The 70,093-nt window shown below is 51.1% G+C and overlaps 2 protein-coding genes across 3 annotated transcripts; both read left to right on the plus strand.

Annotated features, from left to right (window-relative positions):
- Positions 1-6,305: 6,305 nt before the first annotated feature.
- On the plus strand, positions 6,306-43,109 carry ANTXRL (ANTXR like). The gene is made up of 16 exons (XM_060033476.1): positions 6,306-6,583; positions 15,806-15,877; positions 17,209-17,280; positions 19,589-19,670; positions 20,249-20,290; positions 20,971-21,039; positions 21,377-21,457; positions 21,549-21,609; positions 27,426-27,524; positions 31,596-31,665; positions 32,243-32,333; positions 33,341-33,523; positions 35,025-35,063; positions 36,135-36,260; positions 36,808-36,915; positions 42,882-43,109. The coding sequence occupies exons 1-16, from the start codon at positions 6,306-6,308 to the stop codon at positions 43,107-43,109; spliced, it is 1,701 nt and encodes a 566-aa protein (XP_059889459.1).
- Positions 43,110-51,977: 8,868 nt separating this feature from the next.
- LOC132439403 (annexin A8) lies at positions 51,978-69,469 on the plus strand. Of its 2 annotated transcripts, none has more exons than XM_060033694.1 (12): positions 51,978-52,471; positions 56,911-57,019; positions 58,058-58,152; positions 59,480-59,593; positions 61,885-61,975; positions 62,749-62,828; positions 63,270-63,329; positions 63,891-63,984; positions 64,240-64,335; positions 66,284-66,342; positions 67,521-67,643; positions 68,572-69,469. In XM_060033694.1, the coding sequence occupies exons 1-12, from the start codon at positions 52,451-52,453 to the stop codon at positions 68,629-68,631; spliced, it is 1,002 nt and encodes a 333-aa protein (XP_059889677.1). In that variant the 5' UTR covers positions 51,978-52,450; the 3' UTR covers positions 68,632-69,469. The 2 variants fall into 2 exon arrangements, with proteins under 2 accessions (XP_059889677.1, XP_059889679.1); XM_060033696.1 differs by having other exon boundaries at positions 56,929-57,019.
- The last annotated feature ends 624 nt before the right edge of the window (positions 69,470-70,093 follow it).

Consider the following 70,093-nt stretch of genomic DNA (forward strand, 5'->3'; position numbering starts at 1 on the left):
GCCATGGCTCAAACTGTGCTCCTACGTTCTGACTGCCTTGGTTGCCAATGAGATTTTGGGGGGTAAAGGGAGATCCTGTGGTCCTTGAGGACCTGCCCACTGGAAGTGAGCTGGGAGTCTGGGAAAGACCAAGGTGTTCTCCCTCTTCTCCCTTATGCTGCCTCAGAGCATGGAGACCCTTTCTTACTCACTGTCTGCATCTCTTGGAGCTGAGTGCTCAGAGTTGTTGCCAGCTTCCAGAGTGCTTAGGGCACCGTCTGGCAATCTGGGCTCTTCAGCTGAGCAGGAGCTGGGGACAAGGAGGAAATGACAGAAAAGCCAGGGGCAGTTTTTGCTACAGACGGATTACACTGTCCCAAAGGATCTGCATCAATCTTTACCCAAACCTAGGGGCCCATGTGCCTCCATAGCCCATCACCCATCTGAGGGTGCCCCCACCTGCCCTTGCCCTGTGGGCCCAGAGCCCAGCCTGAGGGTTGTGGTGGGGACTCATCCCTTCGGCACACAGTCACCAAGAGAGCCTGGGCAATGCTGGGGCTACAGTGGCAATCAGCCCTTGTCTTTGCTCCATAGGCTCCCAGTCCAGAAGGAAGCAGGCAAGTTCAACACCAGAGCAAAGGCAGGCCAGAGTCAGAACAACAGGGTTCCCTGGGGAAGGGAAGGCAGTTGTCCAGTGCCTGAATTGAGTCTAGAAATAGGAGCACAGGCTGGAGGCCAGCACCCAGGGAGAGGAAGGACATCAATGAGGGCTCACCCTGGGGATCCTAACAGGTCCTGAGCCTGCTCCCCTTGAACCAAGGGAACCACAGCCTTCTGCTCCCAATTCTGGTGGCTTCTCAGTGACTTCTCTTCCTTACAGGGGAGGTGTGTCAACTTCGTCTTAATGTATCTCCACTATGCACAAATGCTCTGCAGACCAAAGATCTGCCTTTGACCCAGCCAGGAGTGCCTCCCCCTCAATAGCTGTTGCTCGCATTGTCAACACACACACACACACACACACACACACACACACACAATGGAATACTACTCAGCCCTAAAAAAGAATGAAATTGTGCAATTTGCCACAACATGGATCGACCTGGAGAGTACCATGCTCAGTAAAATAAGTCAGAGAAAGACAAATACTGTATGTTATCACTTATATGTGGAATCTAGAAAATGAAACAAACTAGTGAATATAACAAAAAAGAAACAGATTCACAGATATAGAGAACAAACTAGTGGTTACCAGCAAGGAGATGGAAGCGGGGAGGGGCAAGATAAGGGTAGGGAATTAAGAGGTACAAACTACTATGTATGAAATAATAAGCTACAAGGAAATATTCTGCAGCACAGGCAATATAACAAATATTTTATAATAACTATAAATGGAGTATAATCTCTAAAATTTTTGTACATCTAAAACTAACATAATATTGTAAATAAGGTATATCTCACTAAAATTTTTTTGAATTTAAAAGTTGTGGTGTATATATATATGTATATGTATATATATATATATACACACAATGAAATTTTATTTGGCCATAAAAAGACAGGAAATCCTGCCATTGTGACAACATGGATAGAACTTGATAGCATTTTGCTAAGTGAAATAAGTCAGAGAAAGATAAATACTGTGTGATCTCACTTATATGTGGAACCTTAAAAAAAAAATAAAACCTCATAGAAAAAGAGACCATATTTGTGATTACCAGAGGTGGGGAGTTGGGGGAGAAGAAATTGAATAAAGCTGTTCAAAAGGTGCAAACAGTACTTGGGATGTAATTTACAACATGATAACTACAGTTAACACTGCTATGTGATATATTTGAAATTTGTTAAGACGATAGATCTTAAGAAATCTCTTCATAGGAAAAAACTCTTTTTCTTTTTTTTTTTTGTATCTAGATGAGATGATATAAGTTAACTAACCTTACTGTGGTAACCATTTCACAGTATATGTAAGTCAAATTATTATGCTGCTTACATTAAACTTATATAATGCTATGTTAATTATATCTCAATCAAAAGGGGGAGAAAAGAACCTCAGCTAATAAATACAGAAGAAATAATAAAATTAGAAGTCACCATTTTAGCTGCTGTATAGCACAGGGAACTCTACTCAATACTCTGTAATGGCCTATATGGGAAAAGAATCCAAAAAAAATGTTAAAAAGAGTGGCTATATGTATATGTATAGCTCATTCACTTTGCTGTACACCTGAAACTAACACAACACTGTGAATCAACTATACTCCAATAAAAAAATTTTTTTAAAGTCACCATTTTGCAATGCTTAATGAAATAACATAGACATTTATCATTAATAGATGCTTAAGCCATTAGTTGGAATGTTGCTGGGATTTAACCATGAGTCAAAACATTGCTGGAGAAATTTAATGGTGGGAACAGACTGACAAACTTGATCCCATTTACCAATCTTATCATCAGTAAAAATACAACTACCAAGTATCATGTGTCTCCTGATGTAATACAAGAAGAATAAAATCAACAACAACAACAAAAACAATTAACCTTGAATCTTACCAAGTTTCTAGCTCTAACCACTAGCTTATAGAAATTTATGATACCAAAAAAATTGTTTAATGTAACATCACAAAGAAACTATATATCTCTTTATGACTGTGCTTCCTACTTTAAAAGATTCTTAACTAATTTTCAACCTCTTGGAGGCAATACCCTCCTTGTTGTGAATCCATAAAATAAGAAAAGAGTCTTACAAGTAATAATAGGAATTAAAAAGAAGATAGAGTAGAAATATAAAAATCAAACATATTCTGAACAACTTTATACCAATATAGGGGAAAAGATGTTCAAATTCCTAGAAAAATATATCTGAAATGACTGATAAAAGAATAGACGCACTAAACAATCCAGTGTGGTAGCCTGCTCAGGCTGCCTTAACAAAGTACCACAGGCTGGGTGGCTTAAAAACAGAAATTTATTTTCTCACCGTCTGGAGGCAGGAAGTCCAAGATCAAAGTGCCAACAGGGTTGGTTTCTGATGTGGTTTCTCTTCCTGGATTTCAAATGACCACCTTCTCGCTGTGTCCTCACATGGCCTTTCCTCTGTGCCTGTGTAGTAAGAGAGTTCTGGTGTCTCTTTTTCTTCTTATGAGGATATCTGTCTTCTGGGATTAGGACTCCACTTTATAACCTCAATTAACCTCAGTCGCCTCCCTAAAGGCCCTAATCTCCAAATACAGTCACATTAGAGGTTAGGGTTCAAAATCTAAATTGGTGGGTGCACAATTCAGTCCATAACATTCAGTAAATATTGAGTAAATTTTATCAGTTTAAAAAGTTCCCACAAGGAAAACACCAGGCATAGATTATATCATATCAAATATTCAAAGAGGAGATTATTGTGATCATGTTCAAAGTCTTTCCAAAAAAAGGTGAAAACATTCCCAAACACATTTTATGAGGCTAGTATACCTAATATCAAAATCAGATAAGAATAGCACAAAAACAGGAATTAAAGGGCAGCCTCTCTCGTGATCACAAGTTAAAAAATTCTAAACTAATGGTAAACGCAATCCAGCAGTGTTCTAAAAAATTATCATGATCAATTTGGGTTTAGTTATAAAATATTAAAATGTAATTAATCACACTAACAGATTATTCGTGAAATGCACATATTCTTCAAAAGAATATACAGAAAGAGAATTTAGATAAAATTCAACACTCCTTCATGATTTGTATCAAACCGAGAATAACAAGGAAACTCCCTAATCCGACAAAAGATATCCAACAGAAGCCTTCAATAAATACCATTCTTAAACGTGATGTGTTAGAATTATTCTCTTTAAAATCAAGAATGCCTCCATCACAACTTCGAGTCAACATTTCATTGCAGAACTAGTCAGCATAATGTTTTTGGGTTTTGTTCATTTTTTATAGAAACGCAAACAATTCTACAGATAAATTTTTATAATAACAGAGTTTAGCAAGTGGGGTGAGTGTATCAATAAATACATAAATTTCTTCAGGATAGCAATCATTTAAAAACTCTGTATTAAAAGTGCCATTCCAGGGCTTCCCTGGTGGCGCAGTGGTTGAGGGTCCGTCTGCCGATGCAGGGGACACGGGTTCGTGCCCCGGTCCGGGGGGATCCCACATGCCGCGGAGCGGCTGGGCCTGTGAGCCATGGCCGCTGGGCCTGCGCGTCCGGAGCCTGTGCTCCGCAACGGGAGGGGCCGCAACGGTGAGAGGCCGCGTACCGGGCAAAAAAAAAAAAAAAAAAGTGCCATTCCAATAGCATCAAAAATACAGAGTATATAGGGAAGGCACTTGACAAAAGAAGTCAAGATATTCATAGGGAAATTTATAGGAAAGGCATTGAAAACAACTCAAATAAATGAAGACATTGCCGTGTTCACTGATAGGAGGAGTCCAGATCACAGATTCAAATCCCTCCAAATATTTACAGTTATTGTAGTCGAATATTAGAAGGTTTGGCTGGGGAGAGGAGTGAAAACAGTGTGCTACTTCTAAAATTTACATGAAAGAGCGAATGGATTTGCTACCCAAACGCAAGTCCGTGTGCCCGACGCACTATGAGGCCAAATACCAGAACGTCTGAGTTTGGAGCAGAGAAAGGTTTATTTCAGGGCCATGCAAGGAGACAATGGCTCATGCCTTAAAAACCCCAAACGCCCGAAAGCTTTCAGCAAAACCCTTTTATAGGAAAGGTGAGGGAGGGGCGTGATTAGTTGTTGCAGACATCTTGGTGTCTGATCCTTCGTTCTTGAGGTCAGGTCACAGTCAGGTCACGATGTTATTAACATTTGTTAGTAACAAATGTTATTCTCTGTTCTGACAAGAAAGGGAAGGGGAGGCATTTAATTGTCTCCACGCCTCCTTTCGACTTTCAACACTTAACCAATCCCATAAGCAAAGAGACATCATTACCCCTCGTTTTACTTGTTCAAGGTCCCAAGGCCGGACTTTCGTCCGCCGAGGTGCAGGCGCCGGCTAAGCGAGGGGGTCCCTGCGCAGGCCGATCACTCTGCCCGGGAGCGTTCGTCCAGCACCCAGTCTGGGTCCTCCCGCCAGTGCCCAGGTCCAGCTGAAGAGGCAGAGCTCAGCTGGCGGCGCCCTCAGGGCCAGGTCTCCAGACCCTGCCCAGCCTGAGGGAGCCAGGCGCCCAGGACCAGCCCTCAGGCTCCTCAGGCCGCCTAAATGGGGGCCGGGTCCCACGGACTGTGACCCATGGAGACCACCGCCGCCGCCATTAGGTCCCGGAGGCGGGTTTTGGGGAGAGGTTCGGCCACTGCTTCAAGGCCTGGGCCCAGTCCGTGGGCGGCCATGGCCAGGGCTCCACAGCCCTCAGCCTGTCCCCGGACCCCCAGCTCACCTGGCAGCCTGAGGCCGGAAGGCCTGGAGGGCCCCGGGAGGAAGGCCGCAATCCACCCCTCACCGCACTCCCTGCCGCGAGGGCCGCTGGGAGGATGACTAAAGGTCACGTTCTAACGGTCTCGAGCTAATGGTCGCAAGTTAACAGCTGCGAGCCCACCACGCCCCTCCCCCCCCCATTAAGTTTTTGCATGTTTCTCCATGGAGCAGAGACAAGCCATCATCACTCAGCCCTCTCCGAATTTCTGGTCCACAGACCCTGTGAGCATAACGAAATAGTTTTGTTTTGTCACTCAGCTTGTGATGGCTTTTACAAAAAGTAGATAACTGGCATGCCCGTCAGTCACAAGGGACTTTGACATCCTTGCAGGACCTTCTTCCCCTTCTAGATCCTTCCATCCACTGGGTCACATGAATGACCACTGCAACACTCTACACTCCGAGTTCCTGGACCTCCTCCCCCACAGCGATGTCCTCATCTAAGCCACCTCAGCTGCCCTGTTTCAGCTGACAAAAAGGCAGGATTTCTCCAGGATTTTAATGGCCACCTGAGAGGGTCTGGGATGAGGAACAAACGGCCTCATCTTACTGCCCCTCCAAAGAGCCCCTGACTCCCCCCTCGGATTGTCAACAGGCAGGACACTGAGCAGAGCTGCAGGTCACAAAGTCACCATGCCAACCTTCCTGTCCATCATAAGGGACATCACAGGGAATTCTGCCCCCTTGGGGTGGGGTAAGGGCCAGCCCCCAAGGCCAGCCCCCAAGGCCAGCCATCTTTGTGTCTTCTGCCCTCAGGGCAGGTACCGGGGGAGGCTCACAGCTTTGGGGAAAGGGCTAGAGGGGCCGAGGACCCTGGGAACGCGCAGACACAGCAGAGGCCGGCGCCTCAGGTGGCCTGAGTGGCCGGCGTCCAGGGGGGGCCGCAGGGGTAGCCAAAAAAAATGGGAAGCAGCGGGTCTGGCGTGCCGGGGCCCACGCTCTTCCTGCTGCTGGTGCTGCCACCGCCGCTGCTGAGCGCGGGGAGCTTCCAGCACGACGGTCCAGGCTGGAAGGACCTCCATCACCTCAGTCTGGACTGGGGGAACCTCTACCGCCACCTCATCCAGGACGCGGGAACCTTCCACCACCTCCGCGGCCCCAGCACCTGGACCCGGAAGAGACGGGCAAAAGACGAGAACTCCTGCCAGAGCTCTTTTGACCTCTACTTCATCTTGGACATGTGAGTGGCCCTCCTGCCCCTGACGGCGCCATTGGTGGTAGTACTGCTGTCTCTGATGTCAGTGTGGGCAAGACGTGGCTTAAACAGACGCCAGCTTCTGTGAGGGGAGAGGGTGGAGTAGTCTTGGTGAGACCTCTGTGGCCTCCCTCCTTGTCCTGAGGCAGAGGGAGTGACCCGGGCATTCGTTTCCTGGGACTTTTTCTTTGGGAAAGGAAAAAAGGCCACCATAGGTTTCTGGATGGTTGTCAGTCTCTCCATCAGCTTGTCTAGGACCTGTGGCCTGCACGCCCCTTAAACAGCTGGAGGGGCAGGTGATTGCTAGGCGCTATCTTCTCAGCCCTTGGGAGAAGCTCACTTTGGGTTTGGGGTTGTGTTTTTTGTTTTGTTTTGTTTTTCACCAAATGACCTCTATTTTTCCTGGGCCCCAGAGAGATTGCCGTGTCATCTGTTAGGCATTCTCCTGGTGTCACTGCTTAGAAAGTCCTTTGCTTTGCTGGTTCTAAATGTTTTGCTTCTTTCTTTGACTACTTAGAGATCCACATTACAGTTTGTGTGCACTTTCTGAGCGCTTTGGTCTTTCTGCACGTGGCTTTGGGAAACCTGGGCTGTGCATTAGGTACCTTCTGGCCCTCAAGGAAGGAAAGGGATGGGCTGGTCTTCAGACTGGAGAGATTGCCTTGGTTCCATTTTCAACTCCTCTATGGAACTGAGGATAAATTTTACTTATTCGGTAATAACAGTGGTTTGACTCCCAATATCACTGAAGCACTTTATGGTCCCCAAAGCCCGTTACTGCACATCTGCCATCCTCAAAACAATACTGGGATATAAAGCAGGGAAAATATTTGCATATGCAATCTCCTGGAAAGGGGAGCAGGCTCCCAGAGTTTGGGTGAAGTAGCCCAGAGGCTGGTGGGGGTGACAGAACCCAGGCTTCCTGTGTTTCCCTAATTCCAGCATCCCAGTTTGTACTTCCTCTGATTCCTCTTATTCTCTGTGGAGACTGATGACTGGGGGGGATGTGTGCCCCAGCCCACTAGCTTCTAAGCAGAGGCAGTAGAGGTGGGAGCACCCTGCTTGCTAGAAGAGAAATTCCCTCCTCACGGTTCAGTGGCAGGAATTCTGAGATGCCCTGGGCACATCTTGTTGCCCAGGGTGGTAGTGATTCCCCTCTTGGGCATTGGGGTTGGGGATGTATGGGCATTGTAGGGGGATGACAGCCTCTTTGGGTCAGTCTTTCCAGAGAGTGGCAGTGAGTCCAAAGGGTCCTGTCAGCTGCCATCCTGTTACAGTGCCACTGCCCACACCCCTGCTGTCTGCAGTCAAGCCCAGTGTGGGCACAGCACAGCCCCAGGATGGATGGGGAAGGGCTCTGGGGACAGGTGGATCACTTATTATGTTTCAGGGATGTGCTGAACACTAAGAACAACCAAGAGCTTGAGGAAGTAGGTTCTATATCCCTACTTTAAGGAGATGAAACTGAGGCTGGGAGTACTAAATGATTTGCTCAATGTCAATCAAAGTTAGTTTGCTGCAAAACATTAAATAGTGGAAGGATGCTCCCCTTTCCTCTCCTCCAAGAAGGGTGTGAGGTAGGGGGACTAGAAAGGCACCAGAGAAATGGCTTCCTGAGCCAGGTTGTCCCCACTTCCCACCCCTCTCACCCACCCCCCTCCCCCACCTCCTGCCTCCTTTGGCTTCTTAAGTGCTGGGAGGCAGCACTGATCCCTCTGACATAGCTGGTGTAGCCGTAAAAAAGATGTTAACATCTTTGAATTGGGTTGTTTGGTTTTGGTTGTTGAGTTGTAGGAGTTCTTATGTATTCTGGATATCAATTTCTTATCAGATATATGATTTGCAATTGTTCTTTCGTTCTGTAGGTTATCTTTTCTTTTTTAATATTTATTTATTTATTTGGCTGCATCTGGTCTTAGTTGCAGCATGCGGGCTCTTCGTTGAGGTGTGCAGGCTTCTCTAGTTGCAGCACGCAGGCTTCTCTCTAGTTATGGCTCGTGGGCTCCAGAGTGTGCAGGCTCAGTAGTTGTGGCACATGGACTCTCTAGTTGTGGCACGCAGGCTCTAGAGTGCACGGGCTCAGTAGTTGTGGCTCACGGTCTTAGCTGCCCCACAGCATGTGGGATCTTAGTTCCCCAACCAGGGATCAAACCCGTGTCCCCTGCTTTGGAAGGCGGATTCTTAACCATTGGACCACCAGGGAAGCCCCTCTCTTTTCATTTTTTTTCATGGTATCCTTTGTACAAAAGTTTTTACTTTTGATGAAGTTTGGTTTATCTCTTTTTTCTTTATTGTCTGTGCTTTTGGTGTCATATCTAAAAACCATTACAAAATCCAATGTGATAAAGCTTTTCCCCTATGTTTTTTTATAAGTTTATTAGTTTTAGCCTTTACATTTAGGTCTTTGATCCATTTTGAGTTAATTTTTGTATATACTATGTGGGTGTAAGATAAGAATCTAACTGCATTCTTTTGCGTGTAGACATCTAGTTTTCCTAGAATCATTTGTTGAAAATACTGTCATTTCCCACACTGGATAGTCTTGGTGGTACCCTTGTCAAAAACCAATTGAATACATATACTAGGGTTTATTTCTGGGCTCTCCATTTTATTCCATTGTTCTATATGTCTGTCCTTATGCCAGTACCACACTGTTTTGGTCAAGCTATTAATACAATAGCTTTGTATTAAATTTTGAAACCAGAAAATATGAATCTGCCAACTTTGTTCTTATTCAAGATTTTGCTTATAGCTATTTGAATCCCCTGAGATTCCATATGAATTTTAGGGTGCCTTGAGGAGGTCTGGTTAATGCATAATGCAGAAGCACAATGAATATTTGGGAGAGGTCCATCACAAATGGGGGCATGTCGTGCATGTTTCAATTCTGACTTAGTCTGATTGTCTTGCCATCGAAAACTTTATGATTTTCCTTATGTTTTAACAATGATTCACATATTTTAATTTTTCTTTCAGCAATGTATTCTAGTTTTCAATGTACTGGTCTTTTGCCTCATTGATTAAATTAATTCTTGAGTATTTTATTCTGTTTGATGATATTGTAAATGGAATTGTTTTCTTAATTTCCTTCTTGGAATGTTCATTATTAGTATATAGAAATATAACTGATTTTTATACATTGATTTTGTATCCTATAACTTTGCTGAATTTCCTTATTAACTCAAACATTTTTTGTGAAATCTTTGGGGGTTTTTACATGTAAGATTATATTATCCAAGAACAGAGATGTTAACATCTTTTTTCCTTATTTTTCAATTTGGATGCCTTTATTTCTCTTTCTTGCCTAGTTGCTCTAGCTATAACTTCCAATGCTATGTTGAATAGAAGTGATGAAAGCGGGCATCCTTGTACTACTCTTCATCTTTGGGGAAAAGCTTTTAGTCTTCACCATTGGTATGTTAGCTGTTTAGCCTTTATCATGTTTTTCATAGAATTTTTCTCTATTCCCAATATGAGTGTTTTTATGAAGAAGGGATTTTAGATTTTATCAAGTGATTCTACATCAGTTGAAATGATCACATAGTTTGGTTTCTCTGATATATTAATTTTATTAATTACATTGTTTGATTTTTACATGTTGAACCATCTTTGTATTGTGGAAATAAATCCTACCTTTTCAGATGCTGCTAGATTTTTTTTGTTGAGGATTTTTGAATTTATATCCATATGAAATATTAGTCTGTACTCTTCTTGAAGTGTTTGTCTGATTTTGGTGTCAGGGTAATGCCAGCCTCATAAAATACGTTTGAAAGTGTTCCCTCCACTTCAGTTTTTTGGAAGATTTGGAGAAGGATTAGTGTTAATTCCTCTTTAAATGATTAGTAGAATTAATCTGTGAAACCATCTGGTCCTGGACTTTTCTCTGTTGGGAGATTATTGATTACTGATTCAATCTCTTTACTAGTTATAGGTCTATTCAGCTTTTGTTTCCTCATGATACAGTTTGGGCAGGTAAGTGTGTTTCTTGGAATTTGCTAATTTCATCTAGGTTATCTATTTTGCTGGCTTACAAGTTCCAGTGTTCTCTTATAATCCTTTTTATTTGTATAAAATCAGTAGTAGTGTCCCACTTCATTCTCTTTTTTTTTTTTTTTTTTTGCAGTACGTGGGCCTCTCACTGTTGTGGCCTCTCCCGTTGCGGAGCACAGGCTCTGGACGCACAGGCTCAGCGGCCATGGCTCACGGGCCCAGCTGCTCCACGGCATGTGGGATCTTCCCAGACCGGGGCACGAACCCGTGTCCCCTGCATTGGCAGGCGGACTATCAACCACTGTGCCACCAGGGAGGCCCCCACTTCATTTTCTGATTTCATTAATTTGAGTCATCTCTCTTTTATTTAAATCAATGGATATAAAGGTTTGTCAATTTTGTTGATCTTTTCAACATACCAATTTTTAATTTCACTGGTATTTCTCTGTCTGTTCTATATTTTATTTATCTCTGTTATAATCTTTATTATTTCTTCCCTTCTGCTACTTTGGGTTAGTTTTCATTTCTTTTTCCAGTTTCATAAGCTGTAAAGTTAGTGTACAGATTTGAGATTTTTCTTCCTTTTTAATGTATTTGTCTACAGCTACAAAGTTCCCTCTCAATTCTACTTTCACTGTATATTTTGGTATGTTGTGTTTTCATTTTCAGTTGTCTCCTGGTATTTTCTAATTTCTCTGTGATTTCCTCTTTGACCAATTTGCTGATTAAAAGGGTATTGTTTAATTTCCACATATTTGTGAATTTCCAGATTATTTTCTGCTATTGACTTATAGCTTTATTTCATTGCAGTTGGAAATGATTTTAAGTTTTGGGGTGATTTCCATCATTTAAAAATTTTAAAGAAATGCTTTGTGGTCTAACAGGCACTCTATCCTGGAGAACATTTCACATGCACTGAGAAAAATGTGTATTCTACTGTTTGGGAGAAGAGTGTTCTGTACATATCTGTTAGGTACAGTTGGCTTATGATGATGTTCACATCCTCTATTCCCTTATTTCTCTATTTTCTTATATTCTGTCTGATTGTTCTATTACTGAAAGTGGGATTTTGAAGTTTCTAACTATTACTGTAGAACTGTCTGTTTCTCCCTTAAGTCTGTCAATGTTTGCTTCCTAAATTTTGCTTCTCTGATACTTGGTTCTTATCTGTTTATAATTGTTTTGTCTTCTCAGTGAAATGACCCTCCTGTAATTATATAATGTCTTTCTTTGTCTTTTATAACAGTTTTATATGTAAAGTCTAGTTTGTTAATTATAGTCATCCCAGCTCTCTTTAGGTTTCTCTTTACTTGGAATATCTCTTTTCATCCTTTCATTTTCAGCCTCCTGGTGTCTTAGCATTGAAAGTGAGTCTCTTGTAGACATCATATGGTTGCATCTTTTTTGATCCATTCTGGCAATCTGTACCTTTTGATTGGAGAGTTTAATCCATGTACATTTAAAGTAATTACTGATAGGGAAGGACTTACATCGGACACTTTGCTATTTGTTTTCTACATGTCTTCTAGCTTTTTGCTCCCTAATTTTCTCCATTTCTACCTTCCTTTGAATTTAGTTGATTTTTTTTTTTTTTGTAGCGACAGGTTTTGGTTACCTTTTCACTTCCTTTGTGTGACGCTATTTTCAATATCTATTATAGATATTTTCTTTACAGTTACCTGGGTATTCATGGTTACAAGTTAATATTCTCATGTATGATATATATATTATATATATATATATATGTAATTTTCCTGATTTTCTTTCTTTTTAAAAATCATTATTTGTATTCAAATATATTTGACATATGTCAAATAAATTTAGATAGCACCTCTATCACATCACATAACTATTATTTCTTTTTTTGTGGTTGGAATAATTAAGATCTAGTCTCTTAGAAAATTTGATGATTAAAATAAAATATTGTTGTCTGTGTTCACTAAACTGTGCATTAGATATCCAAGATTTATTTGTCAACTATTTGCAAGTTTGTACCCTTAAACAACACTTCTTATTCCCCCAAGCCCCTGGTAACCACCATTTTACTCTGTTGTGACGAGTTGGGTTTTTTAGATTCACATATAAGTGATATCATCAAGTATTTGTCTTTCTCTGTCTGACTTATCTTACTTAGTGAAAAGTCCATCAATGTTGCCACAAATGGCAGGATGGCCTTTCTTATGGCTGAATTATATTCCATTGTATATACATACAACATCTTCTTTATCTACTCATCTGTTGATGAGCACTTAGGTTGTGTCTATATCTTGGCTATTGTGAATAATGCTGCAATAAACACGGAAGTGCATATATCTCTTCAATATCCTGTTTTCATTCCCTTTAGATATATACCCAAAAGTGGGATTGCTGGGTCATGTGGAAATTCTATATTTAATTTTCTCAAGAACCTCCATACTGTTTTCCATAGTGGCTAAAGCAATTTACATTCCCATCAACAGTGTAAAAGTTTCCTTTTTCTGTGTGTCCTCACCAATGCTTGTTATCTCTTGTCTTCTTAATTATAGCCATTCTAACAGGTGTGAGATGTATCTCATTGTGTTGTTTTTTTCACATCTTTATTGGAGTACAAATGCTTTACAATGTTTTGTTAGTTTCTACTGTACAACAAAGTGAATCAGCTATATGTATACATATATCCCCATATCCCCTCCCTCCTGAGCTTCCCTCCCACCCTCCCTACCCCATCCCTCTAGGTCGTCACAAAACACCGAGCTGATCTCCCTGTGCTATGCAGCAGCTTCCCACTAGCCATCCATTTTACATTTAGTAGTGTATATATGTCAATGCTACTCTCTCACTTCATCCCTGCTTCCCCTTCCCACCCCCGTGCCCTCAAGTCCGTTCTCTACATCTGCATCTTTATTCCTGTCCAGTACATTTATTAAATGTACTGATGTCCATTAGGTTCATCAGTACCGCTTTTTTAAATCCCGTATATATGCGTTAGCATACAGTATTTGTTTTTCTGTTTCTCACTTACTTCACTCTGTACGACAGATTCTAGATCCATCTGCCTCACTACAAATAACTCAATTTCGTTCCTTTTTATGGCTGAGTAATACTCCATTGTATATATGTACCACATTTTCTTTATCCATTCATCTGTTGATGGACATTTAGGTTGCTTCCATGTCCTGGCTATTGTAAATAGTGCTGCAATGAACATTGTGGTACATGTATCTTTTTGAATTATTGTTTTCTCAGGGTATGTGCCCAGTAGTGGGATTGCTGGGTCATATAGTAGTTCTATTTTTAGTTTTTTAAGGAACGTCCATACTGTATCAATTTACATTCCCACCAGTGCAAGAGGGTTCCCTTTTCTCCACACCTTCTCCGGCATTTATTTTTTGATGATGGCCATTCTGACCCGTGTGAGGTGATACCTCACTGTGGTTTTGATTCACATTTCCCTATTGATTAGCGATGCTGAGCATCTTTTCATGTATCTGTTAGCCATCTGTATGTCTTCCTTGGAGAAATGTCTATTTAGGTCTTCTGCCCATTTTTGGATTGGGTTGTTTGTTTTTGTGATATTGAGCTGCGATGGCAAATGAGATTGTTTCTTTAATTTCTCTTTCTGATCTTTTGTTGTTAGTGTACAGGAATGCAAGAGATTTCTGTGCATTAATTTTGTATCCTGCAACCTTACCAAATTCATTGATTAGTTCTAGTGGTTTTGTGGTGGCATCTTTAGGATTTTCTATGTATAGTATCATGTCATCTGCAGTGACAGTTTTATTTCTTTTCCAGTTTGTATCCCTTTTATTTCTTTTTATTCTCTGATTGCCATGGCTAGGACTTTCAAGACTATGTTGAATAGTAGTGGCAAGAGTGGACATCCTTGTCTTGTTCCTGATCTTAGAAGCAGAGCTTTCAACTTTCCACCATCGAGTGTAATGGTAACTGTGGGTTTGTTGTATATGGCCTTAATTGTGTTGCGGTCTGTTCCTTCTATACCCAATCTGTTTGAAGTTTTTAGCATGAAGTGTTGTTGTAATTTGTCAAATGCTTTTTATGCATCTGTTGAGATGATCATCTGGACTGTTATCTTTCATTCTATTAATGTAGTGTGTCCCACTTTTTAATTTGCATGTGTTGAACCATGCTCACATTCCAAGGATAAATCTCATTAGGACATGGTGTATAATTATTTTGATGTGTTCTCTTTTTTTGAGTTGAGTACATAGTTCTATTTTTTAACTGAAGTATAGTTGACTTAAAATATTTTATTAGTTTCAGGTGTTACCATTAGTTTAAAAAGTTGTCTTGCACTTTAGCATGGAAGCTTCTGATAGAAAGTTTATATTGTGGGAGTTGTCAGAGTCTAGTGTTTGCTACCCAGCAAATGTTGGACATAACCGTGTCACACACATCTGCCCAGTGCAATGGGTAGAGCATGGGTTTTGAGGCGAGATCTGGATTCAGATCCATGTTAGCTATGGAAATTGTGGAAAATTCCATGACTTGTGAGAGCCTCAACTTTCTTATGAAAATGAAAATAATGAAAATGAAAATAATGCTGATATTATGGGGTTGTTCTGGAATTGGAAATCATGTATGTAAAGTGCCTGGTACATACATCTCAATGAATGATAATCTTGATAATGTTAAAAGAATCTATTCTTAGTTTCATCACTATTTGTTGAGAGATTTAGATGCAGCCTAGAGGATGCAGAATGAATGCTAGGACCAACTAAGAGCCTTTTGTGGGAATGGTGTGCCAGAGAGCCCTGACCCCTGCCCACCCCCACACCTTTTCAAGGGGCAGGAGAGGAGTAGAGAGCTAGGAGTGGTTTATTGCCAAGGGGAATTGAGGGACCAAAAGAGTCATATCAGAATCACTGGAGGCTTTTCCAACCAATGCATTCTACATCATTTCCTGTGGAACAGCTCCACCAAGCCTGCCCAGCCATCCTAGTTTGCCACCAGAAGTCCCTCATCCCTAAAAGTTCCTGAGTCCCAAGCACACAGGTCTGGTTGGTCACCCTTCCCACACTCACACTGATGAAGTCATCACCACCACGGTGACCCACTGAGGTCTCTGAGGGAGTGTGGCAGCCTTCAGCTACATTGGTGGGCATGGGGGTGGGGGCGGGGGGAGTTGCTAAAGGGTCTGCTGGAAACTGAGGAGACAGAAATTCTGCCCACACAATAGATGCACCTCATCTGTCTGACTCAGGTCTTCTTCATTTTCAGGTCAGGCAGTGTGAACAACAACTGGATGGACGTTTACGCCTTTGTGGAAGATTTGGTCAAGAAGTATGACAAGTACGACTTCTCCAAGTTTCAGGGTATTTACCCCTCCCAGGCAGAGTACACAGCTGTTTAGACTCAGTGGCCATGGGAGCCCCTCGGGTCAGGAGCACAGAGCCCAGGGGGGTGTTCTGAAGCAGAAGAGATAACACTGGTTCCATCAGGTCTCAGCAGCTTTCCTGGCTCCTACCTGGAAGTCGGGCCACATTGTAGGGGACACAGTCTGCCCTTGAGGACCTCATAGATGAGGAAACAGGCAAACCAGTAACACGAAAACTAAACACCAGGTTAAATGGTGCCAAGGGCCAAAAGAAAAGGGCGAAGGACTTATAAGGCAAATTAAAAGGAAAAAGCAAGAATTCTTAGGAAAAAAGTCAAGGATGGTTTCTCAGAGGATGTGTAATTTTGAACTGGGTCTTGAAGAATGGGGAAAGACAGGGTAACGGGAACCATCAAGGAGACTTCTTGTGCAGTGAGTGATCTGTTCAGCTGGAGAGTAGGGTTAACTCAGGAGAAGGCTAGGAGATGAGGCTGGACAGGACAGATTTGGACCAAGGTCATCAAGGCTTATAATGCCAGGCCAAGGGACTTGTATTTCCTGCTATGAACAATAGGGAGCTATAGATGATTCTTGGTCAGGGGTCTGACATGATCAAGGTTGTGTCCCAGGAAGGAAAGTCTGATATTGTGGGTAAAATGTTTTGTAACAATAACGAGGAGCAGTAGGGAGCTTATCCATGAACCTATTGTAGCATTTAGCTAAAAGATAATGAGGGTCAATGGACCAAAAGGCAGTGGCCAGAGAGAAGAAAGGGAGGGATGTATATGAATAGCTACCAAGAAAGAGAATGATTTTTCTAGATGAGAAAAGACAAGGCAGGGAGGGCTGTGAAGGGAGGAAGAGGAGTGAAGGTATAAAGAGACAAGGCAGGGAGGGCTATGAAGGGAGGAAGAGGAGTGAAGGTACAAAGAATCTTATAGAAGAGGAGAAGCCAGCTGGGAGGCCCTCATGCCACGGGCATAGGTGTCTGTCTGCTGGTGTGTGCGTGTGTGTGTGTGTGTGTTTGGGGCGGGGGGCGTGTTGGGAGCATAGGGCTGGGGCAGGATGCCATCCTGGCACTTTCTTCCAGGAAGGCACCACATCTCCACAGGCCTCATTCACCAAGATTCCTAAAATCCTTCAATAAGATATAGGAGCTTCCAGGGTTTGGGAAATGGACCCCAAAGGGGAAGAGTTGGGGTGAGGAACAGAGAAATTGGAATGTACCTTCTTTCTGGCTGCTCATTGGCTTAATTTTGAGCCTGTGTCACGTACACCTTCTCATGAGCACGTGCGTCCTCCCCAGCCCTAACCTGCGAATATCCTTCATCACCTACTCCACTCTGGGCCACACCGTCATGAAGCTCACCTCAGACAGGTAAGTACTGCTTTAATCCCCCAGGCAGGCCTGGTGGTTGGGGTCCGTTGAGAGACACAGGGAGCTGACAGTTCCCACTGGGAGCAGGCTGGGCCATCCTGGGCTCCCCTCAGCGTCCACTCTGACCCCCAGCCCCGGCTCCATGGCTCCCACTGACCCCTGGCTGCGCTGGCCCTGGCAGACCCCGTGCTGCTAGACCATCTCCGCCCCCTCTAAGCCCTGCCCTCCACCTGTCCTGTGTCCTCTCAGCGCTCTTCCCTTTCCTGAGAACTGGCTCACTGCAAGGACGCCTGGGATCTAGTGGAGCAGATGTGTGGGCCCTTTGTGAACACTGGCCTGTGTTGGGCACCTGCTCTGTGTGTCACTCTCTGCTCTGGGCCAGTGGGGGAAGAGGGGAGGCACAGTCAGAACCAGGAGGTGGGGGTGGGCAGTGCTGAAGTGCTGGAGCTTCAGTGGAGGGGAGCTTGGTCCCTTGGTGGGTCTGAGACAAGGGAGCCCATGAGTGTGGGCTGGGGTGCAGGAGGGAAGCATCACACGCCAGCATCCTAGGCGGGCCGCTGGGAGGGCCCAGCGAGGTGCCCAAAGCCCTGGAGGTGGGAAGCTACGGAGCTCCCAAGTAGCCGGGAGGTTCCGACGCTCATGATGCAAATGATCGGAACCCAGGGAGTGTGTTGGTGCCAGTGCGTGGACACAGCACTCCCCATGCCTGACTCCCAGGAGAAGCACGGGCTGTGCTTCCTGTTAGGTGAGCCAGGGGAAGACATGGTTTTGTGTGTCCCTGTCTTCTGCATTTCAGAGAGAGAGAGACCTGAGTGAGGTTGAGGTGGAAGATAGCAAGTCAATGGGGGGCTGTCAGGCAGGTGGCAGAAAGAGAGGCGGGGGCTGGGCGGGGGCCTCTGGGGGAGGAGCTGCCCGTGGGGGACCGGAGGACCGCTGCATCCTCCAAGGCAGGGGTTCAGAGCCTGAACCAAGGGAGCTGTGGGGAGGCTCTTGAGGGTCTCCGGGGTCCTCTCTGGAAAGTAGAGGTGACGATGCCTTCCTCAAGGGAAGGTGTCAGAAGTGGGAGTGGGCTCAGGGGAGTGAAAAACGGGGTGGAATCTTAAGAAGTGAAGGGCCTGATGAGGGCGTAAGCAGCCTAGTGCACAGAGCTGGGAGTAGGGATGGGGCGGGGGCAGCCCAAGAAAAAGGCCTGCTCAGGCAGGAGTGAAGCCGGGCCAGACTCAGTCCCGGGCCAAAGGCTGGGGAGAGATGAGAGCTCCAGCATATTTGGGGGTGCTGCCAACAAAAAGGAAATCTCCCCCAAAGTGTCAGGAAGAGGGGAGGGTGTTTGTGCTGGGGTGGGCAGGGCCTGGTTTGGCCTCCACTGGCCCTGGGTCACAGCCTCCTCAGCTCCTGGGCTGGGTCAGGCAGGGCAGGACCTGGGGCTCTCAGATCGCACCTCACGGCAGAATCCCTTCTGCACAAGGCAAGAGCCAGCCTTCAGGGACCATGTTCTCCTTAGACTTGCTGTGACAGCTCAGCCCATCACACTGCACTAGCCTGAACCTAAGCCCCAGCCCTGGTGTGTCCCAGTCCCATCCCCTGCATCTGCTTTAACAGAGGCCGACAGCCCATCCCCATGGCAGCCTGGGGTCCCTGCTCTTCCTCCCACATGGACGGGCCTCAGGCCTCTTTTCCAGCTTATGGTCTCTTTCTTCAGGAGCACATGAAGCCCAGGAGCCCTAGACTCTAACGGAGCATCCTGACTGCTTCCTTTAGTGCCGATCCAGAGGGGGAAGTGGCTTGGAGGGACCAAGTCCACCTCAGGAGTCTGTGGCAGGGGAGGAGGGGACAGGGCAGGGGTATCAGCAGAGCGACCTTTCCAAACTCAGCCTTGCCTGTTGGAAGGTGACGCGCCCTCACCAGGGACCCCTTAGGTGCCAGCAGTACCGCCAGTCACACTGGCAGTGCTGGATTCACAGGCGCGCAGCCATGGGTGCTCCCGCCTCACCACGGACGGTCAAGGCAGGGCCCTTGCTGAGTCCGCCGAGGTCTGCAAGCCTGAGACAGGGATGAGCACATTGAAAGCCAGGCCCTACCCATGGGACCAGCAAAGCAGCATCCTCCACACCCGCTGAATGCGGGACAGAGAAGCGTTGACCAAGGCCAGTCAGTGTCAAAAACACAGGCAGAGAGGTCACCACAGGGCCACTTGTGTCCTCTGTGGTCCAGGCAGGTCTCCACAGGGCAGAATGGCACCAGGACAGCTGATCTGTTTTGCAGCAGTCAACCCTCGTTCCTCCTCAACCCCCTTTACTGTTTTTTTCAGAAATGAAATTCGTGATGGTCTTAGCAGACTTCAGAATATAGTACCTAGTGGAGCCACACACATGCAGGAAGGATTTAAAAAGGTACAGATCCTACAGCTCTGAGAATTTATTCTGCTTTACCCAGTTCTTCGAGTATTATTGGGTCATCTCACTGCCCTCCACCAATTTCCTTCATTTTGTTGCAGGCAAATGAGCAGATTCAACAAGCTAACTCAGGAGGTAAGCTGCCTGCTGGCGTCACTGTGCTCAGGTGGGACAGAACCAGGTGCGGGCCTCAGCGAGGGCTGGTGCAGACCCACCTTGGCCAATCCTAGCGCTGACCTTGGAGCGAGTCCCTTGTCCTCTCTGTGCTGCAGGTTCCTCCTCTGCGCAGTGAGGATTAAAACCACCCCCAGGGATGCTTCCAAGAACCACATGGCTTCATGCATTACATTCCGGGTTCTTACTAGGTATCAAGTGCTTGACCTATGGTTGGGCTGCATGAAAAAGAAAAGAGAACTTCCAGGGATGGCGAGCAGACGGGGTTCAGTTTAGGGAACAGAGACCTTGGTGTCCCCCTGGCTGCCCACACTTTGTCCACCACAGCTCTGGCTCTGCCTCCTTTCCCTTGAGCCTCTTCCCTCCGGTTGACTCTCATCCTGTGACTGTGCCTCCGCCAGTGGAAATGGCTGTACTTGGCCCAGACCACCTGCATCGAGACTGTAGGGTTGCAGCCCTTGTCAGGAAGGATGCATGGGCTGCTGGGGAAAGGCGGGGAGCTGGGCGGGGGCTGCTGCCCAAGCACCTTGACCTCGAGTTCTGAATAGCAGGACCCACAGAGCCAGCAGCAGTGCCTGCCGGCGCCGCCCAGGACAGGGCCCACTGCCCCCTGACCCAGGGGGTGTCTTGTGCAGTCGGTCGGCTGCTCCTCCCTGCGCTCACCTGAGAGGCTTGTCCCCGTCCAGTGAAGTAGCTGCAGTTGCCTTTCAGGGCAAAGGCCGTGCCACCTGCCTATAGTGAAGGTCCACTAGGAAGGGCTCTGACCCGGTCTCAGGCTCCTCGTCTGTCAAGTGGGTCCTGGGCTGAGGCCCCTTCTCCCTCTAGGCGCTCTGGGTGTTGGGTACTCGGGTCAGGGTGGCCTCTCCCCAGGAGGAGGAGGTGTGGGAGCAGTGCTGTGGGCCTGGCAGCCTGAGGCAGGTCACTCCAGGTGCCTTGCTGACCAGGCCACTCCCTGCTTCTTCTGCAGAAAGCAAGGTTCCCTCTATGATTATCTCCTTGACCGATGGAACCCTGGAGGAAGCGCCATTTGAAATGACTAAGGAAGAAGTAAGTCCAGACCATTCTTCCCAGCTTTGTGCTCCACCTGTTTTGTGAATTGTACTCAACACTTTTTCCCTCTTAGGCTGACAAGGCCCGGAAAATGGGAGCAACAGTATACTGTGTGGGTGTAAAAGACTTTGAGGAAGACCAGGTAATTCAGAACAGGTAACCAGGTGCCACTCTCGAGCCCAGTTGGGGAAATCTTTCAAAGGCAGCTGTCCCAGGGTCTCCGAGAGGATGGCCCTCTACCCACCCCAAGTGTCTGGACAACAGGTAGCCACTGCAGATGAACAGCCAGTGCTGTGTAAACCTGCACACCAGAGGCGCGGGTGGGGGAGCTTTCCACTCCCTAAGGGTGGGCTGCTAGCAGATGCCAGCGTGTGGCCTTGGAACCCAGCATGGCAGGAGGCAAGAGCCTGTCTCCTGGGCTGGGGCCTGCTGCGTCCTCAACCCCTGACTGTGTGCCAACCATCTCCTCTCTGCTGTAGTTATTGGAAATTGCAGACAGCCCGCATCACGTCTTTGCAGTGGACCAAGGATTCAAGGCTCTTAAATACATCATTGAGCCAGTGAGTGAGGGCTGGACGTGAGAAGTGGGAAGGGGTAGCTTCTTGCCAAGCCCCCGTGTTCAAGCCCCTGCCCCTCATCTCCCTATTCTAGCTCGGAACTAAGTCCTGTATTGAAATTACAGCTGTGGAGCCTTCCAGTGTCTGTACAGGAGGTAAGAGCTGGAGTGCTGTTTTAAACACAGGCGTGTGTGTTTGTGTGAGTTGTGAATGTGCCCAGTGTGCATTGTGGGTGTGCTGTGAGCACATGGTTTCACTATGTGTGGGGTGTGTGTATAGTGTGTGTGGTGTGTGTTGATGTCTGAGTGTGTGGGATGATTGTATGGAAATTGTGGGCATAGGACTACATTGGGCATATAAGGGAATGTTTATGTGAGGTGTGTATGCCAAGTGTTGGGGGGGTGTATTTGTATAATTACTCCTTTCTTCCAGTGTTACTGATGTGTAATTGACATACAGCTCTGTTTAAGTTTGATGTATGCCACAAAATGACTTGACACAAAGATATTGCAAAATGATGAGTGTACATACTTTTTAAACTCAAAACCAGAAGTTTAATTAAGAAATAAGAAAAACCTTATTTTAAAAACCCTCAACAAAACACTAGCAAATAGAATCCAACAACATAAAAAAAACACAATACATCAAGAATAATTAGGGCTCACCTCTGAAATGCAAGCCTGATTCAGTATGTGAAGTATCAATGTGATTTTCCTCATCAGCACAATGGGGAAGAAAAATATGATTATTTCAGTGGATGAAGAAAAGAATTGGACATAGTTCATGGTCAGCGTCATACTAGCAACACAGACTGACAAAGGCATCCAACAAATACTCACAGCTATCACTACACCCAGTGGTTCAATGGGGTCGACCTCTCCCTGAGATCTGGAACTTGAGAAGATTGCCTTCTCTCCTCTGGGAGGGTCCCTGCATCAGTGTGGGGAGGATCCTGTGCAGTTGCTTTTCTGGAAGAAGCCCTCTCTCTCAGTGAGCTCTGTGTGTGCTGGCTTGTGAGTCCACATCACTGGGATTTGTGGAGCTGAGGTGGGTGGATAAGCACACGCGCCCACTGGTAACAGCACACAGCTGGATGCAGCTGGACACAGACCCAGGAAGCTGGGCCTGGCCGCGGTGCTCTGAACTGCAAGGCTACAGCACGGTAGGCCATGGGGTCAGACACAGCAGTGTTCATATCTGAGCTCTGCTGCCCCCAGACACGAAACCAGGGCTTCTCTGGTGTCATGTGCCAGCCGTGCAGTAGCCTGACAGCTTCATTTCTCTGATTATGTCCCTGGGACATACACAGGCCTGTCAAACCATAGAGGAAGATGCCCATTGTCATTCACGCCCTGTGGTGGCCCAGCTGAGGTGACAGGTGCCCACCGCACACCCTCTGCAGGCGTGGCCCAGCACTGCTGCTCTGACCTTTACAGCTGCTGTCATCTTGTCAAAAGCTGCCACACAGCATGACTGTCACTTGGAGGGAAAGCTCAAGGCAGGAACCTGGGCCCCAAATAAAGTAGAAGAAGCTGTTCATCAGGCTGTTGTTCTGAATAAGTCAGTGGGCCGGGTGTGGGGAAGCCAGGAGTGGGGAGCATGAGGCACGTGGCCTCTTCAGCCTCTCGGCCTCCCTCCAGGACTAGGCAGAGGCCTCTGCTGGCCTCCCTGCCTCCAGACCTGTGCTCCAGCCATCCTCTGCACAGGGCCTGAGGGGCAGAGAAGACCACTTCCCTACCCCAGCCTGACCATGGAAGCTGAGGCCCCTGAGCCAGACAACCAGACCCTCCAAGGTCCAACCTCTGCTCTAAGCCCATCTGCTGCAGAGGCTGGGGGCTGGGGGTACTGGGCTCCCTGCAAAACCTTCCTTAGCTTTACAGGGTCCAGCCCACCATCCTTTTAGGCCTTATTCTCAGGGCATCTCAATGCCAAAGCCTTTCCTAATCAACTGGTCCCTCTGGCTTCTCACAGCCCTTGCTCTATTCCTGCCTCTTGTCAGGCACTTGTCACCCAGTATGAACCATGACTTCTGCTTGGCTGTGTCCACAGCTTTGTTTTTTTATTTTTATCATTCAATTCATTGGTTTTTTGTTTTGTTTTGTTTTTTGTGGTATGTGGGCCTCTCACTGTTGTGGCCTCTCCCGTTGCGGATCACAGACTCCAGACGTGCAGGCTTAGTGGCCATGGCTCATGGGCCCAGCCGCTCCGCGGCATGTGGGATCTTCCAGGACCGGGGCATGAACCCGTGTCCCCTGCTTCGGCAGGCGGACTCTCAACCACTGTGCCACCAGGGAAGCCCTAATTCATTGTTTTTATTCCAGCTTTTTATTACGGAAGATTTCAAACCTATGGCAAAGTGGAAATGAACGTACAATGGATACTCCTCTCTCCACTACCTGGATCTGCAGTTAATACCTGACCGTATTTCCTTTATCATTTATTTATCTAACTCCTCTCTCTTTCTTGACTCTCTGTTTTCATCAATTCATCTTATTTCTTTTTTTTTTTTTTTTTTTTTTTGACTGCATTGGGTCTCCATTGCTGCAGGCTTCCTCTAGTTGTGGCGAGCAGGGACCACTCCTCGTTGCGGTGCATGGGCTTCTCATTGCCATGGCTTCTCTCGTTGCGGAGCATGGGCTTTAGGCTCTCAAGCTCAGTAGTTGTGGCACGTGGGCTCAGTAGTTGTGGCTTGCGGGCTCTAGAGCTCAGGCTCAGTGTTGTGGTGCACAGGCTTAGTTGCTCCACGGCATATGGGATCTTCTTGGAGTAGGGCCCGAACCCTTGTCTCCTGCATTGGCAGGTGGATTCCTAACCACTGCACCATCAGGGAAGTCCCCATCTTATATCTTGATGCATTTCAAACTAGCTTACAGTCATCAGGCTACTGCACCACATTTCTTTAGCTGGGAAACAATTTTTGTTAAGATTTTTCTTCTTGAAATGAAGAAAAAGATTTCTTGTTTCTTGCATTTCTTCTTGAAATGCAACAAACAAGTGTATCGTTTGACGAGTGACAAATGATATGACAAATGCACACACCTGTGTAATCCCCAGCCCTATGAAGACTCAGAACATTACATTTGCCCCCAGAAAGTCCCCTCAGCTCCCTTCCCAGGCAATCCCTGCCCCACCCCCTGGAGGCAGCTACTCCCTGATTTCTTCCTCCACAAGCTAGCTTGCTGCTTTAGAACCTCTCCTCAGGGACTCACAGGGGATGAGCGCAGGGCCTGGCCTGGGGCACTCGGCACCGTGGTTTGGGGATTCATCCCTCCTGTGTGTTGCTGGGTTGGCCCAGGGCTTGGACCCCGGAGGCAGGCTGGAGGCGGCACCTGGTCACTCCTTTTCCTGTATGTGACTGGGCCAGAGTGAGTGTCTGCAGGAAGCCCAGCAGGTGGGGCCCAGCAGTGTGGCCATAGGAGGACACAGTGCAGAGCAGGGCTTCCCTCTGAGGTCCAGCATCCAGCTCTGCGTCATGGCCAGAGACCTTCTGGGGGGGTGGGGGGTGGAGGGGGTGGGGGTGGGCAGGCTGTGCGGGGCAGGAGGACCTGCGGGATGAAGGCAGGACACACTGCGCAGATGGGGACACTCCTGTAACCAGCCTGGGTCCAGGCTGTCCCCCACCATGATAAGGTCCCCCCTTGTCCCATCCTACTCTCTCCAGAGATAACAACCACAAGGAGTTCAGCTTTTATATGTAAAGACCTACCTAAGTATACTTTACAAGGATATTTTTACATTAATGGGATCATGCAGTACATAGTACTTTCCAGCCGTCTACATAGTATCCCATTGCATGGATGGAACAATTTATTTCATGGGCCTCCCTTGATCAATAGTCAGATTGTTTCTAATAAGTCGATACTAGAAGTCATACTGTAGGACCATCCTGATGCTTACCTCTGCGAGCTTGGGAAAGGAATTCCCTGGAGTCAAGACCAGACGTAGGCCTGCTGCCTTAAGGGGACACCCAGATCACAGCTGGTCAGTGTCCAGTTTCTCTCAAAGTGACTGTCCCAAGCAGCATGTGGTGCTCCCAGACCCGCCCGCCCCAGGGCAGGTCACGTCCACCTGTGCACCTGTGTCAGTCTCAGGCAGGCTAGATGCCCTTTTCATGCTCAGCTCCACCAGCCTTCTCAGGGAGACGCCTGCCTTCCCAGCTCCTCTCTCTGGAGCCCCCAGCTGGCCTGGTGTACAACTTTTCTTCCAGAGAGAAAGCTCTCTGTTCCAGAAAGGATCCATCTCCCTTACCCGGACTGTTCGTCCTTCTGCTGCCTGAGAGCTGGTGGGCAGTGGACTGTACGTGGGACATGCAGCCCTGCAAGCCGATTTTAGACCTTCCTGTGACTTCATTTCCTTCCTGTGGTTGTTATGTTGGAGGAATTGGGGTGCAGGGGGAGGGGTTGGGAAGCAAAAGGAGCAGCTTTCTGGACAAAGCAAAAATCCTTTACCTGCAAGTCTCTTTTGCTGAAATATTGAAACCATCACCCTGCCTTCTACTTTGGAGACTTGCCGGAGTTCAGAAGCCCCCCTTAGGGAGCGGCAGTGCCTGGGGCACAGGGGGCTCTGCTGCAGAGGTGAAGCAGCACCCGAGCGGGGCTGAGGGCAGCAGGAGACACAAGGAGGAAGGAGGGTGTCCAGGCGGAGGGCAGCGTGCGCTGCTCCTGAGGATGCGGCACGGGCTGTGCGCCGGGCTGTCAGACGGCCCTGCCCTCAGCTGCCGCCCTCCCTCCTGTCAGCTACGTGGAAGAGGAGGCTGCGTCCAACCTTCACCATGAGGCCGGGACTGCCAGGTCCTCTGTGGGGGCTTTCTGCTTCCAAAAGCCTATCAAAACATGTTAGCAGGCCAGCTTCAGCCCACAGCCCAAGAATCTGTTTACTTCAAAAGAGAATTTGTAAACTCCACCTTGATCTGAAGTGACCACAGGAAGATCTGAAGCAGGACGAATCAGCACTGCCAGGTCCAAGGCTGTGCTGGCATTTCTGAGGCATGTCCCTCAGAGTTAACTGACCTCAAGTATTTAATTGACCTTGACCAGGAGACAGAGTTGGAGGCTAATGACCTCAGGCTAGCAGCAGGAAGACCTGCATTTATCCTGGCCAGCTCCCCAGAAGTCAGGCACCCTAGCTGCCTTCTCTGGATCCCCTAGTATTTGTTTCAGTTGTCAGGAAGCACCAGTGGGGACCCAGCAGCCTGCAGAGGGGCTATGGCCCAGAACTGCATCTTAGCAAATCAGTGTCTCCCACCCTGAAAGAAGGAGATGCTTGGTGAATCACTGTGGTGGGCGTGGGGGGTTGTGTGAGGCACATGAAGGGGCAGGAAGAGCGAGGGGCAGAGCACTCATTGCCGACTTCAGAACCACAGCTGAGACAGGATTTCACCTTCCATGGGGGATTCTCCTGTGCAGGGTCCTCACCTCCTTGCCTCACCCAGGTCCTGGCCTTGCTCCTGGGGTCTCTAGCCTGCCATAGGCAGAGAGAGAGAGACACGGAGGAGGAGCAGACTACCAAGTGTCAAAAAGCCCCACAGACACCCAGGCTTGTGTGCTCAGCTCAGACAAGGGTCAGGACTGTCTTCTGCCTGTGTTGTCTGGGTTCCTGCCATTTGTGTAAGAGAGGGCCTGGTGGAGAGCACTGCCTGTGCGTTTTAGGGAATACCTTGGCTTCAGAGTGAGAAACCTATGGCTGGGTTTGCCCCTGTGGAGGGTATGAGACTGGATGCCTTTAATGAGTTGGATGGGTCAGGGGCAGTGGTGAGAAGCCCGTGAGTGCTCAAGGCCCATCCATCTCAGTTGTACCCTTTGTGATACCAGGTGAGGCCCAGTGTGCACACAGATACTGGTTCAGACACATATGCTTCCTCATCAGAATCCCTGGCAATTCAGTTATGGAGTGGCCTGTCGTAACTGCAAGATCAGAGGGAAGACAGCACTCAGCCCCTCCTAATACAGACCTTTGGGTGTTGCCCTTGCAGATGAAAATGAATTGATGATTTCTGGAAAAGGATTTAATAATGCAAAGAAGAAGGATGAAGTTATTTGTAGATTTAAGTTCAGTGACAAGCAGTTGTTTGGTAAGTAACCCCCTTGGTGCTGCCAAGTGACACGCTTCCCGCACCACACTGCGTTCCCTGAGCCAGCCAGGCCGTCGAAACCCTTGCTCACCACTCACTGTGGACACTGTGAGTATAGAGGCAGCATGGACAATGGAAGGAGGGACCTGGCTGGGAAGCCTGGCCACTGCTCCCTTCATCTCAGGCCAGGAAGTGATCAATCCCCAGCACATCAAGAGCTTCTTGGGTCAGGACGTACACCTTTCAAGGCTGGGTTGGGGGTGCTGGGTCTATCCTCACTGCTACACTCCCCCCACACTTTCCTTGGCCCTCACTTCCCTTGAGAGACAAGGACTTGAATCTCACGAGTCTGCTGGTGGGAAGTGGAGGTGGCCCCAGGGCCCTGAGTCTGGGCCAGGTGCACTGAGCTCTCCCAGGACCGTGTGGTCACCTGGGATTGAGAGCGGATGCCAACTGCCAGGCCTGGGCCCCGGAATCCTGGCGCTGGCCCACATTATATGTGTGATCTTGACCTAATGAGTGTTCTGCTCCCAGCCTCTATTATCTGTACTGTGAAATGGGGCCAGTATGGTAGGTGCACTAACTAAGCCCTATCACATATGTAAAGCTACTGTTTGGAAATACTCAGGCACCAGGTATCCCTCCAGGATGGGTGAGAGGCCTGAGGAAGCACACAGTTGGGGAAGCAGATGTGTCCTCAGTGCTGAGGTGGGCCTGATCTCCCCCACAGAGCGCCTGGGGACAGTTGAACTTCCTCTTCCTTCTCAACCCTCCCCTGATGCATTGATTTAATATGATTATATTATGTTCAGTGACACTCCTCATTCCAGGGCCATCTGGTAAACCCAGAGCGAGCCCTCTGCCCCATCACACTTCTGGGCCATCTCTCCTTCTTCCACGGGTGCATAGAATGCGCAGGGCTCTGCCATTGCCACACTCTCTCACCACATAGTGTGTAGATGGCCTCAGGGAGCTAGATTTCCCTTGGACTGTAATTTCTCAGGAGTGATTAGGACTCAGTAACACGTTTATGTGGAGAGCTAATGTTTATTGAGCACCTACTACATCTGCTAATGTGCTAAGTGCCTTACACGCACTATCCCAGTTAATTCTCAAAAGAAACCTATTGTTATTCCTTTGTGTAGATCTGAAACCAGAGTCAGAGTCAATTCAAGAGCTTGCCCAAGGTCACAAGCTGGTTCAGGAAGAGCTGGAAAGTAGGCATAGGTGATGTGATTGCCCAGTCTGGGCCTTTGACCTCACTGAGATGACAGTTCTTGAGGAAGGTGGGACTCAACCTATCCTCCAGGAAATGTGTTCAGATGTTCCCCTGTGGTCCATGGCTACATTGCTTTCCCACTCTAGATATCACCAGTGTTTCTCTCTGAGTTGGACCAGCACCAGGATCTCACACAGGAGGGCCCATCCCACAGTCCTGGGCTCCTCTGCTGACCACCTCACTGCATGTAGTCAAGGCTGACCAGAAGTGGCCGTACAGGGCTGTTTATCGCCAGGAGCCCTGATGCACTGATGAGGATTGATTTGATTCTTTTAAATTACATTTTCCTCTGATTAAAACATATGGCAAAACAGTTTAGAAAATATAGAGAAGCATAAAGAAGAAATATTTTAATCAAGGTTTCTATATGTTTTGTCTGTCGCTAGTATGTAAAGTTTTCATATTTTAAGGCAAAGCTTTTTAAATGTGGCAAGTGAAATATTTAGTTAATCCGTTAATATTGGAAACTGCTTTCCAGTCAACCATGCTTTTCTGGGCCCTTGGTATGTGGGGTGCCTGCCGTCACCTCCCTCTCCCTGTTCTGGATTGTGAACAGCCTATGGAAAGTACGTTGCTCCCCTTTGGAATTTTTTTCACACTAATCCCAACCATCCTATCCTTCAGAGGCAGATCCTTTCTCCTAACCATACTCGCCGATTAGTTTTCATTTTCAGTCCCAACAAAGGACTAACACAGTTCACAGCTAATCTGACAGTTGAGTTAGATCCAAAAACATTTCCACATGGAAATGAACCATCCTGTAGGGAATAGCCCTGACCTGCAGCAAAAAAGAGAAAAACAATACAAATTATTAGAGATTGTTAATTATAACAATGCTACACAGTAGAAAGCAGGAAGTACAGAAAAGTAAAGAATAAAACGTTACCCCTGATTCCAAATCCACAGATAAGTGCCGGTAACATCTCAAATACAGCTGGTAAACCCCAGTTTTCCTGAACGATAGAAGAAAAACTGAAGTGGAATTGAAAGTATTGAGCGTCACGCAGAGCCTTCTTCATGAGACATATTAGTTCCCAAAAAAATGCCCCTAAGTTAAAAAGGAGGCTCTAAAAACACTAACAGGCTAGGAATGAAAGAGGAAAATCTTTAGTTTGATTATGATCTTTTGAAGTTTAAGTGTCCAGGTAGTGACACCTAGACTCCAGTCTTTTAAAAATTAGAGAATATTTCTGAACAGACGACAAGCCTATTTTTGAATAAATTTAAAAGAAGAACATTTAAAACTATCTCCACTTTTAGGGAGATACTCCGGAACGTGTCCCTAGAGGCGTGGCCCTGGGCATGGCCCCTCCTGTAGAACTTCATCCCTAACCTCTGATCACAGCCCTGTGGGTGCAAGTCTAGGAGAGAACCTGCTTTCATCCTACACAGCAAAAATGTGCAGGCCAGCACCTGTCCACACAGGGCAGCAGGTGCAGAGCTGTGGTTCCAGGCCCCAGGAAGTGGTGACCTAGATCCTAGGGCCTTGGGAAGCCTGTGTCATGAAAAAGGCCAGTGAAAGGACTCTTCTCCCGAATCACCGATGTCAGAACCGCTGCAGCCCTCTGGGACCATTGATTCTAACTTTCGGAGGGGAAGTCTGGGACCTGGGGAAGTTTGAGCAGGGTGGGGAGAAAGCTGGTAGGAAAGCCAGCAGTCAAAGCAGCTGGGCCTTCCTATCTTTCTTTACATCTTTTTTTACAAGGATGTAAAGAGTTAGGGTTCAGGAGAGAAGAAGGTTCCACAGCTACTAGCTACAGACTGTCAGAGCCTCCGGCGTGCCACCTCCCAGCTCCCACAAAGTTACAGAACAAGCACGAACACAGAAGCCCTGTTCCCCTGAGGCTTCCCTGTGTCCATAAATGTCACCACCACCCACCCAGGCGCTCTGCTCACTAACCTGCACGTCGTCCTTGACTCCTCTTTGCTCTCATCCCACATCCAGTCCACCTGCAGGCCCTGCTACGTCTGTGTCCAAACTTACCCGAACCTGGCCAGCCACGCGACAGGCTCACTGAACTTAGAATAAAGCCCAAACCCCTTCTCAGGGCCCACGAGGCCCCGCCCCCTCTCCTCACTCACCTCTTTCCCACAACAAGTTCAGCTAGTTATGCCTCAGGCCTTGGAACAGGCTCCCACAGCCCGGAACCTCTTCCCCAGTCCTTTCCCCTCATCCGGTTTCAGCTCCAGGAACACCGCCGCAGTGAGACCTTATCTTTAATGGGAATTTTCAATAACATACAGAAGTAGCAAAACTTGTTAATGCCCTTGAAGCAGCCTTCCCCTACTTTTAGTAATTACCAATCCTGGCCAATCTGGTTTTGATGATACTCTCACCATTGATTATTGTGAAGCAAATCCCAGACATCCCATCATGTCCTGTATAAATATTTCACTTTCTCTTAAAGAGAAATTGAGTCTCTAAAAGACAGGGCAGGTCACCTGCTCCTAAGCAGCTGTCCCTTCCCCTCCCTTCTCTAATCTGTCCCTTACTTATTGATGTCACTGCACTTTTCACTCCGGCACTTATTTTGTTCATTGTTACTTTATTGTCTGTCTCCCTCTCCAGTCCCACAAATGTCAGGTCCTTGAGGGCAGGGCCTCTGCCTGCCTTGTTCCCACTAGACGCCAGAGCCCTGACAGTGTCTGGTGCACAGTAGGTGTCAGAAGAAGGCAGAGAAGAGAAGCTGCTTCTGCCAAAGTGGTAGCTCTGCTTCCAAGGGCAGGCAGAAGGGGAGGGGCGGATGGGTGGACAAGTCCACTGACATTCTTCTCATGTGATTGTCTTTCAGATATAAAAGCCGAGTCTGTGAAAGATACCAGTATAACATGCCCAGGAGTAAAGATAGAGGAGCCAGATCAGTAAGTGCCCAGCTCAGGGGCCGAGTGGGCAGTTTTTGCCACCACGAAGTGTAAAAAATTTACGAAGCCACCTCTACTGGGGCAGCACATGTCTGTCTCCAGGAGGACTGAGGGCATCCTTCACACCTGCCCTGGTTGGTGGTCCCTGGAGGTGCTCAGCGATCTGCTGTGGCCCAGGCTCTGCTGAGGAGCATAGGATGCAGGAGATGATGTGCCCCAGGGATGGTACCTTTGCTCCAGGCAGCCTTTTGGAGCGAAATTCACATACTCTGTACATACAGAGGAGTCGGGATGGTGACATCATACCGCCATCCCTGGTCACTTCACTCATGGCCACGAGGACATCTCACCCCATGCAGGGATCCTCACTGCCTGGTCAGCCTTCACTGCAGAAGCTGACCTCGTAGTACTTTGGGATGAACTCCCCTTACCCCTGCTGTCTGCTCTCTGGTAGCCCTGAATGCCTGATGCTCAAAGTCATTACAGTGAGGAGATATTATAAGCTACAATTTGAGTTAAGTGTAAGAACTATGTCTGTCTGGCCTGGTAGTCACTGTCTGCCCCTTTTATGCTTTAGGGAGGTCTTTGTTGAAGTTAGCCTGAACAATGGTGTCAGCTTCATCAACAACAATGTTAGCATCACCAGCAAGAACTGTGCGAGTACCAGGGTAAGGCTCTAGCATCTAAGGCTGTCCTGACACCCTGAACCCTGGGGAGGCAAGTGAAGGGAACAACACCCCAGGCAGGCCCAGCAGGTAGCCTGTGCAGACAGGCCCCTGAGCAGCATCTCACAGGTAGCTCGGAGCCCTTAGCCCTACCTCCAGGAGCTGAACCCCCATGAGGCTTGGGTAGTGCCTTGAGAGTGCTACTAAAAAGAGCACCTGGGGGACACCTTACTGTCCAGGTCTTGCAAACCTTTGCTGTCTCTGTGAACCAAGTGTCACTGAAGGCACATGGAAGAGACCAATTAGAGCCCTAAGCAGAGTCCAGAAACAGTGCTGAGGCTCTGCCCACCCTGGACCCACCTTGCCATCTCCCCTGGCCCTGGCCTTGTGGTGGGGAGCTCAAGGCTCCATCCTGGATTCCAGCCGGGGTGAGCGGGAGAGGCTGGGGCACTGTGTGCTAGGAGACAGGGTCCAGAGCCTCTAGGACACCTGGGCCCTCCAAGTCGGGGTCCCCGGCATCGGGGTCAGGAGGGTGGGAGCAGCTGTGACCATGCTTAGTCAGCTTGGCCCGAGGTTGCAGAGCGGGGAAGTAGGGGAGGGAGGCTACGGGGAGGTGAGCAGGGTGTCCTGCCTCTGCTCTTGCATCCACACCTCTCTGAGGCCCCGAAGCCCCTCCCTCACCCATCTGTGTGTCGTAGCATTTTGTGGTCCTCATAAAACCCCTGTATGTCATACTAGGCAGGCAGTGAGGGCTGGGTTGTCACTGCATGGAGGACTGGGCTTCCTTGACAGGGCTCTGGGGAGAGCCTCTGAGCAGGGCCAGCGGTGGGGTCTGTGGCCCAGGGCTCCACAGTGGCTCTCTGGGTACCAGCCCCGACCTCCTAGAATCTGTGTCCTCAGGTGGGGCAACCAAGTAGAAGGGGGACTGGGAGGACAGGGTGGGCTGGTATGGGATCCAAGTAGCAGGTGCCTGGTCCATGCCGGGACTCTGCTGTGTGTTTTTTCTGTAGGAAGCGAGACTAGATGACAGGAATGCCCCACCAGCTGCCCAACAGCCTCCCGAGGAGCCTCGCTCATCACCACCCCCACAGTTCACCCCCTATGTCAACCCTCTCTACTTCTGTGCCCTCATCCCAGCCCTGCTCCTGATCCTCCTGATGCTCTGGTGCATCTGGTGGCTGTGCCGCAGGAAGGTGAGTGACCCCTGCCCGCACAGCTTGCGTCCAGCCCTCGCCAACCCCTAAGGGACCACGCCCATACCTGCCCCACGATCCTGCCTGTGGGCGGGTTCCCATCAGCTCCAGGGCCAACACACAAGCAAACAAGGCACAGACCCTGTCCTCCCATCCCAGGCATAGACACAGCCTGGGCTTCTAGGGGGCCACCTGCTTCGTGCTTTCAGCTCCACAGGGAGGTGGCCTATGGACTGTCCCAGCCCCTGGGGAAAAGGGACCCCAGACCTCCTGAGACCAGGGCTGCCCCACAGCAGTCAGGCTTCTGAAGGACTCAGGTAGACCAAGACCCCAGGAGTCTCTGCTGTTGAGGGACGAAGAGGGATCTGCAAGGGCAATGATGGCCCAGAGGGAGAAGAATGCTGGCCAGGAGGATGCTAACCCTGGGGGCAGCTGTGCCTTTGAAAACAGCATGGATCCCTGCCCATCTCTGGTGCCTTCCGTCATTCCTTCATCAGTCATCACTAAGTCACCAGGATGTGCAGGGCCCTGTGCTGCACACAAAGGGGCAGAAATGAAGCAGCCACTACCCTTGCCCACAGGCACTCACCATCTGATGTCTGGTCTGGTATTGGTAGCTGGGGGGCATTGAGGGTAAATGTCACCTTCAGAGGGTGTGGCAGGTGTGGTGATAATGATAAAGGACAGAGACTGGCCCTGGGTGGGAGAGAAGACAGAGGCGCTGGCCGGCTGGGTTTGCAAGGACACAGGCCAGAGGTGGGTGAAGAAGAGGAACAAGCAGAGCTGAGAAAGGACAAGCAAGGCAGCATAGAAGCCAGCAGGTCAGATTTCTGCAAAGGGCGAGAAGTGAGGAGAGAAAGCCGGGTTGGGGAGAGGGAGGTGGACTGTCATCCCTGAGGGCTGGGAGGCAGGGAGGGCTGCAGGGGGAGGGAGGGAAGGGGAGAGGAGGAGGGGTGTGGGGAGTGTTCTCTTGTCTTCATATGATGTCAGGGCTGCGGCTGAAAACTCTACCAGGGACCAGGGGCCTTAGTCTGCCTGTCTCCCCCTTGACCCTCCACGGAGGTACCGATTCCCCTTTGATGACTGAGGAGCCTGAGGCTCAGGGAGGTGGAGCCTGTTGTTTGCAGACCCACAGACAGTGGGACCCAAGGTTGACACCCCAAAAGGCCATGGTCTGTCCCCCTACTGCTGCTGAGCACGGTCCCCTCCTGTCTGTGTGTCTGAGCTGGAGCCCTCCACATGCCTTCTATTCTAACCTTTGATTATCACCATGCCCCACAGTGATCGTCCCTTGTTGTGGGTACCAAGTAAGAAGGAAAAGATGGATGGAGGTGAAGAAAGCCATTAGGGAGGGAGCTGTGACCCCCAGGCTAGGGTGTGAGAGTTGAGGGAAGCCAGTTCATGCTGCAAAGACCTGGTAGCAGAAGGTATCACTTCAGTAGAGATGAGTTTTATGGGCACTAAACTTTGACCACTTCAGTTTTGACCATTTCCATTCTAGACCATCAAGGAGCCACCACCAGTGCAGAAACCAGAAAGGGTAAGAGGTGTGTTTGGTCCTGATGATGTCAGCATGCCTGATGTACACACTCACCTGAACAGAGAGGCCCCCTACTGTGTATGGGGATATGACTTCCCCCGCCCCTCCAGCTCCCACCTACCTGGGCAGAAAAGCTGGCAGAAAGAAGAGAGTGACAGAGAGCAGGAAGGGATGCAGATGAAGAAGTGGGCTCAGAAAATGTCACCCAGACAATATCATTCCTGAACTCCTAGCATGGCCTGATCGAGGACCTTTATCACAGCTGTGATCCCTCCTGATAGAAATGGGCTTTTTGTCAATTCCCAAAGGACTGTTAGTAGGATGGTCCTTCCCAGGACTCAGGTGACTTTTTGAGAAAGGATCCCCAGGTTTCAGGGACCTGGTCGCCCTCCCCGGGCTCTGATGTATGCTGGGCTCCATTTCCTTGGTCTTCATCCCTGGCTCATGTCAGGATGAGGGTCTTGGCAGGGTTGGCCTTTAGGGACTGGGGAGCTGAGGAGGGTGGAGGGACTCTTACTGGGCATTGAGCTTTGAAGGAAGCACAGCCCAGGTGAGCACAGGGACCAAGGGCCAGGTGAGGAGGCTGGGGCTGACCCGGGGTAGGGGCCCAACCCAGGGCCCATAAGAAGTAGTTAGAGCAGGGGTGCCGTGTCCATAGGCAGGGGGACCTGGGCCTGAGATCTGGTGGGAAACAGGGTCACTGCCTGGGCTGACGTCTACACTGGCTGCAGTGTGGCCTGGGGAGGCTGGATCTGCCAGAGTCGGGTGAATACAGCCCTGTCACCTGCTAATGCCCACACCCCTGCCAGCCTCCGTCACATGGCACAGCCTCACGCCCAGCTTCTCCTGCAAGGGTGGCTGCCAGGAACCAAGGGGACAGGATAGAGTTTGTTGATGTTTGGAGAAGAGCCATCTTTGTAAACCAAAAGGAGTTGGTGTGTTTTTCACATGGAGGCCACTCTCCTACGTGCCGGGCGCTGCTCATTTGTCCTTGATTCTCCAGCAAACATTTGCTGAGAGGCCAGTACTTGACAGGAGCCCAGGCAACAGATGTCATTTGTCTGCACCCAGGAGCTGCCAGACAAGGATGAAGACAGTGTTTTCTCTTCCTCGGAGCCAGAGGAGACATGTCAAATGTCATGCCCCACAGTGATTGTCCCTTGTGGGTGCCAAGGAGGCAGGATGAAACGAATGGAGGTGAGAAAGGCCCTTGGGAAGGATTGGTGACCCCAAGGCTGGGGAGCAGGAGTTGAGGGTAGCCGGTTCGTGCACAGGTCTGGACCCATAAGGCATGGAAATGAGCTATGGGTACTGGACTACAGTCACTTGGTGCCAGAGAAAAGCCAAAGCCCTCCCGACCCTAGTGGCCCAGGGCAGGCCAAAAAGTATGAGGGCTCATGTTCCCATCACCACCAGGGTATCCCCCTTGGGATGGGCCCAAGTTTCTGGATGTTGGTGGGTGGCCCCAAAGGGTGGCTGTAGTGCTATCTCAGGGAATTGGTGGGGACAGAGCCCTGACAGGCCATCTCAAGTCAGAGCGGACACCACCCCTCTAGAGGCAGCATCTATGCCTGTAGCTTCCTCACAACCACTTCTGCTTTTCAGGGAAAACTGGATACCTTGTGTGACTTTGTCCAGCACTGCAACCAGATGTCATTGATGTGGTGTCCGCCCAGGGACATGGTAAGCAGGGCACAGGTAAGATGCTCCCCGTGGGCTGCGGTCTTGCTTTTGCCCTTGACAGTTGCCTCCGGGACTGTGGGTCAGAGAGCCCTGTCCGGGCATCTGCCAAGAGGAACGCCCAAGGCGTGGAGACCTGGAGCTCATGAGCCTCCAGACGATTCTCAACATGGTGCCCGTGCATTTCCCCTGCGTCCTCGTCTCAAGGATGTCAGGACCTTTCTTCTCCAGAGCAATGCCCAGCAATTCCAATCTTAAGCGAAAAGGGCTGGAGAGGCCTGTTGGACTCCCGTCCATCGTCCCTCCCCACTGCCTACCTGAACCTGTGGGACTGCTGGCTGCACCCCATCCATGAGACCCTCCTGGGCTGCTCACTCAGCTGCAGCAGTGGCGGAGGACATGGTGGCACCCCCTCCCCAATGTTGTCTGGTCAACACTGACTGGTTTTACCAGGTAGTAAAGATGCCCTCCTTGTGTCAGTGCCTGTGACAGTGGGGAGAAGCCCAATTTCTCCACTTGTCATCCTTGTTATTTAATAATAATAATGATAGATAATTTTATTGCGTCCTTTCCGTGGGTCAGTTGCTCAAGAACTTTACATGTTTTCACTGCTTTAATCCTCCTAGTAACTGTACAGGTAGATACGACTATTATCCCAACTTTACCAAGGGGGTACTGACCCACAGAGCGGCTGAGTGACTTGTCCCAGGTCACAACAGCTGGGAGGGGCAGAGCTAGACTTGAGTTCTGAGTCTGGGCCCACCTTTCTCACTGCTCTGCCCTGCTTTTGGGTCAGCACTCATGGTCTCATGATGGTTACCCCCAAACTACCAGGCGCTGCCCTACTCAGGCCCCTGGGGCCCAAGGAGGGCAGTGGTTTGCCTGAAAATCATCTGCCTGGCCATTCCAAATGCAGACCCTTTGCATAGACCGGGCCAGCCCTATAGTGAGGGCTGCACTCACCACCTTCACTGAATCAGACAAACATTGGCTCATTGGTGGCTGGGCAGGTGGGCGTTTGGAAACTCTAGGCAGGCCTGAAAGCCTCTGGACACTGCTGGTGACATACCTGAGTCATGCTCACACCCAGCAGAGACACTGTGTGGTGACAGTGGTGTCAGGGCTCCTTTGGCAGCTGGGCTCCCAGTTCTGGGTCTGAATCGAGCTCTGAGTCCCAGCTTTGATTGCACAGAAGCCCCATTTTCCACCTGATTCTCCTGGAGCCTCTCCCAGAACCAGCCCCTTTATAGTCATAAGAGCCCCACCCCAGCCTTATGCCCTGAACAGTGGAGACACCCACCCAGAGATGCTCACTCAGGATCAGGAGGGACAGAGCAAGACAGAGGGCTGAAGCAGAGGGAGGCAAGAGAAAAGAGGGTGGACAAAGGGAAGATGCCAGGTATGGCCTTCCTGCCCAGCGAGGTAAGGGCAGGGGCACTGAGCACCTCTCTGAAATGGTCCCATTCCCAGGGCCACTCTTCGAAGCTCAGGTTGGGGTAATGGCAGAGTGATGGATTAGGGGGCCTTATAGCTGCCCAGGGCTCTGCCAGGCCCCTGCAATGCCAGCTCTCGAGTCCGCACAGCAGTCTGTGGCTCACAGTGACCTGTGTGCTCGCTGGAGGCAAAACTGAGGCCTGACACATCAGGGGAGTTGCCAGGACCACCCAGAGAGTAAGTGGCAGCAGCCAGAGCTGCCTGAAATCAGCCCTGCTCATCCTGAGAGGGGCTGGGAGCCCGTAACTGAGCCTGGTGGATGTGACCCCTCCCACTCCTCTGCCCCCAAAACATTTGACCTTGTCCCTCCCAACCTTAGTCCTGGAGACCTAGTGTTGTAGGATTTCTGTGGATACCCCAGGATTCCAGTAGGTGCAGGAGTGAGTCCTGATTCCCTTCTTGAAGGCCTCAGTGCTCTGGTCCCAGGCTTAAAGTTAATCTTGGTCTAAGTGACGGGGTGTCAGCTGGGACCTACAGTCTCTGCAGACCACAGTCGGCCCCCAACCCCAGCCCTGAACGTGCAGACGTAAGTCTTCCGTCTGCTCACTGCAGACCACCCTGTGTTCTGCTCAGACAGAATCTTGCCCAGACCCTCTTCACCAGGCTGTGCTGGAAAACAGAAGCCGCAGGAGAGGAGGTTCCCAGCAGCACAGGTGCACAGCCTCTCTCTCGTCCTTCCAGTTCCCGATCCACAGGGAGGTTGTTTCCAAACTCCTCAGCCTGGACTGGAATTGCAGTCAGGCCTGCGGATGTGAACGTGCTCAGAATGTGAACTGTGGAGTCTGGGGTTGAACTTGTAGGAGATACTGCCTTCTAAAACCTCAGTCAGCTGCTTGTTTCAGTCAATCCAGATGTTTCTGCACTTCAGCACAATACAATGCAGAAAATTCTCAAAGGCTCAGTTTACCAAAAATCTCAGTGTTTTTGTAGCAGAAGCAGTCATTCTTGTTTACTGTAACCTTCTGTGAAATGACCGTGTCTCTCTGCCCCACCGCCATCTCATCCCCAGAGGAAGTTTTCTAATAAGTGTCCCTTCTAAAAAGTGTCCCTTTTGTATAAGTGTACACACATATACAAAATGACACAGCAAGACTCAGTTTAGTTTCTTAGTCTTGAGCCAAACCCTGCCCCCAATCCAAGGTCCTGATTCTCTTCCTTCCCTGCCTTTTCCAGGGCAGCCCATTCAGTTCATGGAAATCAGTTCTAGATCCGTCAGAAAAATTGGGTAAAAATGGGAAACCTTCCACTTCTCACTGAATGTGATGCTGAAAGTGGTACAACTGTCTCCAAGAGAGTGTGACCTGGGTGCCACCACCATGCAAGGCCCTTTACATAAGGATCTCATTCATTCTCCCAACAGCGGCCGTTTATACAGAGTAGGGGTCGCCAGACACTGAGTACTTTACACAGGCTCACTCTTTTCATCCTCCCAAAACTCTGCGGGGGAGGAAGCTGACCCCTGAGCAGTTGAGTCACCTGCCCAGCCGCATAGCATGAAGCAGTAAGGCCAGTACCAACAGTCCAGGGCCCAGACCTCACCCTGTGCTTGGCTGCCTCTCTGTCCTGCCAGATGATCACTCCTCTGCATTTTGAAGCTGAAGAAACCGAGGTTCTGATGTTTCATGATGGGCTCAATGTGACAGAGTTCTGGAGGGGTACAGCAGGGCTGTGAACAGAGCCCAGGGAGACTCACTTCCAAGTCCAGGCTACAGCTCCTGTAACCTGCTATCACGGTGATAGGGAAACAACTGGAAAGTAATTCCTTCCTCTGTGCAGTGTGTTAGATGTGCAAACAATTATGAATGTTAATTTCTTATTTTTACACTGTGTTGCTTGCAGACCTCCTCTAAATATGAACACACAAATATTTATTGGAAACAATCGTCCTGGGTAACGATAAGAGCTGCAGAGAGGCCGTATGATGCATTCATGGCCAAGGAGCTCCTGAGTTCCTATCTTTTGACCCCACCCACAGAGGGAGCACCAAGGCATGTGTGGTCAAGTTGGGGCAGGACTTGAGCCCCCCAGAAAGTCCCAAGTTGACAGATGTCCTTCAAGACAGTGACCTTTGTGAAAGTCCCAGATCATAACTTCGGGACAGTGATAGCAGCCTGCTCCTCCATGCTCGACAGCCCTCACCCCCTGCTCCTCACACACACACAGACTCACACACACTCACACATACAAACACGCTCACATGTGCACGTGCGCACACACTTCCCTCTGTAATAAGCAGGAAATCCAGAAATGGAACCAAAGCTCCAAAGCACTGGAGATCAAGGTTCAATCAACCATTTGCCAATCTCTTAAACATCCCTTCACTGTGGAGTCGCTGAGTTGATGTAAGAAGTAATTGGTCACTGGCTTAGATCTCTTCGTCAATAGAAAACCAGAGGGGAGGGAGACCCCCCTCAGCCCCTAGTCACCTCCCTCACCCCCTTATGATCACACAACAGACTCAGGGGCTCTGCCACTACCCAGGGGCCTCCACCACCACCTGGAGCCACTTGCTTCTCTCCCTCAGCCCACGTACACGTCCCGCTACAGCTCCCAGTGACGGGCTGCAGCTGAGGGAGAGGAGCCAGGCCTCAGCACAGGTGCCCTGCAGTCGTGCTTTGAGGAAATCAAAGGGGTCCTACAGCAGATGGTAGACACTAGGTCTAGAACAGTCTTTTCACCGTCTGGATAAATAAGCAGGAATAAAGGAGCTTAGAAATAAAAATAGAAAATCCCAGTCTATTCACGGTAGCAATAAAAGAACTTACCCACGCGCAGGTGTGACAACGTGTGCTGACCTGTAATAAAAAGAAACCACAAAACTTTACTCTTCGCTAGAAGAGAAGACTTGAAAATACAAAAACCTAGACCACAATGTCAGCTTTTCCCAAAAGAATTCATGGGCTTAATGCTGCTTTAGTGAAAATTGCAATGAATATTTTTAAGGAATTTGATCAAAATGATTCTAAAATCCACCTAAGTAAATGAACTGTTAAGAGTAGTTAAGGAATTTGGGGTGCAGTCCTAGAGCAGGAAGGGTGAAGGTCCTGCCAGTGAGGGAGACCCTGCTGGTGGGCTTGAGAGAAGAGGGAACCAGCTCCAGTGCCCTGGGGGCTGTGTGGCCCAGGCGCTCCCAGACTGACTTGCGGGAGGGCAGAGGCGGCCTCAGAGGATAGGTAGTCTGGATATGGGAAATGGAGAGGCAGGGAGGACAACCCTGGAGCAGAGGAGCACAGAGGGTGCAGCTGAGACACAGGGACACTTTGGGTGCGTGCGGGCAGTGTTGGCAATGGGCCAGGAGCCGGCGGTTGGGTGGCCTGGTGGGCCAGGCTGGGCACTGGGGCTGGATTCCCAGACAGTGAGGAAGCACAGCTGAAGGTGAGTTGAGGAAGAAGAAGCCAGAGGAAGTTGATTCCATGAGGCCTGGATTGGGGGGGGAGGGGAGGAGGGGAAGGGCCAGGTGACCAGGGGAGAGGAGACACTTGAGTCGGCCTAGGAAGGGAGCTGAGGGCCTGGACAGGCAGTGGGTGCAGAGCACGGATGGGCAGCTGGAGACACTCGTGGCTCAGGACAGGGTTCGGGCAGACTGAGCCCCGAGGCTGGGCCTGGGGACCTAGAGGCTGAAGAGACCTGCAGAGTAGGAGGCAGGGGATGTGAACTTGGATGACACAGGACCCGCAGGAAGGTGGCAGGAGAGGGCAAGCCTGGGCCGTGCGTCTGGAAGGGAGAACGGCCAGCTGGGGGTGGAGATCAGAAAAGGGGAATTGCTGATAAATGATCAAAGAAGTTGCTGTCTGCCGAGAGTTCAGGATCCCCTTCATAGCGGTTATTGTGGGTGGTTGGAAAAGAAGCATGCATTTCCTCGTGAATATTTTCCTGTGTTGCTTAGGTTCTCTATAATGGGCAGGTACTACTTTTATGATCAGGAAAAGTAAAAATGTTTATCTGTAAAAGAGAAAATACTAACTTATTGAAGTCTAAGGTGGTTTTACATAGAAAGTTGCTAGAAAGTGACATTTACCAAACTATCTCAGGCTTGTCATGCCGGGGAAAGTCAGAGTGAGAAATCCCTTCCCATCTCTGGGTCTGGTTCTGCTCTGCGCCCAGAGGTGCGGGTCCCAAAGCAGGGTGTATTTCCTGAAAGTTTCATCAGATCAGACATCCCTGTGGGTATGGAAGAGGACAAGGTCAGGCTCAAGGTGTCGAAGATTTGTTAAGAACATTCTTTCAAATTCAAGGGGGGTTAGGTGTTCTCTTTTCCTAATGTGGCTACATTACCAGGGAAAACCACGATCATTCTAAAAGGTTACTAAGGATTTTAAAAGCTAGGGTGATGAAAATGACAGCCCCAGGAGGAGCAGGCAGCGCTCAGTGGCCTTTGTCACTCACAGGCACTCAGGGTAACACTTCATGCGTGAATGGCAGGCTCACGGAAGCCTGAAGTCTGCACACCACGTGGCGCACCTATAGGGACCAACAGGCCAAGACAGACCCAGCAGGGGGATCAGGGAACTCTGGGCAGCAGGAGAAGGGTGGGCTTGAGACAGGGAAGGAGCTCGGCAGGCCCCAGAGGCCAGGGAAACCGCAACCTTCTGCTCCCAGTTCCAGAGGCTCCTAGTGACCTTCTGTCTCTTCTGTCCCCTGCAGGGGAAGTGCCTCAACTTCGCCCTCATGAAGCCCCACTGTGGGCAATTGCACTGCAGCCCTAAGGTCTGCCTTCAGCCCAGCCAGGAGTGCTTCTCCGTCAACAGCTGCTGCTCACGGTGCCAATACCCCCCGCCCGTGTGCTCCAGGCTTCCCTTCAGGATGCAGCCGCTCATCTCTCCCCCTGCCCGGCCATGCTGCGGAGCCACGTTGTCACTCCAGCCCCCGTAGCCCAACCTCTAAAGCACCAAGAACCCAAGATTGTTAAGAGCCCTTTGTTTGCTGAATTAGACATGTATACTGAGACTTGGTTTACAGTCGAAAGGCGTTGGAATTTGTTGCTGATCAGAGTTTGTTACCTGGTGAGACGTATGTATACTGCTCCTGCCAGGACAAAGCACCCCGGCATCCTGTGGGTGTAGACATGATGAGTCCCACTCCCCAAAGCCCTGGTCACCAAGGGCTGGGACGCGTGGAGTTTTAGTCAAATTCTGCTCTTTGAACAAAGCCCAAAACGTCTTTGAAACATGAATAGTATCCTGTGTCTCCTTCCCTAATCTGACGCAGAGAGAAGTACTTGAATTTCTCACCTCCTTCACTCCGTGCTCCTGGTTTCCATTTTTTGGCTACCTCCGTTGCGAACGTGTCTCAGAAAGAGACGAGGCCCTCTACAGTTCACCAGCCGGAAGTGCATCTTCCAGAAATGCATCTTCTCTTTCCAGGTAAACCAACCGGTCCCTAGGCCCAGGGGAATTTTAGAGGAGTCTCTCCATTTCCATAAAGTTCCACCTCCCCTATTTGCCATCTGCCACCATAGAAGAAACCGTGCTTCCGACAGAGATGTTTTAGCATGCCGTGTCCTCCCCACCACCCAGGGCGTCTGTATGATACTCCAGCGCCATGCATACAGCCCACGGGAGCACTCAAGGAGGGGTCCCCCGGGGTGGGGGGCCTGGGGGCAATAACCAGTTGTCCCTAATCTGCATTGATAGTGAGTTGAACTACTCTCCACCCTCACTCCCATCTCCTTGAATGTTATATTTATGCCTTTCAGTTGAATTTCTATAAGACACCTAGAGGTAAAAATATGTCAGGTTTGGGTTTTTCATCTGTACTGATTGAAGTGGATGGAGAGTGATGACCGTAACTTTCCCTACGTTCAAAAAAAGAAAATGTACTCACGATACCAAGGAAAGTGTGTGAAACTTTTTTTTTAGGCAGAAAGGGGGTTTAAATAAAGTGAAATCCTATAGAGAGATTTTATCTCTTCCTTAGAAGTGGAATATTTTAGATCGTTTGTAACTGGTGAAAGCATTGTCCAGGCCTGAGAGTGTCAGGGACACTTTTCTGAACCTGGTTCTGTGCTCCTACATTATATCTATGTGTCTGTGTATACCTGTAAAATAGTACATACCCATCTCTGAGACTCTGAGACCATAAATGGAGAAATGTATCTGTGATTCAGTAACGAGCCTAACGTGGCCCTGGCTGAAATCCACATGTCTGTTTATTAATGGATGTTGAGAGCCTTCTCATGTTTAGCCCATCACTCCTTCCTGACCCCTGAACTGAGGAGGGAGGCAGTCATCACTTTCATCAGGTGAGGGGAGATCTGGGAGGGACACAAGCCCACAGCTCGGCACCCACACCCTCTGACCCCGGCCTCCCTTTCTGCCGTGGACTGTAACAGGAGACAGCAGGAAAAGGGAGTTTCCTTGGCAGTCTCTCCCTGGGCCCCTCTGTCCCCCTGCCTTCCTTCCTTCTAGCTCATCCAATCCCTCTGGTTTGGCATTAACCAGGGGCTCCTCACCCTAGTAAAGAGGAAAGGGGGCACAGCCCTCAGCTGATACCTGACTTGTAGGGCGGCCTTTTGTCCCAGATCCCCCTTCTGTCTGAGTCCTGCCATGGAGCAGGATAGCTTTAGGTAACAGGTCTCACATCTGAGCTGCCCCAAGCTGAGACCTGTACACAGAGGAATATACTGGGCAGTGCTTCTTCCTTATTTTAGACTAGGGCAACAAAAACGTACATTTTCTGAGTGCCTCTTGGTGTCGTGTAAAGCAGCCTCTGTAGACTCAGATGGACCTCCAAGCCTGGGCCAAAGCTTGAGCTTCTGGAAGCCAGGAACCTCCCTCAGACCCCCGCAGGGTCAGCCACAGGCCTCCTCCACAAGCACACAAGTAGAAGCCACGCACACGTACCCCCGCGAGGGAACTTGGGTACCTGGCAAAGCTGTGGCCTTAACAGCAGTCCTCCCACCCTCTTGTCTGTGCATCAGGACCCGGCATGGGCCCAGGATGCAGAGGAGGTCGGGGTGGCAGAAGGGAACTCCGTTTCTCAAGCACTGCCCGGGGCTCCTAGTTGCGCTGTGCTGGGCAATCTGCACACGTGTCCACTCTGTGTCATGCTCTCATTCTGCTTTCCTTTCCACATTCCTAGCAGGGAGCCGGGCCCTTGGTATTGCCTGACTGTTTTCAGTGGGAAATGAGTGCCCCGAAGTCAACCTCTTTTCCATCTTGTGTCAAGACTGAAGCTCCTGAGGGGCAATGCTTTGTGTCTCTGAGTGAGGGAGTAGAGTGGAGAGGGCAGGAGACAGAGGTCTGGGGTCAGACGGGCGCTGCCCATCACCAGACTCCAGAGAGGTGGCTGGGTGGTGAGCAGGACTGGGGACCCAGCCTCACCAGAGCCACCAGGACTGCAGGGCCCATGCAGGCCGGGCCCTGGGTGACTCAGGGGCAGCCACAAGGACTACTGATCGGGGGTCTTCTGCGTGTGGGACTCTTGCCCAGCCCTGGAGAAGGAGGAGCTCTCGGACCATACGGAAACTACGTTCGTAAATATGAACGAGCCCATTTTTTTTTTTTTTTTTTGCGGTACGTGGGCCTCTCGCTGTTGTGGCCTCTCCTGTTGCGGAGCACAGGTTCCGGACACTCAGCGGCCATGGCTCACAGGCCCAGCCGCTCCGTGGCATGTGGGATCCTCCCGGACCGGGGCACGAACCCGTGTCCCCTGCATCAGCAGGCGGACTCTCAACCACTGCGCCACCAGGGAAGCCCTGAGCGAGCCCGTTTTTAAACCATGAATCTTTCAGGGGAACCACACAATTTGCACACATTTCCTAGACCATGTCAAAACGGGGCCCAGTTGACTCATGTTCTCCATCAACCAGGGATTTTCATGGAAAAGTTTAAGAAATCCTGCCCTTTGAAGTCTCCACACAGGAGAGCCCAGCCTGACCTGCTTCCAAGCTGGGCAGAGGCAGAGTCCACAGCCGATGCCAGCAGGACAGGGCTGGAGTGGCTGTGGGTCCTGACCCACGCGTGGGTGGATAGGCAGCCAGGCCCCGATGGGGCCAGATGTTGCCAACTCCATGGGGTCCATGCTTGGCCTTCTCTTGCAGGATCTCCTGCTCTCTGCACCGTGTCATCACTGGCCTCTGTCCCTCCCCCTCTCTGTGCGTCTGCTCTTTCTCCCGCATCTCTGCCTTCCTGTGCACAGTTCCTGGTTGCGGGTCCTCCGCTCAGGTTGTCTGGCTGCTCCCCAACGCCCCAGCCCTGGGGGAGAGATGTCCATGCCTGGTCCAGCCAGCAGGGTCACGTACAAACACGGCTGCTGTCAGGCCCAGCACGGTGCCTGGGGGCGGTTTTGAGAGTCTTGACAGTGGGCTGAGCAGGCACCTCCAACGTATTTTCAGCATGTTAAGGAGCCTGACCCATCTGTCTCTCCAGGAGTTGCCCTTGTCACCCTACATCCTTCATCCCTACTCATTTCTCCCACCTACTTTGTCCTCCTGACACCCTAGGAAGCTGGGCCATGTAGACAAGCAGAGCCCCTCATGTCCGCTCTTCCCTGCCCCCAACCCCTGCCCCTTCTGTGAAGGTCCCACACCTGCCTGCCGCCTCCAGTCTACAGACTGGGCTTGTGACGGCTGGGAGAACAGGGCTTGGCTTGCCAGTGGAGGTAGAGAGGGGAGACCCTTAGGTACAGGAAACAGAGTGGTGCAGTGTGGGTTCAGTTAACAGCAAAGCCACACTATTCATTTGCTTGGGCTGTACCCAAGCTAAGTACCACAGACTGAGTGGCTTAAACAACAGAAATCTATTACAATTCTAGAGGCTAGAAGTCTGAGATTAAGGTGTCTGCAGGGTTCTTCTGAGTCCTCTCTCCTTGGCCTGTAGACGGTTGTCTTCTCCCTGTCTTCACATTGTCTTTCTTCTGTCTGTGTCTGTGTCTTAATCTCCTCTTCTTATAAGGACACTAGTCATGTTGGATTAGGCCCACCCATATGACCTCACTTAACTACCTCTGTAAAGACCATATCTCCAGTCACATTCTGGAGGTCCTGGGGGTTAGGGCTTCAACAGGTGAATTTGGGGAGGGCACAACTCGGCCCATAATAGCCATGTATCAGGAGCACCTCTTTTCAAGTAGTGGGTTCTAGGGAAGAGGGGGGTCCTGGGAAAAGACTCCTACAAGCTTTGGAGACAAAAAGGCCACAGGTCCTGCTCAACTCCATTGTGATGGACAAGTTGGATGACCCCAGGCAGGTCACCCTCACCTCCGTAGTGCCCCCAGCTGTGTGAGGACAGAACATGACTGTGTACGTAGCTCCCTGCACGCACACACAGTGGGGGCCCCTCAGAGGCAGCTCCTGCACCGAGTTCCTGGCAGTTTGAGGCAATGCTGGGTCGGGACCCACTTGCTGCAAGATCAGGAAGGGCCTTGGCCACTCATCCTCACCTTTGACAGGTGAAGAGCTGAGGAAGTGTGTGTTGCAGCCCCACGCTTATGATCCTTGTGGAGATTCTGGGGCTCCAGGGGACATCAGGATGCCCGGCACTGCAGCTCATGAGCCCAAAGATGACAAGGGGTTTTCAACCCAAAGACACAATTCCTTGTAACTGGAAATCCGGAATTTTCATTCCTTATTTCTCTGCTACCCATGGGTGGTAGGTATCCCAAGGAAGCAAACTCTGGCTCAAAGAGCAGATGGCCGCCACAGGAGGTGCTCACCATGCAAGCAGGAGGACGTAAAGGGGAAGGAGGCCAGGGACGGGGGTCCTGCCCTGTCTCAGAGATGGGCTGGGCCTAAGTCAGCAGGAGTCTAACCCTGGGGGCCCAGGGGGCAGAAGGCACAGGGGGCTAATGGGCGTTGCCTACGGTCCCACCCTCGCCCCCCAGGGGCCTTCCTGTCCTATAGCTTCAGGCACTGGGTGCCCAGGTGCCTTGTTGAGGACAGGATGGCAGGAAGCTGGTGTGATGTGGTAAACTTCATGTTCAGAACTTACGTTTGCCTACTAGCCCAGTTTAAAAATCAGTTTTAAAACAGTGTTAGCAGAGTCATGGAGCAAGCATGATGGAGACTTTTGTTTCACTTCTTAGTTGATTACATGCCCATTATGCGGCCCCTTCTATCACATTGTCAATGGTGAGAGCTATTTTTCCCCTCTCTGGAGACTGGAGATATTGCTTGAAAACCTAGAGAGATGGCAGAGTACTAGGGGCGTTGGGGGGACCCTGCCCTAAGCCCTCAGCATGGCCTTGTCCCACCCACAGGCTTCCCACCAAATGTGCAGCTTCCTGTGATGAACAGCAGACTCATGGCTGGGGCAGCTGGGTCTGTGCCAGCGGGCCGGCCCCAGCCCTTCTGCCAGAGCCCAGCGTGCCCAAGTGTAAGGGCCCCGCATGCTGTTGGGGCCCCGTGGAAGAGGCCGGCCACTCCGCTCTGCCATCCTCCACCCTTCTCCCCATGGGCATCCTCTACTCCTCATTCACTGCAGACTCGGGCACCTGGCTGACACTGCCCCACAGCCCAAAGCCCACTGTTATCCCCGGCAACTTCAACATCCACAGGATGACGCAGGACCCCTTGGCCTCCAACTCCCTGCACTGCGAGACATCTCTGTCGCTCACACCCGCATCCTGCCGCCATTTCCATCTCTGCCCTGTCTGTCTGCAACCCCATGTCCCCTCCTCCTCACTTGCCTGGTCTCCGGCCCCCCAACTGGCTCCACACAGCTGCAGGCTTCCAGACCCTGGACCAGATCATGCCATTCTCCTTTGTGCGCCGTCCACACTGCCTCAGTGTGCTCTGGCGAAGCAGAAACCCTTTCCACGGCCTGCAAGGCTCCTGTGTAGTCCCCGTTACTTTCCCTGGTGACCGCAGCTGTTCTCATCCTGAACAGGCCACACCCTCCCACGTGTCCCTCCCTCGTTCTAATAGGTAGTTAGCCCCAGGCACACACACCCGACCTGGACACGAGCACCCCACCATGGGCATCCCTTACCTCCATTTTGCCTGTCTGCTACCCCACCTGCAGCCCTGTTCCTGGGCTAACTGCAACCATTCCTCAGGGCCCAGAGAAACATCCCTTCCTCAGAGCAGCCTCCCAACACGGGGATCCAGATGAGACCCAACCCCCTGCCCTGCTGTCTGTTCCAACAGCATCCTCTGCCTTCCTCTCTGCCACTCACCTGCAGCTTACAGGGCTTTGTGGACAGGCTTTGCTCCCCCGGGCCAGGGTTGCAGGCTCAGCACGGCCCGCTCTCAGCTGAGCGCTGGGAACACAGCAGCGCCATTGCTGTTTGTGCCATGAGTGAAATGTGAGGCTGGAGATCTTGAGACCTCCTCCCCGATCAGAAGAGCCTAACATTCCTCACAAGAACTCTAGCTTGGCCTGGCTAGGTACTGAGCACCTCCCAGGCCAGCTTCTGCCAGTCTCATTGTTGTGTGTGGTCCTCAGTCCCCGTCTGAGCGGTGGGAAGGGCAGACCACAAAGATTTCACCCATGAGGACCCCACACAGAGTGCTCAGTCACCCCAGGGTGTGGCTAGCCAGACCCAGCCCTGCCTGACGCCAGGCCAGTGTTCACTCAGCAGGGCTGAGCAAGCCCCATGGTTTCGGGCACCTTCTTCCTGCCTGACTCTGTGACATCACATGGCTATCCCAGCCAGGTAACGTGGGGGAAGAGGATCACTCTTTGTGGCTGGCGAGATGCCCACGCCCAGCCAGGAGTGAGGAAAGGCCATTCAGGAGGAGGAAGTAGGCACAAGGGCAGGCTATGGACACAAGTGGGTGGGTGAGAGGTTCCAGAATGGACGTGGGGATGACGCAGGACGTCAGAGACCCATAGTGACATGATGTCAGCGGGTGATTCTGGGATGGGGACGTTGAGCCAAGGGCACCCCAAAAGAGCAGGTGCAGACCTTGGGGCTCTCGTCTCTGGGGTAGGAGGTACCCAGGTGAGCCCAAAGGACAGCCTAGCCTCAGAACCACCAACAAAAAGGGGGAAGAATGGAAGCCCAGAGAGGAGTCCTAGGGGACAGTTTGGTTGCAGAAAAGAGATGAAAAAGAATGGCCAGGAGTGCTGGCCATCCTAGAAGCTAAGCCCAGAGTTTCAAAACGAAGGTGAGGTTCCGCCTGCAGGAGCTGGTCAGGGCGGGGCCTGAGAAGAGGGCACAAGTGCTGGAGGGAGCAGGTCACCGAGGGCAGGATTTCTCCTGCGACCTCACTGGGTCGCTGTGCACTGTGGACCCTCAGAGGGCAGGATCCTGTCTGACATTCTCTCTGCACCGAGCTCTGTGGCCTGTCTTGGTCTCACAGTCCAGAGTTTCTCTCTGGGCTCGGCCCAGGGCCACCACACTGCGGTGACCTAGCTAGGGTCATCCTCATAACTGACTTTGGACAGACCCCCTGGAGGATACCCACTCCCCAGACCCTGATCCTCATGGCATGACGTGGGCACGGCCCCCGTGAGCAGCTGAGGTCCCGAGAAAGACTCACCAGTGAGGACGCCTTGGTTCTGGCCCCAAGGGCTCCCAAGGAGGGTGGGGAGTTTGGGGCCCCAAGCAGGCCCTGTCTCAGTCCATGTGACCTGAAGCAGGCTGCAGTCTTCCTCTTATGGTGGCTTCCCACAGCTCTGTGTGATGACCGTCCAGTTCCCACGGCAGCCCTGGGCAGCGGCTGCGCGCCCAGCCCCAGCTGCCTCCCCTCCCCTCCGCATGCGGGCACGGCTCCCTCCCCACCTGCCCAGCCCTCACTTCCAGAAGGAACAGCCTGGGGACTGTGTAGAGAAAGGAGCACTGGAACCAGGGTCAGGAATCCGGAGGGGACAGTTCTTACTGTCCCCTCCGGATTATAAAATATGAAATAAAATATGAAATAAAATTATAAAATATGAAATAAAATTCATATTTTATGGCAAGACAAGAATAATTTAAACATAAACAATTTTCTCTGCCTTTTGGCCTCCCCTCTCCCGCACTGTGCATCCGGCACCAGACCTCCCGTGGGCAGAAACACTTGCTCGGTCATAAAGAGCAACATTCTCCTAGCACGGGCTGGACAATTCCTTAAAAGATAACATTCCTTCTTGATCTTGTAAGGGGTCACATGGCGCTTAGATCTGGATTGCGTAAACTATTAATAACACGTCATTTAATGTACAGCCCTCTGTCTCAAAAGACTTATATAGCTGTGTCTTGACTTCTAACAGGCGGAACAGTTCTCAGAGCCTTCTGAGATGCTCTTCCCTGGTTATAATCCTCAAATTTGGCTCGAATAAAATTTTCCATTGCTTTCTTAGATCAACCAATTAATTTTTCATCAACACCCTGAGAGGTTTCACTGAATGCAAGTCACACCAGCGTAGGACTGTTTTTCTCTGGGGCCCTAGGAGCAATGGGGGTTCTGGAAGCCCTGAGGAAGTAACCCCAGGATGGAGGGGTTACCGGGTAGTCGCTGAGACAAGGTCTTTACCCTGAAGGGCAGGTTAAGGGGTGGCATGGGGAGAGTGGTGCTAAGGAATGTTCTAGGCAGGGGCCCCAAGGAGGGCAAACTCCAGAAAGGAAAGAATTAACCTCTTTCCAAGAGGTTCCTGTCTCCCTTGGCAGCCAGCGTGTCCTGCAGGGCCCGTGGCAGAGCCGGCAAGTCCAAGAGGCCTGGTGGATCACGTGGCTTTTTCCCACCAGAAGTGTGATTTATTCCAATTATCTAAACCTTGGAGTTTCCATTTAACTTTTGTGGCAAAGATTAAAGAGGATAGAGTGCACAGAGTGATTAAAGAGGGATCTAGGCATAGAGACGCCCCAACCAGCGGAGGCTGCTATTATTTTATGTCCTTTGCAGAGCTCCCCATTACATTGTTCACTGGGGAGAAGCCGTGCAATAAACAGACTCCTTTTAATAGATCAGGTCTAGCAAAGACCGAATGAAGACCCGTGTTTGCTAAGTGGGGTTTTCACAGGTTGGAGCTCAGCATTCCCAGTCTGTGTAACAGCCACAGCTCAGACATTTGGCGGCGAGCGGTGTGTTTCCACAGGGCATTTGGGCCGGTGCCAGGGTGGGGCCTGAGAGCCACAGGAGGAGCCCAGAGCCCGGGGGCAGCACGGGGTGTGTGCAGGTGTGGTACGGGGTGGGGCCTGGGGCCTGCATGCTGGTGCCACCACACCCACCCCCAAGCCGCCTGCTCTTCTGAGTGCAGCAGGGCCAAGTGTGCAGAGTCTCAGAGTGGAGGGAGGCCTGACCGGTACATCTTCATCTCCCTGACGAAAGGCACGCTGAGGTAAACCAGATGGCCTGGTGGAAAGCCTGGGTAAGTGCAGAGCGAGCGGAGGTGGAGGGTTCCCTCGTGGTGTTGGCCTAGAGAGAGGTCAGCTCGGGCAACCCTCTGTTTCCTGCCAGGGCAGGCACAGGACTGGGCTACCCCCTGGGGAGGAAGACAAGGAGATACTGCCCCGGTCCCAGAGGCATTCATGGTGGCCAGGATGGGAACAGGGGAGATGGGCAGATAAAGAAACCTTGAAATGCACCTGGGGAAGCTGAGGAGCTGGGGGAGCCCAAAGGGAGGGGTCAGGCTGCTGGAAACAAGGGGCAGTCATTGTTGAGTCATATGTCCATGTGTGTGCATGTGCGTGTGTGTGTGTGTGTGTGTGTGTGTGTGTGTGTGTGCGGTGTATGCACATGCGTGTGTTTAGGGAGAATCAGGCAGATGTTTCCTTAAAGAGGGAACAGTATGTGCAAAGGTTCAGAAGACTGGGAAGCTTGGCTTTAAAGAGAAGTAAGCCTGAGGGTCCTGGATGGGAGGGTAGAGGGTCGGGGGAAACGCACCTAAAGAAGCAGGCAGGGCCGGCTGCTGCAGAGCTGTGCGTGGCAGGCTAAGGAGCTTGGGCTCCACCTTGAGAGCAATGTGGAGCCATTGAAGGACCTTGAGCTGGAGAGTCACCTGATTGACTAGGCTGATGTTAGAGGACTCATCAACGTCTTCTCCTCAGGGGATGGGAGGACGACCTGGGCCACAGGGGCCTTCCACATTTGAAATCCATGAGTGAAATTTACAGAGTGACAGATGGCTGAGTGAAGGGGACAGCACATCCTGCCCCCAAGTCTCCCATGTCCAGTGAATGAACAGATTCTCAGGAGTGTTTCATCTGGGTTTGAGTCCGACGCTGTCTCATGCTAAGGAGTTGAAAACACAAAAGGGGGACGAAGATGAGGAGCAGGTGATGTCTCCCGGGCAGACAGCGCTGTGTGCTCCGCACACCTCCCTTCATTTCATCCCCAGGCAGCCCTGGGATATCAGGGCTGCTATTTCCACTTCACAGATGAGGTAACCAAGCCTCAGCCATATCTAGTAACTTGCACAGTCCCACAGCTAGCAGGTGGGGGTCTAGTGTGAACTGGGGTCTCTCTCTGTCCCTGCCCCCAGGCTCTCTGTGAGTCTTAGTGGGTGACCCGGGCTTATCCTAATTCAGGAAATCTCTTTGTCACAAACATCACAACCCAGATTCAGACATGCTGGGCCTGGACAGGTGGGACAGAGAGGAGAGCAGGGGCAAGGTGTGGCAGCCATCTGGCCCCAGCGAAACAGCCAGGAGAGGGCAAGGGCCAGGGAGGCCTCCAGCTTCATCCTGGCTGATGGGGAACGAGGCTTTGAGGAGGCAGACATGGCAGGGAGAGTCCAGTGCTGGGCACTTTCCAAAGTCAGCTGCTGCCCAAGGTGGCCTGACTTTGGGCCTTGCTCCCAGTGGGACGGGGCAAAGGCCCATCCTTGGGCCCACCCAGACAGGCAGGCAGAAGCCTCCTTGCAGGGAGGCTGGATGACAACCTGGCAGGATAACAGTGACATTCCTTGAGCACCTACTGTGCCCTGGACCTTCCTCTGTCAATATCTCACTTGAGCCTGTACACCTCTGCAGTACAATATAGATGCCAATATCCTTACCCACAGATGAAGAAACGGAGCCACAAGGAGACTAAGACGGTGCCCAAGGTTGCCACACTACGAAGTGTTGGAGTCTGGGTTAGACTCTGAGCAACCTGACGCCAGAGCTCAAACTCTATGGGGTTCGGCCACCCACAAGCCAAGGGCAGCCAAGGGGCGTGAAAGATCAGCTTGAGGGGGGCCCGTCTGTGCCTCTCTTGTGGAGATGAAGTTCTGCCTCCCAAGTTCTCCGGGGCAGCCCTGTGATGGGGGAAGGCAAAGGTGTGGCAGCTCCCCTGAGACCTTCACAGACACGTAACAGAGTCACAAGCCAGGCTGAGTCACCTTTTCAGTGAAAATGTTCCTGTGTGGACTAGCCTGCCCTGTGCAAGACCCGGCAAGGGCCTAGGCAGACCCCTCCTCCAGCATGGAGTGGGGAGTGGGTAGATAGAACCACCCACCAGGGAGGGGTCTGATTTGTCTTTTTTCCCCCTAACACCTTAGCGTGGGAGGTAAGGCTGGGGCTCCCCAATGCAATGAAATCACAACCCCCAGGGCGTTAGTTACAAACATTGCCACTGGAGCCCAACCCCAGACCCGCTGAGTAGGCCACTCCATGGTGACTGGCACACGTGGCCTGGTCAGTCACTGCTGCACAGCCCCCTGAGTGCCAGCCTGGGGTAAGGGATGGGGGAGAGCCCCTCCTGGGCAGCCTCCAGAGCTTAGCACTGAGATCTGACATGACCCCATGCTCACAAACGACCTGCATTCCTGTGGGCAAGGTTTCCTTCAGCGAAGGGTACCGGGAAAACTCCATGTCTGGGAAAGGTTGAGTCATTGAGAGCATGGGGACGGCAGACAGAGCTTAGTTTCTGAGTCAGGCTGTGGGTTAAATCCTGCACCACCATTTACTAGGTGCGTAACCTTGCGCACCTTGCGTAACCAGGCGCTCGAAGCCCAGGCTGTAAAATGGGGCATTCGTAGCTCCCTAGTGTGACTGGCCGAGACAGCAAGAAGAGCATTGCATCTAAAGCACCTAAAGCCTCTAACACACAAGGCCGGGCACGTAGGAGGTGCTCAAATCACTAACAGTAGTCACAGCTGCCCATGACTCCACAAAAAAGGGATGCAATAGATGCATGCATGCAGCTGGCAGCATCTGGGAGCACAAAGGCTCTCTGGATGAAGTTTGCACAGGGGATTACTTCTCGTCATTTCTTCTGTGAAACATGGTGCTAAGAAATAAAGTAGGAAAATCTGTCACCAGATATTTGAAATTCAAGCAAAGGATATGGAAAGACTTTTTACTCAAAAGAAATATCCTTACAGATATACCATGGATGGGAAGCTGCTCTGTATTTTCAGGATCTGACCAGGGCCAGGAAGGAAGGAAGAAAGGGAGGAAAAAATGATGGATGTGGTGATTGGATAGGTGGATGGCTGGCTGGCTGACTGGATGGCTGGATGGATGCATGGATGAGTGGATTGGTAGGTGGGTAGGTGGAAGAGTAGATGAGTGGATGAGGGGTGGATAGAAGGAGTAGGGAGGCAGCGTGTTCAGCTCCACTAAGCCTTTCCTTGCTTGATCGCTGTCCTTGTAGCTTTGAGCAGGGTTGTCCCTTCCTGCTGCCTGCCCTCAGATGGCACTGCCTGGGAGAGATGCAGCCTGATTCAGAGCCCACGCCCCAGGATGGGGCGGGGATGGGAGAGGTTTTGTGGCTCTGGCTGGCGCCAGCCTGTTAAAACAAGGGGCCATTCTGCAGCCATTCTGCACAGGAGACAAGGCAGTCCCACAGAGCCCCAAGGGGAACCAGCAATCCCTCACAGTCAGGCCACTGTCTCTGGGGGTACCCTTCCCTACACAGCTAACGCCTCTGAGTGAATAGCCCCTGGGTCATCTGGCCTCACAGATCTCCTAGGAGATTCCATTGTTGTGCCCTGTCACCGCAATAAAACCATCACTGGACTCTGAAGGATTCTCCCTCTTCAGCGGCCCCCCAAACCCCTGCTGATCTTTTCTCAGGCCAGGCCCCCTACCCCAACTCTATCTCTCCAAATTTTTTGGTTGTTTTTATTTTTTTCCTTAAAGTCCATTGATCGTCACAAAAACCCAGGAAGTGCAAGTAAGGAGAAAACAAATGTCCAACTGAGGATCTAAGGACCCAGAGCTACAGAGGAGACGTGGCACGGGGCTGCTGGGTTGTAGGAGCGGGTGGGGGTGTGGTGCCCACGGGGAAGCTGGCCGTGGGAGTCTCAGGAGACAGATGAGGCTCCCAACACCGAAGGCTGGAGTCCAGTCTCTAGAGCCTCTTCTTGCTGCCCCACAGTCAGCACAGAGGCTCTGGCAGTGGCCACAGTGCCATCCACCTTTGAGGTCTTTCCCTACACCGTCTGAGCCTTCCAGCCCCAACTCCCCAGGGCTGGCACTGGGGCTGAGAGCTGGGATTACACCTCTTAGGGTGGCCGGGTGGCGCCGACCCAGTCCTCCTCAGGAGGCCCCTCCTTCCAGCCTGAGGGCCGAGCTGGCAGGACAGGCCTCCCCTTGGCCGAGGGGCTAATAGGCACGTGGGTCTTCTGCAGCCCTGACCTGAGAGGACCATATGGCAACCTAGTGCAAAGTGGACAAAGGTGCCCCTTCCTCAGCACGACCTGATGGAAACTAGCATGTCCAGAAGCTGCGGCCTCTCCTGGGCCTCCCCTCACCCTGGATGGATGGGCAGGGCCAGGACGGATGGAGGCTCAGCCGCTGGTCTGCAGGGGTCGAGCTGGTGCTCACCCTGCTGGGCTGGCTGCAAGGGGCGCTGCCTTCCCCACATTCCTGCTTTGAGCAGGCGTGGCTTCTCTTGCAGATTGAACAGAAGGGTGTCTCGGTGAAGAGCAGTCGCCACTTCAACCCAGACCCCGACGCAGAGACCCTCTACAAAGCTATGAAGGGGATCGGTGAGTGGCCTTGACCCAGAAGCCCGTGACTCTCTGGGGCTCTGCCCACTCTGCTCAAGACCCCTCTGCTCACAGCCATGGGAATGAGCGTCTCCCCATAATCCTCTGGCACCCAGAGAATCACACAGGGCCCACCTTCTCCAGAACAGGTCTACACAGACTCCCAAGACTGGAGAGGGGGGAGGGCAGTTGTGAGTAATGGGGGTGGGGAGGGGGAGGCCATCTGCTGTGTGTTCCTGCGAGTCCTTGTGCAAGAGACCTCCCCCCATTCAGTCTGCGCTTTCTCCCTCATAAAACGGCCCCGAGAGCTCTGAACCCTGCGTGTCACTGAATTTCGGATGGGACTATGTTGGGAGCTGTGCAGAGCTGACCGTCCTGTCTCCAGCGCCTGCTTTCCTGTGAGCAGGAAAGGGCTGGCCGGGGGCCGGCTGGGGTTTGGATAACCCGGCCCAGACAGCCCTCGTGCTGTCACGCAGGCAGGATTTACCCTCTAACCGGCTCTGACTGGTGAATTGGGGCATTAACAAAAACTGCCGTTCCCAAACAAGCTGAGAAATCATGTTCCGTCTTCTGCTCCCTGTGGAATCTTTATTATTATCTCCACTTCCCAAAGAAAAATGTGGACGCTTGGGGAGGTGAGGCTTCTACTCACCCAGCTGCTGGGCCAGGACTCAGATCCAGCTTTCTGGACCCTCTGTCCCCATCCTCCCCCATGGCCACCAGCACAAGGGAGGTCAGGGCAGGAGGTCCCACTGCCTGAGCTCCGGAGTTTCCAGCTGATGTCCAGAGCAGATCAGATAACCAGAGGGGCCTCAGATTCTATCGCTGTGAGGCTGGGCCTGGCTGCACCCCAACCTTGTGTGGACGGAGGGGACAGATGGATTTTCTGTCTTGTCTACACCACGAAAATCATCAGGTTTGGGAGTTTCCAGGTGGTGCGTCCCCACTGGTTGGCCACCAAGCAGCTGCCTTCCCTCCTCCCCAGCCCTCATCAGTCCCCCAGGGGCAATGAGGGTGCTCATACTGTGCCCCCTGCAGGGACCAACGAGCAGGCCATCATCGATGTGCTCACACAGAGAAGCAACGCACAGAGGCAGCAGATCGCCAAGTCCTTCATGGCTCAGTTTGGCAAGGTAAAGGGGGGCTCTTGTGGTCGGGGGGCTGTAGGGACCACTGCTGCCAGAGACAGCCTTGCAGGCAGGGCCTTGCTGGATGAGGTCCAGCTGGTCTAGAGCCCAGCCCACTGGCAACATGGGGCATTTGGGACATATGCTAAAAACATGATGCATTGTTTCTCTGAAAATCAGATTTAACTCTGAAAACTTACTGATGGCTCCCCACAGCCCTGCTTGGTCCAGCCTTCTGATGTCTGGCCCCAACCTCCTTTCCCAACTTCTCACTTGCTCCTTTACAATTGCTCCACGGCCCCATCCCTGAGCTGTTTCCCTGCCTCTATGCTTTCCTTGTCCTATTCCCCAAGACTGGAAGGCCCTTCTCTTTCCCACACGCCAGAGATGCAGGCCGGACTCTGCTCTGTGCTGTGCCGCAGGACTGTCTCCTCGTGTTGGAGCTGCTCTTCCCGTGCCCCTTCCCTCCTGCCACAGGCGAAATCCAAGGGCAGGGAGCACGCTGCCTGGACCCTTTGTCCCTCCTCCCGCCGCCCCCAGGACAGAGCGAGGCATCGGCATCCTAGCTAAACACAGGAATAAATGCACACAGAGCCGTGGTGGCCGGAAGCCTCCATTAGCACACATTGGCAATGTGGACACGTGACCCAGGAAGATGAATGATGAAGCCCAAACACTCCATGGGAGAACCCAATGTGCTCTCGTAAAAAATAATTTCTCTCTCTTAACCTTCACAACGATGCATTATTCTCTGCATTCGACGTCAGAGGAAACTCATGTTCTGAGAGGTGGAGGATGTTGTCCAGGATCCCAGAGCCTATAAGCAACAAGGTTGGGATTTAAATCCAGGTCTGACAAGGCCCTTGGTCCTTCGCTGTGCTGTGAGGGGAGATCAGCTGGGTGTGGCCTTGTGGTTTCTTGCGAATATAAGTGCCCTTAGACGGAGACACACGTGAGATAGAGTCCTTAATTCATTTCACTCATTCATTGAGTGTCTATGGGCTAAGTGACAGGGACTTGATGAGCTTAATGACAGACTTGTATTTCGGGCTCATGGTGTGCCTGGCGCTGCGCTGAGAGGGATTTCGACATCTCTCCACCAATCGCCTAAGCAATGGTATGAAGCAGGAGCACCAAGGTCTCTATTTCACAGAAAAGGGTAAGGATGCTTAGAGAGGCTGAGTTGCTGGCCCAAGAAGCCCCAGCCAGCACCAGCGTGTGGCAGAGCCCACGTGGAAATCCAGCCAGAGCCCCTGGGCCCAGCCAGCACCCGCTGCCTGCACTCCAGGGGACACAGCGCACAGAGCACCACCCTTCCCTGCTCCTGCCTTAGGATCTCATCGAGACGCTGAAGTCGGAGCTGAGCGCCGAGTTCGAGAGGCTCATCATAGCCCTCATGTACCCTCCATACAGATACGAAGCCAAGGAGCTGTACGACGCCATGAAGGTAACCAAGCAAGTGGGGGGCGGGGGCAGAAACACTTACAAGGACTGGGTGGGGGAACGATGCCCGGGACTGCCTTCCCCAGAAAGCCTGGCACAGGGAGCTCTGAGCTCCCCTTGAGCCACTGTTTGGAACGAGCCCAGCGAGCTTGCAGCCTGCTGCTCGTGAAATCATACAACATGTTTCGGGACTTGGTAGAGCGTAGGTTCTTCCTTCTCAGCACGGAAAGAATTCAGTGAGTGGCAAAGTGATAGATAAGAAGTGATTTATTAGAATAGGACGCTTGTGGGGCTTACAAGTAGGTGGGCAAGAAGGTGCCACCCCAAGAACTTAGTGGGCTACAAGTTTTTTTGTTTGTTTTTTGTTTGTTTTTTGTTTTTATTTATTTTTGGCTGCATTGGGTCTTCGTTGCTGCACATGGGCTTTCTCTAGTTGCGGCGAGCGGGGGCTACTCTTCGTTGTGGTGCACGGGCTTCTCATTGCGGTGGCTTCTCTTGCTGCGGAGCACGGGCTCCAGGCACGTGGGCTTCATTAGTTGTGGCACGCAGGCTCAGTAGGTGTGGCTCACGGGCTTAGTTGCTCCGCAGCGTGTGGGATCTTCCCGGACCAGGGCTCGAACCCACGTCCCCTGCACTGGCAGGCAGACTCTTAACCCACTGCGCCACCAGGGAAGCCCTACTGAAAGGAAGAGTGGGGAGGGGGAGAAGACCACCTTCTTCCTCGTTCTTGAGTAGACTTCACGCTTCTATCATCAGTTCCCTCCTCCATGTCGGGCAGGGGAGTTTTCTTGTCCCTTGTTTCTTGTTTCATGGTCAAACCGGGACTGTCGTGGTGCAATGGAAATGAGCAAAAAGGATGTGACGTATACTAAAATATGGTAAATCATCTCAGGTTTCAGTGTAATGTCACCTCTTCCTTATATTTTTGTTTTTAGTGTGCACAGAGGAGCATGTTCTAGGAATCATTAACTTACTGAGTTCACTGGGCAGGATGTGGGTCTCGTTCCACCATTGTTTTATTGTTTGGGGGCCATGCTTCTGTTGCACGGTTTTGTTGCTAAGCAAGCCTGCTTGGTTTTGTGGCTAAGCAAACCTGGTTTCTTGAGTGATCATTAACTTACAGGGGTTTCCCATACTTTTTTTCTCTACTGACAATGCCCTAGTGGGATTAACTATTTAATCATCTTCTTTGTCCCTTTACTCTGTCCCTATCACTCAGACTGCCACCAAACACAGACTGGCCCCCGCCATCATCTGGCCTTGATGGAGCCAAAATTCGTCCTTCTTAGGACATTGCTAGACCAGGTGTGCAGGAATTAGGAGCCAGCCTCTGCTGTCTCGTGCCTGGTCCCCCAATTTCCCGTAACTTCCCACTGCTCCTTTTGCATTCAAAGATGATTAAGAAGGAGTCAGGACCAAGTAATAATAATCATCTCCATTGAGGGCACTTATAGGGCTTCCCTGGTGGCGCAGTGGCTGAGAGTCCGCCTGCCGATGCAGGGGACACGGGTTCGTGCCCTGGTCCAGGAAGATCTCACATGCCGCAGAGCGGCTGGGCCCGTGAGCCATGGCCGCTGAGCCTGCGCGTCCGGAGCCTGTGCTCTGCAACGGGAGAGGCCACAACAGTGAGAGGCCCGCATACCGCAAAAAAAAAAAAAAAAAAAAAAAAAAAAGGGCACTTATAACTAATACCAACCTGCTGTATAAAAAAAATTAATTTAATTTAATTTAATTTAAAAAAGAAAGAAAGAAAGGGTACTTACTCCAAAAAAAAAAGAAAAAATTGAAAAGGGACTTCCTTGGTGGTCCAGTGGTTAAGACTCCATGCTCCCAATTCAGGGGGCATGGGTTTGATCCCTGGTTGGGGAACTAAGATCCCACATGCTGCACAGTGCAGGAAAAAAAAGAAAAATTGAAAGGGCACTTACTGTGTGGACATGCCAGGCAGTTTACATCTATTATCTCCACCTTCGGGGTGGGGGTGGCTTATTATCCCTGTGTCCTGATGAGGACCCTCAGGCTCAGGGAGGTGGAGTGACCTGTTTGGGACCACCCAGCTATAGAGGGCTGAGCTGAGACACAGCTCTCCCATCACATCACTTGCCCACAAGTATCCACCACTGAAGACAAATGCACGTGATCTCCCCCAGTAACATCCTCCAGCAGAGGCCCCCCAGCAGAACGCTAACTGGTTTGTCCTAGGACTCTTCCTTTTGCTTCTTGACAAAAGAGAGTGCGGACAGAGCAGGAGGGTGTGGACAGAGCTCTCCAGCAGGCAGAGGTTTTTATCCACAGGGCTTAGGAACCAGAGAGGGTGTCATCATCGAAATCCTGGCTTCTCGGACCAAGAACGAGCTGCAGGAGATAATGAAGGCATATGAGGAGGGTAAGGGGCCTGCTAAGAGGGAGGATGTGGCCCTGAGTTAAAGGCTAGCTTGGGAATGACCATGAGCTTTGGCAGCCTAGCGGCAAATAAGAGACAAGCCGTGTACTGGGCCACATTGGAAAGGATTCTTTCTGGGCTTTTCCACACACAGACGCTGAGCACCTTCTGTGTGCCAAATCCCGTGCCTGACAGTGAGATTGGATATGAGTCGGGATCTGTCTCTGAGCTCCCTAAGCGCATGGGCTGCTGCGGGGGAGGGCATGCACCCATTAAGTTCTCTGCCCCTTGACAGTGTGGCAGCACTGCGGGCCGCTGGCTGTGTCAGCTGTGGGCGGGGCTGACACCTTCCTGGCCAGGCACAGGCTGACCCTGGGGACCATGCAGGGCCCCGTTGCAGTGGCGGGTGTGGAGCCCTAGCCAGCTCTCGTGGGCTGCGAGGCAAAGCCCATCCTCCACAATGTCTGCCTGGTGGGGAGTCCACCGGAAGTTCCTGGATTTGCCGAACCACGTGATGAAATAAGGCTCAATCAGCAGCCCCTGGCTCTCTGGCCTGGCCCATCTTTGTGCTTCGAGCTTGGCTGGCAACCCATGTTGCTTCCTAGGTCTGAACAACCACCAGCAGGGAGCCTCTGCCACTCAGACACCTGGACAGAGCAAACTCTCCCTGTGCCAAGGACTCATCTCTCCTGGAAGGCTTTAGTCAGGAAAAGGGTGAGAAATGGGGCGAGGAGGAGGGAAGCAGGTCTGAGCCTCATGGTCCTGATCCCCTGCAGACTATTGGTCCAGCCTGGAGGAAGACATCCAAGCAGACACCAGCGGCTACCTGGAGAGGATCCTGGTGTGCCTCCTGCAGGTATCACAGCCCAGGCTCCTGGGAGCCCCTTGTCTGGGGGATCCCCACCGATCCCCCCTCAGAGAGTGGCTCTTGGGCAAAGCTGCTGGGGTGGGGTGGGGGGCAAGGGTGTGGTACAGCCACTGGGGCCTGGGCTCACTGGGTACATCCCAGCGGGCTCGGAGTGTCCTCATGGCAGAGCCCCGGCACCTCTCCAGAAAGTAGGAGAGGGCCCGTCACTGAGCAGGTCCCTCCCACCAGGCCCCATGGCAGGCACGTGGCTCACTTTTGCTCACTGAGTCCCGCAGCTCCTTACGGGACATTCCTTATGACTCTCCCTTTACGGATGAGAGGCCAAGGCCTGGAGAGAATAACTGCCTGCCTTCCTACCTGGCTGTCCCCTCTGTCCCGGCTGCTCTGCTCAGCCAGCCTGCCTTACAGAGTCACCTCTTCTGTTCCTAGGGCAGCAGAGATGACTTGTGTGGCTTCGTGGACCCAGGACTGGCCCTGCAAGATGCACAGGTAAGGCTACCCCTCAGCAGCTCTGCCCTGCGGGCCACCCTGAACCCCACCCTCTGCCATCTAGACTCCAGGGTGCTGAAGCCTAAAAGCCTCACCCAGCCCCTCTGCCCACGGGGGTTTTCTCTGATGCTAGGCTGGGCCCTGGCTCAGCTCTCTGCAGGCCTTTACCCTCTGGTGTCTGCAAAGGGAAGTGAGGGTGGAGGGGAGGAAGGAGATTGATTTGGGTGGGGTTCACTGAAGCTCTGCCCGGGCAGGAACAGCCTATGAACCCAGGGATGCTGGGCCTCTGAGGCCCAGATGTGTGCATTGAGCTCTCTATAGGTCTGCCTGCTGGCAGAGCTCTTGAAGGCGCCCAGAGGCAGAGCAAAGCCCCGGAGGGGAGGCGGGGCAGTTCCTAGAGCAGCCCGGTATCGAGAAGAGAATTTAACCACGGGGATAGCAGGCTCCCAGTCAAAAAGATGATCGAGCAGAGGAGAATGCCAACCTGGCAGGGTGGATGGGGGGCTGTTCTTCACCCCCCTTGCTCGCCTTCACTGGTTGTCGTGGGTGTCCCAATGCCAGGATCTCTACGCAGCGGGTGAGAAGATTTGTGGGACTGATGAGATGAAATTCATCACCATCCTGTGCACGCGCAGTGCCACACACCTGATGAGAGGTACCGGGGAGGTAGGGAGGTCCTGGGGGACAGGGAGGCACCCTGGCTCTAGGTCCTCTCCCTTCACACTGAATACCCAGTGCGTGGCCTTGTCAAATCATGGAGCTGGGGAAAGAGCCAAGGAGCCCTGGACCCTTTCCCCAGCAGCCAAGTGGAGGTCGGGGTGGTGCACTGACGTGCAGTCTCCTATTTGAGATGCTGGGGGGCGTCGTGCTGAGATGTGCGTGTCCCCTGAGAGAAGGCGTCTCTCCACAGTGTTTGAGGACTATGAGAAAATGGCCAGCAAGAGCATTGAGGACAGCATCAAGAGTGAGACCCACGGCTCACTGGAGGAGGCCATGCTCACAGTGGGTGAGAGACGGAGCTCCGCGCTCGGGCTCACGTGTGTCTGCTGGCCCTGGGGCTCAGAAGTGGGGCAGCACCAAAGGGCGAAGGGCCCAGGGTGCAACAGCAAGTGCTGGGTCCCTATGTTCACCTTCAAAGCCAACCTCCACACCAGCCGCCACTCTCAGCATGTGCCCTTCACCCAGGACACTGGAGCTACTAGGGGAGGCCCTCGTGTCCTCAGCGTGCCAGAGATTGTTCTCTGTGCTGCCCACAGAGTGCCCAGTGCCGTATGAGTGTGTCATCACGTATGTGCGTGTGCGTGAGTGTGTGCGCGTGAGTGTGTGCATGTGAGTGTGTGCACGTGTTGCATGAGTGTGTGTGCTTGCATATGTGTGCGAGTGAGACTGTATGCGTGTGTGCGGGCGCGAGTGGGTGTGTGTGAGTGTGTGCGTGCGTGAGTGTGCATGCACGTGCACGTCTAAGTGTGTGAGTGTGTGCGTGCAAGAGTGTGTGCACGTGTGTGTACGTGCGAGAGTGTGCACATGAGTGTGTGTGCGAGAGTTGTGCGTGTGAGTGTGTGTGCGTGTGTGTGTGTGCACATGTGCAGGATTGTGCGGGGCCCAGGGCCTGTGCTCACCCACAGCAGCCACACAAGGAACATTCCGGCTCTGACTGAAGCCCTGAAGTCACCTAGCTGGACTTTAGCCAGGGGTTTGGTCCCTGCCTCAGTTGCTGATTGAAGAAATGATGATGTGTAGTTGGAATCCAAACTGAGTGATCGGTGGTCTGACACTAGGGGAACACTGACAACCTTCCACGAAGCATGAGGTCAGATTCATGTAGGAGGACAGGTTGCAGAGCACATCCTGGGGTCCAGAGCCAAAGTTGACAGGGAGCGGAGTCATTGCAGAGTGAAGAACTGAGGCCCAGGGCAGAGGGACTTCCCTCCTCCCTCCCACGATGGAACCAAGGTCACCTCCACACCAGGCTGTGCCCATTGTGTGCCGAGCAGCCAGGGGAGCTGCACAGTGTGTCCTGGTCCACGGGGGTAAACTGGGGTATCTGACTCTCCCAGCTGCCTTTGACTGCTGTGATAAATCCAATCTATGTCGGAGCATCTATGCATGCCTCCTGCTCCAGTCTCAGCTTCCAAAGGCAGCCCCTGGATCCGATTTAAACAACTCCTGAATAAAATCTACAGGCAGGGAAAAGCAAGGCTATGCCGGGCCCTGGTGTGCTGGGCACTTCCTGTTTGTTTATCCTTGAAGACTCATCACACTTCACACGTGAGGATGGTGCAAGGCAGGGAGATCAAGTCACTAGGCACCTGGTACCATCAAGCAGGGTTCAAACTCATGCCTACCTCCCTCAAAGCCCTCGCTCTTTCTGCCACCTTGGATTAAAACACCAACCTCCCCACCCAGACACCAAGTCTCTGAAACAGCATCCCTGAAAGCGAGGATAGGGCCAGATGCCCCGGGTGCTTTCTCGCTCTGGGTCCAAAACCCATCTGTCACAGGAGAATTCAACCTGCAGGGGCCCTCTGAGAGGTGACATGTAAAGCAGGCACTCAGAGGCCAGTGGTCACCACAACGGTGGCTCCTCCATGGAGCTGTGTGGCTAGGTTCTTGGTGAAGCTGTGTCTGGAATGTAAGAGCCCAGGGACTCCCTTGGTGGAGCTGTGCTCTGATGAGCCAGACCAGCCCTGTGGGTCCCAGTGCGTTTCACACCTCGCCCTTTTGTCTGCCTACTCTCGGCCTTTGCACCTGTGCCCAGTGCCCTGGGCTTCCTTCCCTGCCCCACCCCTCCTGACACAGAGCCTCTCATTTTAGGACTAGGCAGAGCACAGATAAATAGGCCAAGACTTACACAACACTAACCCTTAAGACCCAAAGCAAGACATAACTAAATAAACATGTATACAATGTCGCCTACAACCTCTGGTTGCTAACAGAACTTTCCTGTTTGCCAGTGAAATGCACCCGGAACCTCCACAGCTACTTTGCAGAGCGCCTCTACTATGCCATGAAGGTAACTGTTCTGTCTTCTGTGTGCCTGACCTTCAGTCCTACACGCCACAACTGCAAAGCCAAGGAGCTCAGAGCCACCACCCAAGTCTTCGACACTTGGGTCTCCTCTCATCCCAGCCTCCTTGTGGACCAGAATGGTTTTAGTTCTCAAAGGGCAAACCAAGCTAGGGAAGGGAAGCCACAGCTCCTGAAGGCTGAATTTGAGTAGGTGCATTCAACAGGTGTTCATGGTACTGAACTCTCACCACAATCCTGTGAAACTTATGTAGTAACCTGCCCTCCCAGAGGGCGTGAAACCAAGGCTTGTGGTCAAGGTCACACAGCTAGTAGGTGGCAAAGTGTTGATTTGAGTCCAAGCCAGTGCAATTGTCTTTTTTATTCATGATTTTATTTATGCATCATTGCCCACGTGGCCTCCTTGACAAAGCACAGGTCAGGATTGCCAGGAGGTCAAGGCATCCTTTGAACGGGCATGTTTAAGAGGGAGATTGCCATACACAGCAGTTCAACAACCCTGCGTGTGCCAGGGTGCCCATCTGGGGTTGCCTGTTATCCAAAAGGTGGCACTGGCCACTCAGATGTTCAAGACATTCCTATCAGGGGAGGCTCTGGTATCTGGAACCACAGTGGAAGATAGATAGTGAAAATAATTCCTGGAGATTAAAGTCAGCCCACCTTCTCTGATTGATGGTTGCTAACATCACCTGAAGCAAGAACCCCAAGCTCTCTGGCTACATCTGGCCAGGAAATGAGAGAGGGCATGGGATTCGCTTGGTCACATGGCTCCCTCTGACATGAGAGTGATCAAGGATGAAAGTGAGTAGGAGGGTCCTGCACGTGAATTGGCCAGTGAAGCTGATTTCATGATGTGGCTACCCTAGGAAGAGGCCTTATTCCTGGAGCAGTCTAGAATCTGATGTAGCAAATCAAACACACACTGCCATCTGGGGCGTTTGGCGTCTAATAAGAGACAAATGAGCAGTGAGTGAGAAGAGATCAAGGGATCCCTCAGCGCATCCCTCAGCGCATCCCTCTCAGTGCTTCACTGCTAGAGCGGAGGCTCATTCCTGTACCTCCATCCCCTACGAAAGCCCCCTGAACCCAGCATAGATCTGTCCATTATCACAGAGATGGACCAGGAAGGCAAGAAGTGATGGTTGACTGCTGTGTCTTATCCAGGGAGCTGGAACTCACGATGGGACCCTGATAAGAATCATCGTTTCGAGGAGTGAGATCGACTTAAATCTCATCAAGTGTCGGTTCAAGGAGATGTACGGCAAGACCCTCAGCAGCATGATCGTGGTGAGCCATGAGTTCCCATGTCTAACAGCAGTTTTAAACAGAGACCTTACTGGGGAACCTGAGTGCTGTGACCAATGTCACGAGTCACACGTGTCCGTCCCTCCTCAGTGGGTATCACACGCTTGCATTCATTGCTGTGTGCTAGGTACAGGGGTCAGCAAGGAGGTCGGTGTCGCTAGTGGAGGCCCCTGTACGTTTCATCCAGAAAGTTAGCTTTGCATTTGAGTTACGGTTGCCCCTTTGAAAATGACACACCGAATCCTTGCAGAAGGATATCGGAAGAGTCAGTGAGAGTAAATAGTTTAGTAGGAGTCGAGGTGTAGCATTCAAATACAGATACAGGTAGTCCTGACAGCAAAAATTGAAGGACATAAATCATATGAGCTCCAGTGGGCTGCCTAACCTGATTCCAATTAGTGAACGTTCTAGAGCTGAGAAAACACAGTGATTATCACACTGCTATGACTTCAAGAGAAATAGCTCTTCTAGCCATTAACACCAAATGAGGCCTTGACGGCTTCAATAACAGAAGTCAAGTCATGAGAAATATATCCCTAAGTCTTCACTGGCTATTAAGTCAAGCCTCTAGTTACTCTACAAGTGTCCATTGTTCACTACACTTTCCAAGACACACATAGCTTACGATATGCTAAAAAGACACTTCTGCTTTAAGATGTTTCAGAATGGGGCGGTAGGTGGTAGGGGATTGGAGGTGGCAATAGAAACAGCCTGAAATGGAAAACAAAGAAAGACGGGTGACGGTGAGGGGCCTGTGGCATAGGAACCTGTAGAGGGATGTGCCGGGTCTCCCCCAGAGAAGCACAACTCCTAGTAATAAGAGCAGCTGCTCCTGATGGAGGTGACTCCAAGTCAAGCCAATGTCACAAACCAACCCCCCTTCTAATTCTCACGTCCCTCCTGTCCTCAGGAAGACACAAGCAGCGACTACAAGAATGCCCTGCTGAACCTGGTGGGCAGTGACCCCTGAAGGCTCAGAAGGACAAGAGCAAAGGCCAGGAAGGTGGAGCCACTGGGTCCTGCTTGCTCAACCTTGGCCATGGGTGGGGATGGGGGTTGGGGGACCACAGCACAGCTTTCAATCCTCTATCTCCCAGCTTCCAATGCTTTCCAGCCAGTTTCCCTGACCCAGAAGTAAGGATCAGCCTGGGGCTCCTACTTCCACTGTCTTCCCAAGTCATTTTCAGGTGTGAGCACATCGCCAACCTTAGCATATATCTGATCTGACAAATACCTCAGCCTGAAGGGGTCGACAGGGGCTCGTGATGATTTCTTTCTCCCTACCCAGGAGCTTCCCAAGCCTGACTGATCACAGAGTCCCCTAGGCTCTCAGCCCACTCCCATCTACTAATCTGAGATCTGCAGAGAATAGACCAGACAATATGGAATTTTAATAAGTGTCTCAGCTGATATGCCTGTCTTTCAGGCAACCAGAGAAGGCCGTGAGAGCCTGTTTCTTTCTGAACACATGCTTGTGGGCAGCTGAGAAAGGAACACATATATCCAGACCAAGTGGGCTATCACCAACATTCATTCACCAGCTTCATTTTAAAATACTAGGCTATAAGTAGAAGAAAAATTCTCTCATCATCCTACCAACAGAGAAAGCTGAAAATTAATGGCCTGACACAAGGACACTGTGTTCTAAGAGGCTTGGGCTTCTCTAGTCCTTGACCAAATTAGTGCTCCTTCCTCCCATGATGCAAGCCTGGAGAATCTCTAATCCTCACCAAGTGGCAATAGGAACTGGTTGCAGGAGAAGCTGAGATACCTGTGTTGTGCTTTTCAGAACAATAAAGATTTGTACATTGGAACGTAAGTGTCTTTGGATTTTTAGAGGTGACCAAAGTAGGACCCCTTTGATTAGCCAAATTCTACCCCATAGAGTCTACTCTCCAGACTAGGCCATCTAGGGCTACAAAGCTTATCCTTTCCCACTAACAACATTTCTGATCTCTGAAGACAGCCCATATATTCTGCCAAGGCTTCTTCTGTCAAAGCTAAATGTCCCCAGTCCCTTCAACTGTCCCTCTTAAAGCCCGGTGTGGGGCCAACTCCTCCACACATTTTCCAGTTTGCAAACTAGAAACTTTTATAGAGTGCAACCCTGAGAATCGTTTGTTTGTTTTCAGGGCTAGACAATATGTTTATACATGTCCATGTCAGGTCCAGATGTCACGCCACATTGGCGGGACGTCAATTCATTGACAAGCATCTCATCACAGCTCCTGCCAGGGGTCTGTAGGGCAGGACCAGGCTTTCCCCATGCAGGTCATCACATAACAATGATGCTTTATTGAAGGGCAGATTAATACGCAGCTTTGGGGAGGAAATACCTGGGAGCAAAGAGCGAGGCAGATCAGTGGGGCTTTGAGCTCACACAGAGGAGAGGTAGATTCTGGCTCTGCGCTGCGCTGGCTCTTGTGACTCTG

The sequence above is a fragment of the Delphinus delphis genome, chromosome 16 (assembly GCF_949987515.2).
Source record: "Delphinus delphis chromosome 16, mDelDel1.2, whole genome shotgun sequence".
Classification (NCBI taxonomy): domain Eukaryota; kingdom Metazoa; phylum Chordata; class Mammalia; order Artiodactyla; family Delphinidae; genus Delphinus; species Delphinus delphis.

Bases quoted from the DNA above. Each gene is read 5' to 3' on its own strand.
- LOC132439403 (XM_060033694.1), top strand. From the start codon at position 52,451: ATGGCCTGGTGGAAAGCCTGG. The intron at 62,829-63,269 runs GTATCACAGCCC...TTCTGTTCCTAG, and splicing joins TCCTGGTGTGCCTCCTGCAG to GGCAGCAGAGATGACTTGTG. The intron at 64,336-66,283 runs GTGAGAGACGGA...CCTGTTTGCCAG, and splicing joins GGAGGCCATGCTCACAGTGG to TGAAATGCACCCGGAACCTC.
- ANTXRL (XM_060033476.1), top strand. From the start codon at position 6,306: ATGGGAAGCAGCGGGTCTGGCGTGCCGGGGCCCACGCTCTTCCTGCTG. The intron at 20,291-20,970 runs GTAGGGTTGCAG...TTTCCCTCTTAG, and splicing joins AGACCACCTGCATCGAGACT to GCTGACAAGGCCCGGAAAAT. The intron at 21,040-21,376 runs GTAATTCAGAAC...TCTCTGCTGTAG, and splicing joins AAGACTTTGAGGAAGACCAG to TTATTGGAAATTGCAGACAG.